Below are 72,089 nucleotides of genomic sequence, written 5' to 3' on the forward strand. Positions count from 1 at the left end.
ACTGTAAGGCATTGAGCTGGGGCAAAGGGGGAGAAGTCCTGGAACTCCACTGAGTATAACTCTACAGTTGATCAGTGTAAAACTTATTTGGATGTGGCAGGTGTTATCTGTTAGCTATAACAGCAGTGAACATGTACCAATTGCTCTTAGACCCAGCAAATGCATACATATTATTTGGCAGTAGCAGTGTGAAGTGTGAAACCACAGCCTTTATCTATCTCTCAAACATAGGTTGTTGCTATTGGTACTGATTTAAGGGTTGGCCAGATTTTATTGTTATGATTATCTATCAGTGATGATATTCAGTTTTAGAAGTCTGTAGGCACTGTGCTTGTTTGGCCTGGTATTCTGGCATTTAGAGGCCTAGAGTTAAAGCTAACATGCCTTCTTGAGTTGCTATTAAAGTCAGAGTATGTAAAAGATGGCAAGCAGGCAGTGGATGCTCAATACAAAATGCTATTTAGAAAGGCAACAAAGAAGGTGAAGGTAGAATAAGCACAAGCTGAAGGAGAGATGATGGCAGGAGGAGTCAAGAGGATGACCAAAGATTTCTTTAAGTATCTAGAAGAAAGAAGGAAGGGAGAAATACAGCTGAATAGGCTGAGCAAAGACTGGAAAAAAAAAACAGATATGACAAATGTATACTTTCCTTCATTCTTTACTATGAAAAGTAAGTGAAAGATGATGCGTTGGGAATAAGACAGGGCAGAGTGAGAAAGCAATGAACAGGCACCAAAATAGATAGGGGGAGGAGGAGGCTTAGAGGGAACTGCATTCATAAAGAGAAGATAAATCATAAATACCACATGACAGTTGGTTACATCACATATTCCTCAGGACTGTGGCCAGTGTGCTTGAAGATTTCCTGATGGAGAGTTTCAGTATATTACTTACTACTGTGGAAGTGAATAAGCTCCAAGTGTGGTAACTTTGTATGAGGGATGTAGCAGGAAAATAAAGGAAACTACAGTCTTGTCAGCTTAACAGCAATGACAGGGAGCATTATTTAGATAAACCTAAATGAAGGACTGGATGCTTTCTTAGAGGACAAACATTTTCAGGACAACAATAAACAGAGCCAGAAAAGTTCTAATAGGAATATAAAACAGTACTAGGTAAGCAATTATAGGAATCATAAGATGTCTGGCCATAGATACCTTTAAGTAGATGCATTTAAAAGTTTTTTCCCACCCTCACTTCCCAAACTGTGCAGTTCTGTAAATGACAGCCCTAATGTGAATTTGTGTCTACCCATCCAGCCATCAAGACTAGCTTCAAAGGCAGACAAAGTTGCACTTTCCTTGACATGTACTGGTAACTTATTCTATGAGCTGGGAATGCATTGAGTTAGTAGCTTTTCTCTACAACAAGTCTTATTGATTTATTGGTGTAGATTTAGATTCCTAAATGTAGCCACTGGTTTTGGGAAATAATAGGACATCCAGTAGAACTAGGTCTTTCGTTACTTGAAAAGTGAGTCATCAGTCACCTCAACCAGTGAGTAAGCTACTGAGTATAAGGCGCATGGATGAAGGATTTAAGGCCTTTATTTTCTTGGTTAAAATCATTGATACCTTTCAGGTTCAACAATATGCTTGGGTTCATACATACCAAAGGAGGCACTGTATTGAGTGATGGGTCAGATAAGAGAAAAGTACAATGGCAAGATGACTTCTCCGGAACTTGAAGATATTCCCATGAAAGTTAACTGCCCAGATAAAAGGATTACTTTACTGTGGTGGAGACAAGATGATCAAATGAGAAAAAGTTGTCCACATTAGTATCCAAGTTTCTTATGGCCATATCTGTCTAAAGAGATGTACCATTTATAACATATGAGGTTGAAGCAGTAATTTTGCTAAACATTACTTTGCTGTGCTTTTTTCATTTAGCTTGAGACTGTTTTCAGCACATGTACATCAGGCATATGTATATTCCAGCCTGTGTTGGAGGAGTTTAGTATCAGTAATGAACAGGTAACACTGTTAAGCACTGATTGTTGTTTTACCTCAGTAGTTACAATTATAGTTTCAGAGAGGGTACCAGCATCTTTCACAATCTGGGAACCATTGGATATCCAATTTACAATCCAGTGGACAACATAGGGATTTGCATTAAGTTTGCCTAATTTTACAATAATACCAGCATGGGAGATAGTGTCAAAAGCCTTGGCCAGATCAACATAAGTAGCATGCAAAGAGTGATCATTGTCCCCAGACTCTGTATCCTTTTCAAAGAAGAATACTAGGTACAAGAGTTGGGAGACAAGATCTGCCCTTCACAAAACCAAACTGAGTGCAGTCCAGTCAATTAATTTGTCATTTCAGCATTAATGATGTATGCTATAATATGTTCTGTGGCTTTGCATTTAAACCTGCTAAAGCTGATAGGCCTATAATTACATGGATCTGTAGAGGGGCTATTGTTGTGTAGGAGAGTCACAATGGTTGTTCTTCAAGCATCAGACAGACAGACAGGCACACACACACACACACACACTGTGGATAGGCTGAGGCTTAATAATTTAGAGGCTAGAAAGTGTATAATTGGAACTGGCAAAAAATGTTATCTGGTCCCATAAAGGTATTGTTACCAAACTATAAATGAATAAATAAATGTTCCCCTCACAGTGTAACATTTGTATATGAAGTGGTAGCCTTACTAACACCACAATGTTTATTATGTTATTAGTTTATTGTCAGAAATGCTGAAAATAGGTCACTGTTTGGATTCTGACATGAGCTTTGCTAGCATTTTCTATGGACATTAATGGGCTGCAGTAGAATTTGCATAGGAGTGGTGTTTTAAAATGTATTAGAAAATGTGTTTATAGTCAATGATCCCCACTGGATGCTTAATATTCCAGGAGGGGGTATTAATGTACAGGTAAAGCCCAATAAAAAAGGAGAGCAGAAACTGAAATCTTCGTCTTCAGTAATTGTCATTTCTTTTCCCCTTACTAACCCCAGCTGTTAAAATTATATGAAGTGAGTAAGAAGGAGAAAAAATATGAAAGCAAAACAGAACTTAACCATGTAATAGTAGCAACAACACTTACAAAGACCTGCTTTTTCCTTTCCCCTTGCTACCTGAGGCACTTAGAAAAGCCACTGCTAGTGAGCAAGGATAATTATTAGATAAATAAATGTATGCTACACAAGCAAGTGCAGCAGCAGTTACAAGAATGTGTGTGAAAGGCCACAAAAGTACCTCACAGAGAGGATTACTGGTCTCAAACAGATGCCCTACACTGACCATCTCAAAAAACTCCAGCTTTACTCTGTAGCATATCGCCTACTCTGAGGTGATCTCTGCCTAACATATAAAGTTATGTCAAACCCAGAGCTGTTGGACATGCTACACCTAAAGAAATCCTAATCCCTCTGAGCTACACACTCTAGGGACCTAAACCTTGTCACCACAATAAACAGGACATGCTGGAGGGATAGATTCCTGTCCCAGAGACTTCCCATACTCTGGAACAAGCTACCCATCTATGTCAAGCAAAGTTCCTCATTAGCACTCTTCAAGAAAAATCTTGATAGGTGGATAGGAAATAGGAAATACACCCCAGGGATCACTTCTGTGGCTCTTCTCGACAGGGGCACAGGAAAATATCTTTCTTGGGTGGCATAAGCCAGGGAACCTTGTTGGCTAGGCTTACTTAGGCCCTTGGGCCGATAGCTTAGCACCTACCTATGAACCTATGAACTTATGATGTGATGTGGTGTGTGTGTGTGTGTGTGTGTGTGTGTGTGTGTGTGTGTGTGTGTGTGTGTGTGTGTGTGTGTGTGTGTGCGTGTGCATGGCGAAACAATATAAATCAACTTTAGAATGAGGAAAAATAAAGACACAGCAAGATACTGGCCTCATTTTTAGCTCATGTGTCATTGATCCTTTGATTACTTATTTCATCTTCCTGTCAGCTGATAGAGAATCAAGTATCAATTGATGCAACTGAAGGTAGCAGATATTAACACATCATTCAACCTAGACCCATCTAGAATAAGACAAGTAATGCTACACAACCTATCTATTTCAGCTGGACAATGGGATATCACACATGGCAATGGCTTCAGTGGTCAAGACCAGCAGTGCTAAAGATGATGCTATGCTCACTGTATCTGGTAGTGAGATATTTACTTCAGGAAGCCAAACAAAGTTGTTGCTCAAGCCATGGAATGGAACCTGTTTTTTCTTTCAAATTTTAGCTGTGTTCATAACCAGGCAAGATGGCACTGCAATAACTGACATGATATCAGATGCCTAGCAATTTTTTCCAATAGAATTCTTCCTCTTGAAACCTCAAACAAAATACACAAACTCTCATAAACATTGATCCATGCTAGTATGACTTAAAATACTACTTTTTAGAGTTTCTTTGGTTTGATAGCAGTTACAGGTTAAGCATATTATGGCACAGATGTTTTATAATCAAATACAAATTAGTAGAGAAAAATTGTCTTGTGTATCCATTCAAACCAAAGATGATATTTATTTCTACGTTTATATTCTTAGTGATAATAATGTGATTATATGGACAAACGGGGTGACCTAAACTGATGTATTTCTACATTTTTTTTAAAACAAAAAAAGATAAACTGAGCAGCATGAGAAATTAACAACATAAATTACCTCCAAAATCACACTGATAATGATAAAGCATCACATCAGAGAAAACAAAAGTTGGTGGTAGCTTAGGGGGAAGATAAACATGTGGATTACCCAAGTATGCTGACCAAAGTATTGCCACTCTGTATAAATATCTTTTACATTTATCCTGTGAGTTGAACCATAGGCCAGGTAGAACCAACAAAGTCAATTAAAGTGAATAAATAAAAGAGACAGTTGTACAAGTTCTGAAGTGGAGAATTGGTTGATTGAAAGGAACACACAGATGCTTAAAATGCCTACTGATATGGCCTTGTGCTTAGTAAAGAAATACCTGACTTCCAAAGACCACAGGGAGTAGGCTAGAAATGTGGCACCTGGAGTCTTTTGCTCAAGCCCTTACCCAAGTATGATACAACATGCACCATCATACCTCTCAACTTCTTAGAATAAGAAATCTGGACAAAGCCATGAAGAAAGTGGTACAAATAGGGGCAATTTTTAAATATTGCTCTTACAAACTTAGAAAGTTGATAGAATAAAATGTTTTGCATTAGCATACATTTTCTGAAGGGTATGAAGTGTAAAACTCAAATGTCTGACATTATTTTCTAACTTCAGTCTTTAATTATTTACCACTAATTTGCCAGAAAGCTACAATTTTATGAAAAATGGACCAAAAATATAAGTCAAAAATGCGGACATTCTGCGAAAATCTGTACAGCTGAGCGGTATGTGCACCATATGCATGTCACAAAATATGTACAATTTAAATACCTCTTGCACAAATCACAGAATGCGCTCATACTATCTCTTCCTAAATAAACACCATAAGTTATTATAAAGGAAGTTAAGAACCCAGTTTCATTAAATATTTTTTTAATATTGATATTAACCAAGCTGACCAGTTCTATTTTCTTGTTTCTGTAAGTTTGGAACTCTGAAAATATGTGAAACATTCCATTATATTTTCAGAGCTGATCATTGGCACTGCTGAAATGTTTTGTGATTTTTTAATTCATGTATTTTACAAACTTGTGCTAAATATCTACAAAATATGAGGACAAGCTTAACACAGAGCTAGGTTAAGGTCTTGTTACCAATTAGTCCTAAAGAAATGAGTGAAATTGCAATGACGTTCATATAATTTAATTATTCAGTGGGATTCAATAAACTCTGTGTAGGCTTCACGCAAAGCCTACATGGAGTTTATATGTGTGCGCAATGATGCATGGTGAGCAGCAGTGCTCATTGCATATTCATGCCGCACAATGCGTTTAAACATAAATAAGCAAGATTATATGGCTGGCAGCAGTGTTACCAGCCAGGAAACCTCATAAGTGCACACTGATAGCACTCCTGTTTAAATTAGAGCACTGAAGTTCCACGGTTTTGTGTGGAATGCCACAATAATCACCAGCTTCACAGATAGCTCTCAATCTCTTAGCGCAAGATATTTGGACAAAGGCCAACATAAAGGGGGGACAATGACCCAGAAATAGGGACATATTTGACATATGTGCCCTATAGAAATGTGCTAGAATGACCAGGGGTTTGTGTTAAGGTACATGTTCTGAAGGATTTGAAGTCTGAAACTCAAGTGTATGTAATTATTGAGTCCTATCAGTCCTGAGGTCATCCCAATGATGTAGCAGAAAGACACAGGTTTAATAAGTAACACATCTGGACATTCTGTGAAAAATCTGGACATTTGAGAGGTATGAATGTTAAGTATATGGTCCAAACACAGTACAGGACAGTGTAGCAACAATGCAGAGTATTGTGAAAACCCCATTCTCAATATTCTGTACTGAAGCTGTGTAAACTGATCTGTAAGGGTACATAGACTGCCATGTAAAATAAACACTCAAGGGAAGTGTGTGTATTGAATAGGAACACACAGATGAATTGTAGGAATGAACACAGGGAAAGAGGACAGGTGAAACAACATAATGTACAGCAGATGAGGGCATGTCAATGGAAGACAGTTGTAGCAGAAACACCAATCACATATCAGTATGGTACAGTATGGACTGCACAGTGAAAATGTGTATTATTTGAATGTCACACAAGGTGACATAACAACGGAGAAGATGTCAGTGTGAGATAAGCATCCTTACATGAACAATGCAGAGCACATCTATCAGGAATGTTATATACAATTGGGGTAGGGTGCATATTGTGAAGCTGTGCAAACTGATTTGCCTGAATATGAGTGTAATCTCAGCAGAGGTCTCCAGCCAGTGGGACACAGGTAAAGGCTCATGGACAACATTAACAGAAGTAATCACAATCATGGACAATATCAGAATAGTGCCACCAGTAATCCCATGTCTCTGACATAACATATGTGATTTAAAGTGACCAGAGATGATTCTGCACAGAAACACTTGCACAACTATTATATTATCATTAAAAAAAATGCCACTAACCACTTCCAGAAACCCACTCCACACGAAAGAACAAAGCAAATTACTCCAAAGAAATATGTGGACCTAGAAATGACCCAAAGATCCAGAATAAATAAGTTTAATGCAGAACGAACAATACATAAGCGCTTTCACAGGTAAACTGCTTCATCAGATATAATGAAAGTCATGGAACTTCATTTTGAAATCTCACTTCCAATTAATCTTTAACCAATCACAAAGCGCTTACAAATTAAGAACACATGACAGTCCAAAATACACATTAAACAAAAACATATAAAAACAAATAAAAACAAAAATGTAATATGCAAGGTGTGTATACAAGAACACTCACACATAAAAAGACTAATGTAAAAACATTTAAAATACATGTGCTATCTATCCAAAAAGTGGTCTGGCCTTGAGCATGGGTCTAATGGGAACCTTATCATTAAGGCCATGGCCAAAATCTCCTTTCAGTCTGATGATCCATTTAGCTTCTAACTGTTCAGTCAGATTGCTTACAATCTGCATATTTTTTTTATTAGTTCTTTTACTCATGTTTATAAAAATTTTGGCCTATTCTTACAACTGATAATGATATCAGAAAATTGATTGATGATCAGAAAAAAAAATTTGTTTAAGAACATGATGTCCTTAAGAAGACAGTTATACTATCCTAGAGTTAATAGGGTATCCATAGGATAAATTGCATGAATCCATGTGGCAAATGTTCCACATGTAAGTTTATTGACAGAACTGGAACATTTTTACATCCTGACCAATGCAAAAAATATTTTTTGATGTAGGAGCCACTTGTGATTCTATACACATTGTGTATCCATTGCATTGTTTATCTGTCAAAAATTTTGTGTCAGCAAAATAGATAGGACCTTGAATGATAGAGTTCAGGAACACTTATATCATATCAGCAATCTTAACATGCCCAATGCTTTAGCTAAGCATGTTAAACAGACTAATAGTGAGCACAGTTTTAAGTTCATTGTTATTGGGAGAATTTGTGATAACATCTGAGGTGGTGATATAAGCAATCTGACTGAACAGTTAGAAGCTAAATTGATCATCAGACTGAGAGGTGATTTTGGCTATTGGCTTCATGATAAGGTTCCCATTAGACGCATGCTCAAGGCCAGACCACTTTTTAGAGAGTTAGCACATATAGTACATGTAGTTTAAATGTTTTTACATTAGTTTTTTATAGGTTCATAGGTGTGTACTAGGATAATGGCCCTGAGGCCTTTACAAGCCTAGCCATAGGATTACCCTGGCATAGTGCCATCCGAACTTAGCTCCCAGTGCCTCTGTCGAGTAGAGCCACTAGTGTTATCCCCAGGGTGAATTTTCTGTTTCCCATCCACTCATCAAGATTTCTGTTGAAGAGGGTCAGTAAGGTGCTCTACTTGACATGTTTGGAAAGTCTGTTCCATAGCATGGGCAGTCTCTGGGTTATGAACCTGTCCCTCCAGCATGTTCTGTTAATTGTGGTAATGAGGTTGAGGTCTCTGGAGCGTGTGGTGCAGAGGGAGTGAGATTTCTTTAGATGTAGCATTTCTAACAGAGCTGAGTCAGACATGGCTTTGTAAGTCAAGCAGAGATTGCCTCTAAGTAGGCGATATGAGACATAGAATAGTTGGAGTTTTTTTGAGTCTGTCCATATAGGACAAGTGTTTAAGGCCTAGGATCTTCTTTGTGAGGTACTTTTGCAGCCTCTCCAGTTGTTTCAGGTGTCTAGTGAAGTACATGCCAAATGGGGCATTGTACTCGATGACTGGCCTAATGAGGGAAGAGTAGAGGGAGACAATGACCTCTTTCTTCCTGGATGCAAAACCCTTAGTAATGAGATGTGCCACATAGAAGGACTTTCTGACCACAGTGGCAATGTGGTGATCAAAAGAGAGGTTACTATCAACCTGAATTCCCATATCTCCTATAACGCTTTCTGTGTTCAGTGGACTAACATCAATGTGGTAATTCATGGGAACCAGGTTTTTCCAAAAGGGGATGACACATTTTTTGGCATTGAGCTTAAGGCCATGGTTCTGGCACTAGTCGTTGGTCACAGAGAGGCCATTCTGTAGGATTTCAACATCACTTGGGGAGTTAATAATAGCTCCCAACTTGCAATCATCTGCGAACTTTGTTCGCTAGCATCCCTTCATGTTGGCCTGGACTTCAGAGAAGTAGATACCAAACAGGAGAGGACCCAGGACCGAACCCTGTGGGACTCCATTAGTGACTAATTGGCAGTCTGACTTGGAGTCAGCTACTTTCACACCGGGGGTTCTATCTGTGAGCCAGTTTGCAACCCACCTAGTGATATAGGGGTTGATGCCAAGCTTAGTGAGGTTTTTCTATGATTCCTGAGTGGGGAATGGTATCAAAAGCCTTGGCCAGATCAAGGTAGGCATTATGAACCACCTTGCCTTCATCCACAGCTCTGGTTACTGACTCAGAGAAGTCGACCAAGTTGAGAAGGCATGATCTACCCTTCATAAAACCAGACTGTGTGGGATCCAAAGTTTGGAGTTTCCCTATATTCTTGTTTATTAGGTCCATGATGATGCGTTCCATAGCTTTGCATATCAGACTCATCAGGCTAATGGGGCGATAGTTCCGAGGGTCTGTAGCCACTCCTCCTTTGTGGAGAGCGATGACTGTAGCAGTGCACCATTTGGCAGGGACAAAGCCTGAGGTTAGGCTGTGATTGAACAGAGCACACAGGTGAGGTGCCAGTTCACTCTGTAGTTCATGTAGAACACAACCAGGGATATTGTCAGGTCCCTTAGAAGCTGTATTCTTGGCCTTGGATAGTGCTGTTTTAACCTGTGCAGCAGTAATACTGTGAGCCTGGCAATCTACGTGTATTGTGATTGGTCCTTTGGGGGGGTAAAGTTGGCACTGAATCTGTTGTCCAGTATACTGGCAATATCTGTTGGCTCAATACAGGAGGTACCATTGTTCAGTAGCTCAAAGCAAATCCGGGTATTGCCATGGAGATTATTTACATAACTATAGAAGGCCTTGTTGTTGTCGTTACTATCTGCTGTAATTCTGTTTTCATACCTAGCTTTAGACGATTTGATGAGGGATCTCAAATTTTTGTTGAGGCAGATAAGGGAGTTTTTCCAGTCCTGGGACTTCACCTTATTCTGCATCAGTTTCCTCCTTCTGTTGTAGAGTTTGTTTATGTCAGGGGACCACCAGATTGGCTTCCTTTTTTTTTTGGAGGAGAGTGTCTTGGTTCTACTGGGTATGCTGAGATCCATGCATTTGTGTAGGTGTTTATACAATGCATTGGTGCATGATTCTGCAATCATGCAACTATTCTCCATTTGCATGGGTGTCATGAAGTTTGCCACCTCTGTTTTTAGGATCCCAAAGTTAGCTTTGGAGAGGTTTTTCATGGTGGTCACCTTTGCTTGGGGGGGAGTGGATTTCCAAGGTGATTAGTTTGCAGTCAGATCTAACCAGGGAGGAGCTGACTATTGGTGTAGAGCAATGGTCGCCCATGTTAGTAATGACCAGGTCAAGGATGTTGCTACCTCTAGTAGGGGTAAGAATGAGCTGGTCAAGGGCATTGGAATTAATAAACTCCAGGAAACGTTGGGCAAGTGTATTGGTACATGAGTAGTTTTCCCAGTTAATGGAGGGGTAGTTGAAGTCGCCTAGTAAGAAAGTGTTAGGTTGGACCCTAATATTCTCCAGGGTGCTTAAGAATGTGGAGTGTGAGTCTTGGGACATGGCTGGGGACCTATAGCAGGCTATGACCTGAATCACTGTCTTACCCAATGTTAGCTGCACCTGAAGTATCTCTGATGCATTATGTTGGGCTACCAGTCTCGAGGTGTGCACATCCTTTATGAATATGGAAACACCACCACCTTTGGAGCTTCGGTCTAAGTTCTGGGGATGAAAGGTGTGGAATGAGTTATAGCCTGGTAGTGCAGGGGTGCTTTCTGCTGCCTTGAACCAGGTCTCTGTTATAGTACAAATGTCAATGTTCTCCATTTTAAGAGTGCCTCAAGCAAGTGCATTTTGAGATTTGGACTTCTAGCATTGAGCTACATAACCCTCAGATTGCATTTGTTTGTAGCTGTTATGGTGGTAATTTGGTCTTTGGAACACTGCCTAAAAAAGGCACTATAAGGGTGACAAGAGCTTTGGCCAGTATCCTGAAGCCCAGGGGTGACAGATGCAAGCCATCTCTGGCAAAGCATCGAGGTCTGTCAGTCATGTCATCCCAGGCAGACAGATACTGGATCCCCTTAGAATGACACCAGAAACTTAGCCAATTGTTGAAATCAATAATTTTCTGCTTGTACTGTGGTATACTTCTGAGTGATGGTGGGATGCTGCTAAGGGCTAGGGTCATACCCACCTGGGCTACATAATCCAAGAGCTCTTCCATGTCTCTTTTCATGTAATCCAGAGAGGTACGTCTCAGGTCATTCACACCCTCATGTACAATGACAGAGTCATATTTGTACCTGTTGTTGAGTGACCTGAGTGCATGCATTATGTGTCAGATCCTGGCACCTGACAGGCAGCTGACTGCTACTTTTTCCTTATTCAACCTAGTGAGTGGGACATCAGTGTGCCTCACTATCAAGTCACCTATGACTAGTGTGTTGAGCATGCTGTTTTGCCTTAGGGGCTTTGGTTGGGTGGCACACTGTTTAGGAGAGTTATGTGTCTCGTGATTAATGTTGTGTTGTGGTGGTCGAGTGCATTTCTGCCTTGGAGGTCTCTGCTGCTTGGGTAGATTTTTATTGAGAGTCTCCACAAAGGTGGGGGTGCGGTTTGTGTTTTTATGTGAAGGCAGTGCTGGTGTGTGTTCCAGAGGGCTATATGCTCCATGTGGTGTGGTGCAAGTGTTGACCTCCTCTTGACCAGCTATTCCAGTCTTGGCTCGAGAGTGCATGGCTTCCAGTTTGGATATAAAAGTGCATCTCTCGCAAGTCTGAGTGTTGGAAGGTTATGTATGAGTGTTCTTTGTATACACACCTTGTATATTACATTTATGTTTTTATTTGCTTTTATACGCTTTTGTTTAATGTGTATTTGGAACTGTCAGGTGTTCTTAATTTGTAATTTTGTGAGTGGTTAAAGATTAACTTGAAGTGGTATTTCAAAATGAAGTTCCATGAGTTTCATTATATCTAATTAAGCAGTTTACCTGTGAAAGAGCATATGTACTGTTTGTTTTGCAATAAACATATTTATTCTCGATCCTTGGGTCATTTCTAGGTCCACATATTATATTATTATGATACATACACACTCTATGAGGGCAATCAAGCACACTGTCCTGGTACTGTAACATCTACAGGAGGTGTTAGGCAGGGCTCTGCTATACCTGTATGTGACATTATGATCAATACAGGCTAGTTGACTAGTGTGTATGGCATATATATATATATATATATATATATATATATATATATATATATATATATATGTATATATATATATATATATATATATATATATGTATATATATATATATATATATATATATATGTGTGTGTGTGTGTGTGTGTGTGTGTGTGTGTAGTTTACTATTAAAATTACAAAATTTAAAACAAATTTCATAATTAAATGTCAAAATGTATTGTCAAATCTGCAGATTTTTGACTGTTCAGACAGTTGAAAGTCTGAAGTAATTGCCGAAAAAGTCAAATTCAACATTTTACATCAATTAACAACAATGCCACCCTTGCCGCAAATCCCTAACTCCTACAAATAAAATCCCAGTTTTGTAGGGGGCACACCCCCCTGCACCCCCCAACTATATATTCCAACTCCGAGATCGCACTACAGTGAGGAAAGGAATGTATTTCCCTTACTGCACTGTACCTCGATCTCTGTACATCCCTTTGAATTTATATTAGCGAATGCACAGGACATTCGCTAATATAAACATTCGAACATTCAGAATGTACTCATACGAACTATTTGAACATCTGTAGTTCAAATTGTTCATATGCATACATTCTGACTAATAAACCTATATATATATATATATATATATATATATATATATATATATATATATATATATAGGTTCACTTTATAACATCGAAATACTGAAATGTCGAATTTCAGTATCTCGAAGCTATAAAGTCGAATGTTTGAAATAGCAAACGTTCATAATCGCCAATTTCACATATGTCGAATATATGTCAAATTCGCGGTTATGAAGTTGCGCTACGTAATGTCCGGGTTTGTGTTTTGGTCGTGCACGGTGCCGTGTGTGGATGTAGGTGTTATGTCAGGTATGTGAGTGTTTTGTAAGGGTTTTGAGTGGGAGTTAGAGTGTGTGTGAGGGATTGGAGAATGTGCGTGTGTGAGTGAGCTTTTGTGTTGTGTTTGTGCGATCTCGGAGTTAGTATATATAAGTAGGGGGGCGCAGTTGTGTATGTGTGTTTTTTTTTGTTTATGTTGTGATGTGGGTGTTGTGTTGTATGTTTAGTGTAGTGTGTGCGGTGTTTTCGGTTATGTGGTTTCGCGGTTTTTGTTTGTCGGTGTTTTGTGGATTCGGTTTTATAGTCTCGAGATACTGAAATTCGATATTTCAGCATTTCGAGGTTATAAAGTGAATCCATATATATATATATATATATATATATATATATATATATGTGTGTGTGTGTGTGTGTGTGTGTGTGTGTGTGTGTGTGTATGGCACAATCCACACTGTTATAAATGTTATTTATACATGCTATATTAATGTTGTCATCCACCTATGTATGTACTGTCTGCATCACTAGAAAAGACATCAGACATGCATCTAGTGTAACAACTTGATGGGGATTCCACATAATTAGACAGTAATGTTTACACCACAAAAAGGACACCTAGGTATGGCCAATAAACTGTGTGACAGCTCACTGTGATAAAGGTGACAGTACACTTCAGTTGCACATCAGTGGAAGATACGTAGGGAGGTACATGAAGAAAGGTGCATTGTACTCAGTTATTGGTGTGATGAAGGCTGTGAACTATGGAAGTATTATGGCTCTTATGTGGCTGTCCTTCATATAGTCAGTATCTGTGCTGCATACAAGGGAGTAGTCAGCACTGTGACCACATGCTGGTGGACATTCCACTTACCATCTACCCCAGGACACAGGTCACATACTTATTGGTCTGATTATAGGGTGTTATATCCACATTATACTTGGGTTATGTGTTTGTTTGCCTGACATAGCAAATCCCACGTGTTTTCTTGTCATTGCAGGTGCTGTCATGGCTGCAACAGCAATCTTTGGTGTGAGTTGATACTGTTTGTATTACACTAATATCACAAATGAAGTCAATGATTGCTTACAATCTGTAGTCCTTCAGACAGTTGTTTGTACACAAGATGTGTATGTCATCTGTGATGTCTGTGACTTAAATAATGGACAGGAAAGGGCCTAGCAGACAGCCGTGATGTATGGAACTGATCACTGGACCTGAGATATAGGTCACTTCACACATGTCAATATATTTAGATGTCATGTATGTGATACACTGGTATACCCACTTGATGATATAGGTGTATATGGCCACATCTGACAGTGTTGAGTGAATACCCTCAGTGTGGATCTGTGTCAAATGCCTTGGGCTTGTTAAGTTCAAAAGGACGACAGTGCTGTCATCATGTATGTCCTCAGTGACCTCTTTGAGAACATCTAACAGATGCAACACACTTGATGTAGCATTAACACCTCACACATGTCTGTTGCACACAGCCAGGATATCACTAGTCTCCACTTAGAAAAGATTCATGATGGCATGTTGGTCTACCTTACAGATGCAGAGAATCAGGATGTGTCTATATATGCATACATTATGTGCTGCCCCCCTCAACTCACATGGATAACTGTTGAAAACATCCTTCTACAGCAACATAGTGTGTGTGGATGGTGTATCAAAATATGTATTAAACTGAGTCAGGAAGGTGTGTGATGATTCATGTGATGTTGTCACAGCCCACTGACTCTGTGTGATAGGCCTGGATGTACATAAGACAGTGCATACTGGCTATCCTCAAATGGTGTAAGGTTTGAACACAATCCCCCATGCAGGGATCATTGAGAAAGTCTCCCAGCTGTGGATTAAAGCCTCATATCACTAGATGGGTAACCAATTGGCTCACTGACAATATACTGTGAAAGTTGGGAATCAACCTGTACCAGAAGACTTGTCACCATTGGGATAACCCAGGGATCTGTGTTTGACCCTTTATTGTTTGAAATCTCTTTCTCAACAGTTCAGGCTGATGTATATGGCCTTTGGCTTACCGTGTTTGATGATTCTTGCATACTGGGTGCAATCACTGAGTCCACCTATGATGATAACATACTACATGAGGGGCTAACACAGACAAATGATTGGTGATAAAGCCACAGAGTCTACAAATAAATGCAGAAATGTGTCTTTATTTTGTCCTTCTCAAAAGTGAAATTCCGTGTTAGTTACAATATTGACAACAGTCCTCCTATGCTGAAACCCAGTAATGCAAGAACTGGAAACACATGTAGATAGCAATCTGAACTTCAAACACCAAGTGTCCACACTGGTATTGAAAGCCTATGTCATGCACATCATAAGTCATGCCATCATATTCAGATCTTAGGACTGTTTGACAGCACTGTACTCGAACCTCATCAGACCAGTAATAGAGTATAATGCCCTCTTTTACATGTACCTCAGCAGACACATGCAGCAGGTGGAGAGACAAAAGGGGTTTCTCACCTAGAAAACCCAAGAAGTACAATGCCATGATGTATGTGGATAGACTGTCACATATAATCTGTATCATATAGGATGATGTGACTTCTGCCTGGCCTCCAGAATCCCTATTAGAAGAACAAAAAAAATCAAGATCTCAAATGGCTGAAAAGTCAAAAATGCCATTCTTTGAAATTGTTATTGTGGGGGGGGTTGTGCCCCCACACCCCCCCCCTGCTAATTATATATACTAACTCGAAGATCACACTACAGTCAGGAAAGGGCAAATTTTCCAATCTTCACTGCACCGCGATCTCACAATAGCGATCTCGAAGAAAGGCATTTTCGACTTTTCAGCCATTCGAGATCTTGAGCTCTAATTCACCTAATAGGGACCCGGCCTCCAGGTTAGTCTCTGACCCTGCCCTGGTGAGAACAGTTCATATCCACAAGTCAGATATAACTGATGACATCAGCTGTGCCTGTTGAGGAGAATATGGTAATAACAGTGTCCCCATGCTGGTGTAAAAGGCTCTCTGTAATGTCAAGCAAGTGCATAAACACACAAATGCACCCAGTTGACAGCAGTGAGAATAGAACCCCCACCTACTTAAGGTACACAGATTACAGACCTCTGTATTTAAGGCAAGTGCTACAGCTCAAGTTTGCCATAGAGTGTCTAAGACAACACCTAATAGCTGATGACATCAGCAGTGTCTGTTGAGGTGAATATGGTAAAAACAGTGTCCCACATGCTAGTGTAATAGGCGCTATGTAATGTCAAGCAAGCGCACAAACACACCAATTTGACTGCAGTGAGAATAGAATCCTTATCTATCTAAGTACACAGACTACAGAACTCAGTACTTTATGCAAGGACCAAACCACAGATCTGACTTTTACAAAACTGCAGGTCATATAATTGTGGATGACATTAGCGAGGTATGTGGAGAGAAGATGTTGGGAGGCCTGCATGAAATGGATGTGTAGCCACTTAAAACTATCAAAATACTATCAATCCATGGGATTGGAGTGGTAACTGTAGGATTAACACTTCTGCTCTTTGGGCTAGACACACACACACACACACACACACACACACACACACACACACACACACACACACACACACACAGACACACACACACACACACACACACACACACACACACACACACACACACACACACACACACACATACACTCACACAGTTGACTACAGTGAGAACAGAGCACAGGTCTGACTTTTACAAAACTGCAGGTCAAATTATAGTGGATGACATCAGCAGGACATGTTGGAGAGAAGATGTTAGGAGGCCTGCATAGGTTCATAGCTTCATAGATTCATAAGAGGTTACTAGCCTAATGACTCTAGGGCATTTACAAGCCTAGCAGTTTAAAAACACAAGTACCCTTTGTGAAGACTGCCAGCCTAGCCAGATAGAATTTTATAGATAATTCTATCATTTGTAAATATTAATGTAAGACACAGTCTTGTTGTATTAAATGGAAAAAAAACTGCTGTTATATGTGGAACTGCAAAAAATGTAACAACAGTACACTCTGCTGGCAGAAAGCTGACCAAGTAAAGCATGTTGTGACCCTTTGATCTAAAGTCGTCTCCAGCCTGGCTAGATGAAGACATTCTTTCCAGTGTTTTAACCAAGAGTTAAATTGCTAGATTTAAACATGCAAATGTATTTTTATTGCTCTGCTTTCTGACCAGCTGCAAGATAACACAAGCAGATGTTAAGAATGTAAATGCAGTTTCTGTTAGACTGGGAACCCAGGGAAGTGTGAAGAATGATGTAATGGGAACCAGGAATGTGATTTTAAAAACAGAGAAAATCAGAGACCATTAAGCATTTTTGTCTTGACCATCCAACTCATCAGCACTCTGCCTATTTTCTTATGTAAGTTTATCTTAGACTTGTATTTTCTCTTAGAAATAGCTAGGAACTAGAAAGATTAGATTAAGTGTTTTTCTGTGATGTCAGAACTGTCCTACTGAATTATTTTAAGTATTTCTCTGTGATCTCTGAACTCTTGACTAGCACTGTGTAGTAAGAAGTATTGTCTTGTGTTTTTATTACTTATTATTAAATATTTTAAAACCTTTCAAGTGTGGCTGTTTTGTGTAGAGATAAGTTAAGCTCTTAGAGTACATTGCATGTATATAAGGATCCTGTACCAAGTCACTCTAATAAGCCTTGACTGTATAGTTATACTACCAATTGGATAATAATATTGCACAGTAATAATTGGACACCCTTTTAAGGGCCTTTGGGTAGCTGATAATTGTTAGCTGGGTGGTGACAGTGATTTTTACTGTATAGTCTGAGTAAAAGGGGCACAGCTGGATAACCTGTGCCAGCCTTCCCCAGAAGTGTCTCTGTGTTCATATAAACTCTTATTTCAAAGTGTGTGTGTATCAGTTATTTAGGCAGGGACACAAAGCACTGGTTGGACAGAGAGGCTGCTGGAGATTTTAGCTTGCCCAGCTGGCTGAGATCTGGACCCTATAGCTGTCCCGGTGGGGAGTCTTATTGGGAACCTGGAGAGCAAGGGACCAACCAGCCCCAGACTGACTGTGATCTCTGTGTGCTCTTAAGGAAAATTGTACTTTACTGTCTGTATTTGTTATCCTTTCCTCCTATATGAGGCACCCTAACTGGTGTTAGTGGTGAGGATTGAGGCTCCTTGATTGCTGGACCATGGCATGGGCATCACATATTAATTGGTGGCAGTGGTGCGATATCCACATCACATATTAATTGGTGGCAAATACTAATTGGCTTGTAGTGGTGTGGGTAGAGTGAATTCCTGTAACTTGGGTACAGTGAGCTTTGAAGGTGTTTTTTTACTGCAAATCAGCCATGCAGTGAGTACTCAGAGGTCAGATCACAATTGTTTTATTTATTTTGTTAGCTTAGTTAGTCAGGGTTAGTAGGCAGCATGTCATCAGAAGAGTATGGAAAGCTGACAAGGAGCCAGCTGGTGGAGATGTGCCAGGCTAAGGGACTGGTGCATGGAAACCTGACTAAGGCAGACCTGATTGCAGCCTTGGTTACAGCCGCATCAGAAAACAGAAACCAGGAGGACAATAAGACTGGCAGTGGAGATATAATACCCTCAGAGAATGGACAGCTCATCCTTTCTACAGAGGACTTAAAAATCCATCTGAAGCTAAAGAAACTTGAGTTGGAGGCCAGGCATTTGAAGACAGAAGCTGAGGAAAAGGAGAGTAGACAAAGCATGAGATAGAAATGCTGGCTCTTCGCCAGAGTCATGGAGGTAATGGGGAAGGGAGTAACTGGACCCCAGAAGCAAAACAGGTCAGTAAATGTCTTCTGCAGTTTAAAGAGGGGGATAATTTTGATAGTTTCATTAATATGTTTGAGAGGGTATGCAAACAGTATAGTGTTGACCAAAAGCTCTGGGTATGGTTCCTGACCCCCTTACTCCATGGTAAAGCTGTAACTGCATTGTCTAAAATGTCTGACATTGCATGTTTTGATTATACTGCTGTAAAAAATTGTCTATTAGAGTTTTTAAGCTAACACCTGAAACGTATAAGAAAAAGTTTTGTGATCATAGATGCAAGGCAGATGAAAGTGTGTGTGAATATGTTGCTGAACTGAGCACTTATTTCCATAAGTGGGTGAGTGGATGTCAGGTCACCACTTTTGAAGGGCTGGCAGACCTTTTGGTGAGGGAACAAGCCCTTAGCACTTTGCCTGAGGACATGAGGATCTAGTTAGCTGATAGACAATGTGCTACTTCAGATGAGTTGGGGAAGAAGGGAGACCTATACCTGGCAAGTAGGATAGACAATGTGCTACTTCAGATGAGTTGGGGAAGAAGGGAGACCTATACCTGGCAAGTAGGGCAGCCCTGTACAGGAAGGGGACCCCCAGTGCTGCTCATAGGTCTAAAGGAACCCACGGTGGGCTGCAGAGACTGCCCCAACAGAATGTGCTAGTAGCAGGGGAAGCCACTAGTCCAGGTACATGTCCAGGAGCTAGGGTTAAATATTTTGAATGCAACCAGTGGGGCCATGTGGCATACAGGTGTCCATGGAGGCAAGGTGGGGAACAAAAGGTGAGGGAGCCAGTAAGTGGGAAAGACAAAATTCCAATAGTAGGTTGTCTTGAGACAACAGGGGTACTGAACTACCATCATGCAAATGTCCTGATAGGGAAGGATTTGGATGAGGCAGTACTATGTGCTTATGCAGTTACACACAGTCAGGCTAGGAGACAAGCATGTGGGTCTAGTAGCCTGGGGGATACCCAGACAGACTGCATACTTCCAGCCAGGACTGGTGAGGTGGTTACTTCAGTGGGGAGATACTCTGTAGCAGTGAGACTGAATGTGAGCCACAGCTGCTTGGGGGTACTGATGTTCCCTTGGGCCAAGTGCCTGCAAAGGTAGAGGTGAGTAGCACTACCCAGGCTGGCAGTGAGGGACCACTGTCAGAGGATGCCAGACTTCCTGTGGAAGTGAAGCTGGGAAGGGTTATAAGGAAAGAGTTGAGAGAGGCTCAGCTCTCAGATGCTACATTGCAAGGTCTGAGGCAGGTAGCTAGGGAGGCACCTGATTCTCAAGGAAAGGGGGAATCTGTATACTGGGACAAAAGGTTACTATATAGAGACTGGATCCCTGAGGGATGGCTAGAAGGTGAGAGAGTACAGCAGTTGGTAGTGCCTAGAGCCTACCATCTGGCACTTCTAGCCATAGCCCATGATATTCCATGTCATAAAATGTACAGAGACATATTATGCAGAACTTCTATTGGCCTGGAATTTCAAGAGATGTAACAGGGTACTGCAGGACCTGTGAGCAGTGCCAAAAGGTAGGCAAGACAGGAGACAAGGTGAATGTTCCTTTGATGCCTTTGCCTGTGATAGAGGAGCCATTTCAGAGGATAGCTATGGATATTGTGGATCCTCTGAGTACCCCAAATTCCACAAGGAAAAAGTATATACTAGTGGTAGTGGATTATGCTACACGATACCCTGAGGCAGTGGCTTTGTCTTCCATTGAGGCAGAGAATGTGACAAATGCTTTGTTAGAGATTTTCAGCAGGGTAGGTTTCCCAAAAGAAATACTGATTGACAGAAGTATCAATTTCATGTCAGACCTGCTGGCTAGTCTGTGGAAGTCTTGTGGGGTGAAGCACATGAAGACCACCCCCTACCATCTCGAGACTAATGGTCTTGTTGAGAGGTTAAACTCTACAATCAAGTCCATGCTAGGGGAATTTGCAGATCAATTTAAGAGGGAGTGGGACAACTATTCACCCCATCTGTTGTTTGCTTACAGAGAAGTTCCCCAGGAATCCACAGGTTTTTCACCCTCTCAGTGGCATAGGGTGAGGGGACCTCTAGATTTAATTCAAGATGAGTGGGAAGGTGAGTGCGAATCTCACAAGGAGTCTGTTGTGGCATACGTCCTAAACCTCAGGACAAAGCTCAGGGAACTCATGGGCCTGGCCCAGAAGAACCTGGCAGAAGCCCAACAACAGAAAAAGGTATGGTATGACAGAAATGCTCAAGCTAGAGAGCATGCTGTGGGGAAACAGGTAATGGTTCTCATTCCTGTCAGACACAACAAGCTGCAAGCAGCTTGGGAGGGACCCTACAAGGTGGTAAGAAAGGTAAGTGATGTTAACTTCATGGTGGAACTGCTAGGCAGAAGGCAGGGGCACAAATTGTACCATGTTAACATGATGAAACCTTACCATGATAGGGAGACCCTTGTGCTGAGAATTTGTAGTGGATTGCAGGAGGAGTCTGAGGGAGATCTGGGGACTGATCTTCTCAGTGAGGCTCGGGCCGACACCTCAGTGGAAGGGGTAGCAGTGTCCCAGCAGCTATCTCCTACCCAGGTTTGAGAAATCCGAGCAGTGTTGCAGGAATGTGGGGACATGTTCACTGGGAAACCAGGGTGCACCCACCTGGGGCAGCACCAGGTGGATACAGGACCCCAAAGACCTATTAGGCAGGCCCCTTATAGAGTGCCTGAAAGAGTCAAACAGACTCTGAGGGAGGAGGTACAGGTGATGTTAGAACTAGGGGTGATTCAAGAGTCCAACAGTCCCTGGGCCTCCCCAGTGGTGCTGGTGCCAAAGAAGGATGGCAGCACCAGGTTCTGTGTAGACTATAGGAAATTAAATAGTCACACAGAGTCGGCTGCTTACCCAATGCCTAGGACAGATGAGGCCCTAGAGTCGCTGGGTGGGGCTAGGTATCTTACAACCATTGATCTTACCAAGAGTTACTGGCAGGTGCCCTTGACTCCCAGTCCTAGACAAAAGTCAGCCTTTGTGACTACTTTTGGCTTGTATGAGTTCACAAAGATGCCCTTTGGGATGAAGAATGCCCCATTGACTTTCCATAGACTGGTAGATTGTATCCTAGCAGGAGCAGGAGGGTTTGCCCTTGCTTACCTAGATGATAGTGCCATCTACAGCCATTCCTGACCAGAGCACCTTCAGCATGTCAGGGAGTTGCTGGGCAGACTACAAAGGGCAGGGCTGACCATTAAGCCGAGCAAATGTCAGGTGGATATGGCAGAGGTCTCCTACCTAGGACATAGAGTGGGGAGTGGTAAGATAAGGCCAGAACCTACCAAAGTGTAAGCCATTAAGGCATGGCCTGCACCTGTTACAAAAAAGCTGGTGAGGACATTTTTAAGGACAGCAGGGTACTACAGAACATTTGTCCCCAGTTATAGTACTATAGCTGCTCCCCTCATAGACCTGACAAGGAAGAACAGGCTGGATAAGGTAGTGTGGACCCCAGCATGTGAGCAGGCATTCCAGAAATCTAAAGAAGCTTTGGGAGGACCCCTGTGTTAGCCAGTCCAGATTACAGCAAATAATTTGTTGTGCAGGTGGATGCTTTGAACCATGGGGTGGAGGCTGTACTTAGCCAGATTTCTTTAGAGGGGGAAGAGTACCCAGTGGTTTATCTCAGTCGTATGCTCCAACCCAGGGAGGAATGCTATGCAGTTGTAGAAAAGGAATGTCTAGCCATAGTGTGGGCACTGCAGAAACTTCAGCCTTATCTGTATGGAAGGAAATTCACTGTTATGACAGATCACAATCCCCTAACATGGTTAAACAGAGCCAGCCAGCAAAATGCCAAGTTGCTAAGATAGAGCCTGGGGTTGCAAAAATATGATATGTCAGTGCAGCACCACAGTGGGAGTAGCAATGCCAATGTAGATGACCTCTCAAGACAGGGAATGGGGTAAAGTATACTCAGACAGACCTAACCCTCTCAAGCAGCATTTCTCAAGGGTCCCTTGAAAAAATAGCTTGAGTTCTCCGGGGGAGGAGAAATGTGAAGGCTGCCAGCCTAGCCAGATAAAATTTTATAGATAATTCTATCATTTGTAAATATTAATGTAAGACACAGGCGTGTTGCCATAAATGGAAAAAAATGCTGTTAGATGTGGAACTGAAAAAAAATGTAACAACAGTGCGGTCTGCTGGCAGAAAGCTGACCAAGTAAAGCATGTTGTGACCCTTTGATCTAAAGTCATCTCCAGCCTGGCTAGATGAAGACATTCTTTCTATTGTTTCAACCAAGAGTTAAATTGCTAGATTTAAACATGTAAATGTATTTGTATTGCTCTGCTTCCTGACCAGCTGCAAGATAACACAAGGAGATGTTAAGAATGTAAATATAGTTTCTGTTAGCCTGAGAACACAGGGAAGTGTGAAGAATGATGTAATGGGAACCAGGAATGTGATTTAAAAAAAAAACAGAGAGAATCAGAGACCATTAAGCATTTTTGTCTTGACCATCCAACTCATCAGCACTCTGCCTATTTTCTTATGTAAGTTTATCTTAGACTTGTATTTTCTCTTAGATATAGCTAGGAACTAGAAAGATTAGACTAAGTGTTTTTTTCTGTGATATCAGAACTGTCCTACTGAATTATTTTAAGTATTTCTCTGTGATCTCTGAACTCTTGACTACCACTGTGTAGTAAGAAGCATTATCTTGTGTTTTTATTATTTATTATCAAATATTTTAAAACCTTTCAAATGTGGCTGTTTTGTGTAGAGATAAGTTAAGCGCTAAGAGTAGATTGCATGTATATAAGGATCCTGTACCAAGTCACTGTAATAAGCCTTGACAGTTTAGTTATACTACCAAATGGATAATAATATTGCACAGTAATAATTGGACACCCTTTTAAAGGCCTTTGAGTAGCTAATAATTATTAGCTGGGTGGTGGCAGTGATTTCTACTGTATAGTCTGGGTAAAAGGGGCATAACTGGAGAACCTGTGCCAGCCTTCCCCAGAAGTGTCTGTGTGGTTGTATAAATTCTTATCTACTTGGGCAGGGACACGAAGCGCTGGTTGGACAGAAATGGTGCTTGAGATTTTAGCTTGCCCAGCTGGCTGAGATCTGGACCCTATAGCTGTGCCAGTGGGGAGTCTTACTGGGGACCTGGAGAGCAAGGGAGCAACCAACCTCAGACTGACCGTGATCTTTCTGTGCTCTTAAGGGAAATTGCACTTTACTGTGTGTATTTGTTATCCTTTCCTCCTATGTGAGATGCCCCTCACTGGTGTTAGTGGTGAGGATTGAGGCTCCTTGATTGCTGGGCCAGGGCATGGGCATCACACCCTTATTGAGCATAGTTAGATGGTTGTTGTTAGGAAAGAGATTTTGTGATCAGCACCAACTGGCCCTGTCCATGATGGACACAGGTGCCACCCAGGGTGAATTTACAATCACTCATCCAGTTGTCAAGGTTGAGCTTGAATAGGGTCATTGAGGAGCACTGATTCACATGCAGTGGGAGCCTATTACAGAGGAGTCACAATTTCTGGGAGATATATCTGTCTCCACAGTATGTTCTGTTTATTTCCCAGGCTAGGTTGAGATCCCTAGAGCAAGTTATTCTTGTCCAATTTGATTTTCAGATGTGCAGCATTTCCAGTAGAGCAGGGTTTGAGACTGGTCTGTAGGTTAGGCATAGGTCACCTCTCAGCAGCCTGCATAATACTAAGTACAGTGACAGGTCTTTCAGTCTTTTCATGTTTGTCATGTTTTGAAGGCCCTGGATTCTTTCAATCACAAACCTCTGTGCTTCTTCCATTTGTTGCAGGTGTCTGGTGAGGTACAGACAGAAGGGAGCATTGTACTCAATTAGTGGTCTGATAATGGTAGAGTACAGCAGAGCTATGATCTCCCTGGTGATGGATTTGATGGCCTTATTTATGAGGTGGGTAATGTAGAATGTGTGTCTCATCACTATGGACACATAGTGATTGAAGTGTAGATTGCTGTCAATGTGTTCCCAAGTCTTGCAATACTTTGTTTGAGCTTTGAGGGGTAGAATGTATATCATAATTAGCTGGGGTACTTCATTGCCAAAGGGGGCATAAAGATTTTTTTTGCTTTAAGGTTCAGTCAATGAGTTTGGCACAAATCATTTATCTGTGTCAGTCCCTTCTGTAATATGTTAACACAGTTAAGGAACTCAATATGACTGCATTCAGTTGACAGTCATCTGTAAACTTGATAAGCCATAGGCCATCTACCTTTACCTGGACTTGAGAGAAATAGTTTGCTAACAGTTGAGGGTCCAGCACAGATCCTTGTGATATTCCACTGATAAGTGGTGTACTATTGGAGGTGCTTTCCCCAACTTTGATAGTGTGTATTCTGTCAGTGAACCAGTTGGCTAGCCATCTAGTAATGTATGGGTTAATCCCCAGATGGGAGAGTTTTTCTGTGATACCTGAATGGAGGATAGTGTCAAAGGCATTGGATAAATCAACATAGTAGTATATCCTGTTATCCTTCATCCAGGTATTTGAGGTCATTATCAAAGTTCACAATGTTTAATAAGCAAGATCTACCCTTGACAAAAAACAAAATGGGTCAGGTCAAGTGTGTTGAAGGTTTCCTATGTCCCTGTGGATAAGGTCCATGCTGATCCCTTACCTAGCCTTGCAGATAAGGCTTTTTAGGCTTATAGGTCAATAGTTCTAGTTCGGCATGTTACCGGATTGATGTGCATTGCATATCACATGACATTTGATATTAATGTCTGAAGTTTAGGTGATATATATATATATATATATATATATATATATATATATATATATATATATATATATATGGAAAAAGTACTGAGACACAAGGGTTGCTGTTCTTGGGGGGGGCAACAAATGGCTGTATTGTAAACAATTTTGGACTCTTACAATTGGTTTGTGCTACAGTCTAATGCTTGCATACTTGCTTTTAAAGTTAGGATATGCATGCTCAATTTGATACAACTCTATAAAAGACCAAAAAAAGTTATCTTTAACTTTTAATGTTACAATAACAGTTCTCTTCTGTTGCATACATGCCACTTGCTTTCCTCAGTCTCTCCAATCGAGCAGCATGAGCTTGTCGATTTAACTCACATTCAGTGGGAGCTGGGGAAAGAAATGAGAAGAACAGAAGAGCATTATGCATACCAGTCTTGCCTATATTTAGCTTTCTAAGTCTTACAAGTACTCTCTTATTGTCAAACTTACACAGCTGTGGGATGTCTGCAGTCTCAAATTCTTGCAACCAGTGGTTGAGAGTATCCCTTTTTCTCCTGCATGGGTCATTAAAATGATGACTGCATTGCTCTCCTGTGTGCGGGATACCAGTGGCACTGGATACAGCCTGAACCAAACTATTCCATGCCTCAAACTTGTACTGGGAGCCAGAATAGTCTACATGCAGAAGTTTTTGGCTGTGGTACTTTACCAGGAGTCCATTAACTATCCTAGACTTGTGGACATCCCGCGTCTATGCCCTAAGGTGTGCACCTTCCTCTCCAATGCCAGCCATGTCTACCAGCTGAAGTAGAGCAATGGAAACTGATGCTTTCCTGCCAATTCCAGTTATCGCATTTAAAGGTAGTGTGCAAACCAGAGAAACAATGGCAACCGTGTTTGCATGATGTTAATCGTAATGCAACATTGCCAAGCAGGAAGGAATTAAAAATTGGAAGGCTAATTTTACACATGGCCTTAGTTTGAGGAGCATGTGCTAATGTAGCCTGGAAATATATGTTGGAAATTGGAAAGTAACTATTAGGTGAGTTAAGTTTACAGGCATGTACTGGGGGCATAAATGTAATGACCTGACATATTTTTGTATTTATACACTGAGGAAAATGTACTTTTACAGTGTAGGATTCAAACCTTGCCACAAAGGACAAAACATTTTCTTCCATAGTGTTGATTTTCCATCTTTCCCACAGAAAAACTGCTGCTTAGACATAGTCAGGAATCATACATAAATACAGGTGACAGTTGGAGCTGTTTCATATGTATGTGTGTGACCTGACAAGGTTATTGGATATAGATCCACTTGTGTATGTGTCTTAGTTAATTGTGAAGGCCATGCAAGTCCAGATAGCAGAATTATACTTATAGAAATATAGTCGACAGCATACCTTCAGTCATACATCTGAAAACACTATAATGGTTTCTCATCCCTCATACATATAATTCATATCAGCTCCACTATCTAAAGTGTTATAAGTGAAAGTGAATGTAATGGGAAATGGAGCAACAGTAAAAATGACAGGAATGTCCTGTATTAGAACCCAGAACCATGTGCATGGCAATACTACACTTACACCTGTTGCCATAAGAATGTTGAAATAATACTTGTCTATTTTTCAGTTCATTGCTATAAACTGCAGTGTCACAACAGTAAAAATTAGGTTGCACACCCTGTGCTAGAAACCAGGACCACTTGTACTTCAGCCCTACACTTATACCTGCTGCCACAGGACTAGTTGCATGAAATTTCCAAATTTCCGAATCATTCTTAAGGTCTCTCTGTTAACCGCTGCACAATGCTGCTTAGCAGGTTTGAGAGTGCTGAGCAGAATTAATTGACTGTATCTGGTTTCAATTATTGGCTGTCTGAGTCCTGTCTGCAGGTGTTCATAGGTTCATAGGTTCATACTAGGCTATCTGCTCGAGGGCATTTATAAGCCTAGCCCATAGTTTTGTGGCTTACGCCACCCCTTTAGTTCAATGGCTGCAGCTGCTGGGCAACCCTGCTAACTGCCATGCAATGCTTCACAATGCTGCATAACGTTGTTAAGCACACTTGCATGATCAAATACAGAAATTGCAACATCGTATTGTTTTTGACATTTGCCCTTTTATATACTCCCTATTTGCAGGTGTTCTGTCTGCTTCCTGGGTGGCCACTAGTTCAGTTTGTGCACTGCCTCACTTAGTGCAAATGAGATAAGCACAGACAAACCTGACATTCATTTTTCTCTGTTTCCAGTGTTTGCGCTAAGGGAAGCATCTCTCAAACACTGGCCAAAAAAAAAAAAAAAGAAAGACAAGAAAAAAAGGGACAAGCAGCTGAAATGAGGAAAAACAATCTATGAAATACACACTAGAAAATATTAGCACACATGAGATATTTCTATGTAGGTCTGGATTTGAACTCTCACTCCAATGAACCCTCGGAACACAGGAAATCTGCTTTATCCATCTTTGCCAAACAACTTTGCAGCAGGGAACTGAAACATAAAAGGGAAAAGTAGTTCAAATGAAGCAAATCCAATCTATGAAATAAACAAAAACACAATAAAATGGTTGTTAGTACACACGAGATATTTCTACATAGGTCTGGATTTGAACTCTTACTGCAGTGAACCTTCAAAACATAGGAAGGGTGTTTTATCCCTCTTTGTCACAAAAACAGCATTGCAGCAAAGAACTGAAATCATCCTGCATACAACTAGCTGTAACATTGTCTACACTAATATGAAATCATACAACTGTTATTTGTACATTTATTATTTTTGGATGTAGTGCACTAAGTGATCAAACAACCAGTTATGACTATTTCTTGCAAATATACAGCTCTGTTTACCTCTCTGTGTTTGTTGGTCATTCTTCTCTTATCTGACCAATAATCCAAGACATGCAGTCTGTATGCCATTTTGTGTCATTGTCCTTAAAATGTGTGAAGATATTAAATGGCAATAATACCATATGCAGTTGCCAACATTTGAATGGGAGGTTGTATGTTAATGAACAGAACCTGAACTCAGCGATTGTTGTAAACTTGATAAAAGACAAAAAAGCGAAACAAACCACTGTATGCACTCGTATAAGGAACGGAACTGGATACAAGCTGTCCACAAAATGCCAAGCAATAATCCACAAAATGATGTTTAAGCTGAAACGCCAGTTCAATATGTAGTTAAAACATCACATAAAGCAATCGCTCACTGGAACTGTTGAAAATTTAAAAAGACTTTATTCACCATATAAAACGTTAAGCGCTTTCACTCGTACACCACGAGCTTCCTCAGAACAATTTAATTATCTTATCATACATTCTTAAATACGCCATATTGGCGCCAAATTCAAAAATGTTCTTAAAGCTGCACTACTCATTCCTTGATTGTGAATGGTTAAGATAAAGTTACTATGATAAACAAGTGCTTTACTTATATACAAAAAACTTTGCATTAAAAATATATATTTACAACAAACTCTAGGCTGTTGTTTGTTGTTTGTGTGCATCTAAAACTTCACTTTAAAGTGTATATTATTAAAATATATGTCTTATCGGATAAATTCTGATCCTCATGTATAGTTCCTATAACATCAGCTTTAATTAATGCTGCTAATGGTAAATATTGCAACATATAAATCATGTAGGAATTTATAAAACACATAAAAGTAAAATGAAAATGTAAAAATCTAAGTCCTTCACTAACTTCTTAACATCAATAATGGCTTAACAGTGATGTAATCATTTATTCCAGGCCACGTCATTGCATCAGTGTGAATTTGCCACCAGTATTCCCTATATGCCAAAGTATTTTTTATGTTACCCCCTCTGGGATTGATATTAACAATTTCCAAAATAGCAAACTTGAAAGAATGTTCAGTACCTGCTGCACTAATGTGTTTATATAAGGCATTTTTCACGTCTTTGGTTCTTATACTGTATATGTGAGAATAAATCCTTTTCCTAAATTGTCTTTCTGTCCTGCCTATGTAATATGCAGGGCAGACATTACACTTAGCTATATAAATAATCCAACTAGTTTTACAATTGCCTCATGTAGGACTGATTATAGTGTTGTTATAATTTTCTAAAGGCAACATTCTGTCCTCACATATATATTTACATTGTCCGCATGCTCCGCATTTATTAGTGTGTTTCTTTTCTTCTATTGGCTGTGTATGACCATCTTCTAATAAATATTTCAGGTTCTTCCCCATTTTAAAAACAAAATGTGGTTTGGATCCCAAAATTTTTTGTACATCATCATCCATTAGAATAATTTGCCAATTGTTAGTTAGTATTTTCTTTACCTGGCTTGAAAACGGACCATATTGTACTATACATGCTCTCTTAAAACATGTGTCATTCACCTTAGTACTACTTCCCTCTGTTCCTGTTATAATCTCACCTCCTACGTGTTTAAGACCTAAAAGAGGTGTGTATTTGTGTCCCCACTCCTTAAGAATATAGGTTCCTGTATTTATGTGTGTGTGTGTGTGTGTGTGTGTGTGTGTGTGTGTGTGTGTGTGTGTGTGTGTGTGTGTGTGTAATTTTTACCTTTTGCTTTTTTGACTGCATTTTCACTGCAATCGTGGATTTTTTGTCATGTTGTGTAATGCCATCGTTCTTCAATAGTATTACATGAATGTAAATGCATTGTCTTCATGTTATATTGATGTTCATGGAGCTTTTCTCCCCGGGACTCCATTGAAAATGGGCTCTTCTTGGCCCAATGGACTATCCCTGTAAACAAACTATAAAATAAATAAATAAATAAGCTTTGTGTCTGATGCTCAGGGTGCATGGCTGATTTAGTGCTTAGTTGATTTGCATTTGTGTTGTTGAACTGATAATTGTACCTTTGACTTACATTGGTCTTAGAAAGTGAGACAGTTAATAGTATCAATCAAAATGTTTCAACTTTATTGTGAATGATCTTGTGAGAGTTGTAAAGTCTGAAACTGCAATGTGTATCATTACTTTCTAACTTCTCTCTTTAATGATTTTCCAGTACAACATATGGTACTAAACTAAGGGCATGCAGTGACCATAACTACATTTAAGAGGTATGACTGTGTGAATCTTTGATGCATGAGGACTACTACTTAATAATGGACACATATAAGTCAAATACGTTTCTGTTGTGACATGTTAAGGTCATTTCTGTACAAATCTCCCACCTTTTATTTGCTTAACCTACCAAGTAACAAAATTCAAGGATATACCAGTCAGTCAGTCATATAATTACACAATACACTCCAGGTTCAACACTTACTTTGTAAATCCAGCAGTTGCAACAGTTTTAGTTCAGGGCTGGCTTTGGTTGATACAAGCAGTGCACAGCCTGTACATGGGGAGGCAAAGGTTGTGAGAGTTGCCTGACATCAATGTTACTATATGTGTGTGCATAGGAGGAATACTTTAGGCCTTTGGGTGGTGAGTGAGTGTACTATGCATTGTCTCTTAGCCAGTGCAAGGGCATATTGAGCATGCCTATGTCTGCCTACACCCACAGCAGCTGACTCCTTACCTGTGTGTGGCTGTGGCGACCTTGGCATTGGTGGTAGGATGTAGGCTCCTTCCTCTTGTTGATTCTGCTGAAGTTGTTTTCTCAGGATGATGTTGTGTAGCATGGCACATACTGTGAATATTTCAGTATATGCCTGTGGATTGTACTGCAGGGCTGCCCCAGATGTATCTAAACAATGGAGCCGTGACTTCAGCAGCCCAAACACATACTGTATGATATTTCTGGTTTGAGCGTTTGCCTCATTTTGGAGTTCCTCAGTGGGTGTGTGTGTGCATTTCTGATGGGTGTCATCAGCCACGGTTCCAGTGCATACCTGCATCCCCCAGTAAAGGCCCATGTGAGATATCCCCCCCAGTGAACATCTGATACAGTTGTGAGGTGTGTCAAGTATGTGAGTCATGGTAACTACCAGGGTTGCCAGCATACACATATAAGATGATTCCCTTGGCATTACATACAACTTAGCAGTTAATAGAGTGGAAGCCATTTCTATAAATGTAGAATCTTCCTTGTTCTCTAGGTGGTACCTTAATTTCTACATGTGTGCAATCTGTGGTACCCAGTACTTCAGGGTAGTGTGCCACAGGGTATAACTCTTGCATATTTCTGGCTCTATACTCAGGAGTATGGGGAAATACATGTGTCATTAGCATGTTGGAGCATAATATTCAAGAACTGATGGAGGATCTTGGATGCTAATGCCTGTGACACCCCCCAGTGTGACCCTGTTGGTCTCTGTTGGTCTCTGAAAGGTACCTGTTGCTAAGATTCTAAGTACTACACATACCTTTGACTCCACTGGAATGGGTTCCCTTTTTGACCTGGCTCTGAGTTGAGGACAACAGAGGTTGCAGAGTTCATGTACTGTGTATCTATCTACCCCGTAGCACTCTACAATTTCCACTTCATGTAGGTTGTGATAAGTTACCCATGGTCTGAAAACTCTTCTCTTTCTTGGCCTTGGTCTATTAGCAGCAGCTTCAGCCTGCTGCTCGTACACATGAATTAAAGCAACAGCAGCCCCTAACATTCTTTCTGTTAAGACTCCTTTCCTTGGCTGTATTCCAATAGGTTTTGTAATTCACAGGAAAAAACAGCACTGAGTCTACATGGTTGCTTTATAGCTTGTTGGAAAGTTCCTCCATCTTGGATTAGTTGATTAGCAAACAATTCATCTGCTTATGCTGTAATTTGCATGCTACGGTGTTTACTTTGTTTGCATGTCCATGCACAGCTCTGCACATCGTGTAGAGCCACTTACTGAATCCAAAAAGGTGTGCTACTGTGTGCGTGTCATGGTACAATGCTGTAACATTAAAGCCTTTCAGTTATGAGGCAAATTTCTAAAACCACACAACTGTACCAGTCAATCAGGGTGAAATTGACATAAACAGTTATGAATACATGTTAGTAGAAGAACCCAAAATGCCTAAGTTATTTGGTATTCCAAAAATTCAAGAAAAAGCAAGTAATGTACCATTTAGACCAATAATATCAGCAAAGATGGCAAAAACTGAAAACATTTCAGTTTGGTTGGATAAAACATTGAATCCAATAGTACAAAAGTCTAAACATTATTTGAGGGATTCCTGGCATCTATTGGAAATTCTAAGAAATTATAAAATGGATGGAACATCTATACTTTTTGGCACTTTAGACGTAAAAAGTCTGTACACATCCATAGACCAACAGACAGGAATAGAATATATGAGGGAATATTTAAATAAAAACACCAATTTAACAAGTATTAAAATTAACACCTGCTGTAGTCTGATGGATTTAATATTAGAAAATAATTTTTTTACTTTCAATAGCAAAACATACCAACAAATTGCGGGTGTAGCTATGGGTGCTAGGGTAGCTCCAGCATTTGCGAACATTGTAATGGCAAACTGGGAGCAAAAGTACTTAGAAACACACCCAAGTATTGAGAAAGTGAAGATTTATTATAGATTCATCGACGATTTGATTTTTTTATGGTCAGGAAATGAATTGGAATTTATAGAATTTGTAAATGACTTGAACAACACAACCTCTTTTTTACAATTCAAAATTGGCAATTTTGGTGAGACTATAAACTTTTTGGACATCAACATAACTATCAATAGTGAATCTAAGACATTCACAAGTAAAATATATAGAAAAGCATGTTTTGCAAATCAGTACTTACACAGTGAAAGTTTACATCCACCCCACATGAAGAAAGGTGTCATCAAGGGACAGTATATAAAGCTTAGCAGATTAACATCAAACGAAGAAACATTCTTAGGAGAAGGAAAAATCTTGAGTAAATTATTTCAAAAAAGAGGTTATGATAGAAAGTGGATAAAACAAATAGAGAAAGAAGTCCTTTCACTTAGAAAAGGTGTTGCTAAACCTATATTACAGTCTACTGACATTATGGTGGAAGCTGGAGAGTTATTTGAAGAACAAGGCAAAAGGGAAGTTACGAATGAATACAGGACAAGTTTTCCAATTCCTATAGTTGATGAAATGTGGGAAATTAAGACTACAATAGTGGAAAATTGGAAAATAATACTAGGTAACAAAGATTTGGTAAACATAGTAGGTCCACGTCCTATGTTCACGTTTAAAAAGACCACTAACATTAAAAACATGTTAGAACATCAGGGAACATCCACAAGGAAGTTGTCTAGAGCATGCACAATAAAAAAAGGAACTTACAGTTGCAACAATTGTAAACAGTGTAGGTACATTAGCAACACTTCATTTATCACACTAGGAAAATGTAATGAGACATTTTGGGCAAAACACTATTACAATTGTAACAGTGAATTGATTGTTTACGTTGCAACTTGTGTGACATGCAAAGAATATTATATTGGGAAAACAAAGAGAAATTTGAAAAGACGCATTTATGAGCACAATTTGGCCATAAAGAAAAAAGACAAGTCAAATGCTTTGTTTAGACATTCCATCATTTGCAAAGAATTCAAAAAATTTGAATTCTTTGTGCTTGATAAAGTGGACAATGTTAGTTTTAGTGGGGATTTAAATAACATACTAGAGTGCAAAGAGGCATATTGGCAATTATACCTGGGAGCTGACATACCCCCAGGATTAAACGACACAATCAATTTAAAATGTTTTCTAACATATAGGTAAGAATATGGAGTTCTGAAGTAATGGTTTATATTCAACACTATATTATATGATAATTACAATATTTATAAGTATTTTAATTGTTAATCATGATGTAATTTCCTGTAAAATAGTATAAAAGGAAGTGATTCATTTTATACGTTGTTTCTGAGGAAGGTCACGTAAATTAAAAGTGATTGAAAGCGCTAAAAATATTGTCGGCTGCATCTTTTGGTAGCACTGGTACTTTGTAAATTTCTAAAACCAAAGTCAGAGTTGGTGTACTAAAGGGAAGGCTAGCAATAATCCAATAAAGTCTTTGTACAAAGACCACTGCTATATTGAATGCAAATAGTTTGCTATCAACTCTAGAACCTTTAAATTTACAATTATGCACATTTTTTGAGAAGAGTTCTTGGGAAAGATTGTATCCTATAATCAAATTACCTTCAACCGGAGCCAGTTGATTTTAAAAAGTGTCTGTGAGGTAACCTATATGTGATGTACTGCCCAGAACTTCAAAAAAGGCTTTTTATAACTTGAAGAGTTGTTCTTTGCACTTTGTAAGAGAAATCCATGACTGAGTAAATTTTCCTGACTTTTTTTATTAAACTGGAACAAGATAACCAGTGTCAAGCAGCAGAATGCATTTTTTCATTAGAAACATTTTATTATGTGCTAGGTGTCTTTGAATAATAATTTAAAGAATATTTCCTATATTTTCATAGATTATTCATTTTCAGCCCTTTAATTCAAAGGATATTGTTGATCCAAATTCAATTGACAGAATCCATAACTTGGTTTAGTTTTAGTCCGATTACACAGATGCCAATAATGTGCTAATGAATACTGTTGCTTCACAGGCAATTGCAAATGTTTCTTTCTAGATGAAAACAATGCTGTAACTGGTCACATTCATTTATATGTTCTTCATTTGATCACTGCTGCACTAGCCTTAACTATATAGGTTGAAATCTACCAAAGATTAAACTGCTGACCAGCTTCTAAAGCATTCAGGGCATCTTACATGTGCCCAAACCTTTAGTCAGCTTGAGCTGAGCTAATAGTCAGGTTTTGACATGAAAGACTTCAGAACTTTCCTGCCACCAAAAAGGGCAGTCCTTTGTGGTCTTTAGAGGATCAATAGTCAGCTAATGCTGCTACATTGCTGGCAGATAAGTTCCTTCAGGAAAACAAAATTTCCTTTACTTTTTATAAGAGAAATTGTATTTTTTTCTCTAAACTGTAAGAATTTTAAAGCTGGAAAAGTGATTTAATAGCTGTCATGTGACTTTACTTTTAAAGAGAAGCTTCATTTATTACTTTTTGGTAAAAAGTTGTTAAAATGTATTTTAAACTATTTGAGGAAAGATGCTTTATTTTACTTTGGGGAGTTGGGGTACATATTTAAATACATTTTACTGTGTTTTAATGGGTGAAGTTACTTTTTTACAGCTTACATGTTTTGCTAACTATTGTTGCCAGGCCAATCTGGGACTCAAGTACCATTTTTCACCTTAACCATGAAACAACCTACAATTCCTCAGTTGTTACTTCTTCCAGCCACAGAAAATAAGTAAATTGTTATTCAGCATTTGCCACCACAGAAGGCTGTTAAAGTGCTTCAGCCACAGAAGGGTGACAGTGCTGAGGCCAAAGCTGGATCCATGGACCACTTATTGTTTCTTTGGGTATTTCCAGTGTAGTCACACAGGGACCATGGATCAGGGGTTAGACACATCCTCTGTGTCTGTTGGAGTGCCTGGTCAGTCCTGGGAGAAGGGACAGAGAATGCTACTAACCAGAAAGTTGTGCCCATTACTAGGAATGTTTTTGCTGGCAAAACTGGTTCTGTTTCTTCAGAAGTTTGTGTCAAAAAGAAACAAAAACCTGTACATGTCTTTTCCCCTAAGTTATTCTGGAGTAATTAATTGTTCTAGTTAATGGTATAGTACAGGTTGTTGACCCTTCTTGTATGAATATTTCTGGTAAAATAAATAGAGATTCTTCATTTTCTGAAAATAATCAAGGGTTTGAAATATTCTTTATTTATTTAATTAATTTATTTATTTATTATTCATTCATTCATTCATTCACTCATTCCCAGAACCTTCTCTTATTCCCCTTATTCTTTTTGCTTTGGAGGATGTTTGTCACAGCCTGTAGAATACACGACAGCCAGCCGGCTGCCCCTAGAAAGCAGATATAATATGTTCCACAGTCTTTTAAGTTTTTATACACTCATCCCAGATCAGACCCAGCAGCTATTGCTTTTCTGAACCCAGATGCTGCTAAACATTTCATTATTACTTTTCCTTCTACTTCTGATTAGGACGAGAAAGCTTTTGTTAGACTTGGGGGAAAAAGCTCTTCTGCATCACTTCTTTTTAAAATTCTCAGCTGTCAACCTCATATGTTTATGCTTACGCTTGCCTCTTTTGAGGATATAAGGAATGTGTTTGGCATCTGTTTCCTCTTTTTTGGAATAATCTGCTTTTTGTTTACTTCTGTGACTCAGGTGGCTACCCACTGTGAAATGTGCTTGTACTTTTGCCGATGCCACTTTCAGAGCTCTTGTCCCTGAAATTGTTTTGATGAGGGTTGCTTTGTTGTATTTTCAAAACTGTCTAGAATATATTAGTAATGAAGTTATCACTTCTTCCTTGGATACAGAGTTGGTTTAAGATCATCTGCTTCAGAGGTCCTTATAAAGTATGTTGAGAAAGGTATGCTAATTCATAGGATCTCTCACAGTTTTCAGCCTACTTTCTTCAAGTTACTAAAGGGATTTAAATCTCAACCTATTACCTTTTTTAAAGACTAAACAGTCCAAATAAGATGCTGGTAAGCAAATGTTTAAAAATCTATAGCTCTGACTTTCGAAAAAGTAGATGACCCCCCCCCCCATAACTAAAGACAGTCCAATAAATCTCTATGATTATTTTCCAGAATCAGCCTCCCAGCACACACACACACACACACACACACACACACACACACACACACACACACACACACACACACACACACACACACACACTGGTAAACCCTAAATCCATCAAGTTTTTTCACAGAGGGAGTTTTGCCTCCTTTCTGAGAGATCCCCCTCACTCACAAGATTTAACTCTTCTTTATACTCTCTCTCTCTCTCTCTCTCTCTCTCTCTCTCAGGGAGTGTTACAAACACTCCTTCTTCCACTTTTAGGATGAAGGTTTATTTATTCAGTTTTTCTTCTTATACCAAGACCTAAATGTTGTACCTTAATTTACCTTTGAGTTTTGAAGTAATCTTTGAGTTTCAAATGATGCATTTCACTTTCATATATCCAAATCTCAAAGGTTTAGTTTTTTTTCTGAGCCTGGATTACATTATCAGTTACTCCATATTGTTCTTTGGTTTATAAGGGGATATACAAAGTGCCTAGTGATGGCTTACTGCAGACTGCAAGGTGTTCACATTTTTCCTTATTTAAATGACTATCCTTTCTTTAAAGTGTGTTTTTCAAGTATCTGGAGTCTCTCACTTAGGTAAGGAATCCCCTACACAGACTGGAATTCCAGTAGAATTTACAGATAACTTATTTGACTAGTTCTCACATTATTATTTCCTATGGTGCAGGGTCCATCAGTTCAAAGTGCTTTTCTTTATAAGATAAAATAAATCTGTATCTAGATCTATCCCTAAATTTTTCTACTTAGACTACTGTCTGCAGAAGGGAGTTCCTCATGATTTTGGGTCTCATGGCATCCATGATTCTAATGATACTTGTTCCAAGATTCCATTACAAAAACCCTTTGGTACCTGTAATTTGTATGCTCCCAAGGCCTTCATCTCCTGACAATTTAATTTCCATTTTTTGTGGTTGGTGAATTGAGAAATGTTTTACTGGAGACACCATCATTTTCAAAATTCAGGTCTCCCATTCTCCTTCTTAGCTCCAACACAATCAGTCACCACAGATGCCTCAGACTTTTCTTGTAGCAGTGTCTATGGGGATAAAAGTGCAATGACTTTGCTACAGATGAGAGACCAAAACACATAAAAATGATAGATATTGGGACTTTTAAATGCTTTCAACACATTCTTTCTTTTTGGTCCCCATGACACTTACACATGCTTACAGACAGCACCAGTGTGATGTCCTACATAAACAAGCAAGGGAGAACCAGTTCTTACCCTCTATGCAGACTAGACATGGTTGCCTGGGATATAGCTTTACAGTGCAATCTCACATTACAGGCATCTTACAAACTGCCAGAGAAAATTGTGTCATAGACAAGCTGAACAGGATCAGGACAGATGTTAACTAATGAAAATTCTATCTGGGGTCTTCCCAGATATGATCCACCTGGGGGAAGCACCCAGAGCCAGATCAAGGTCAAATGAGACCCTGGGCAGGGTAACAGATCCAGCCTCCCCTTCACAGCTCCCCCCAGCCATTCCAGTGTTCTATTACTTGGCTATTTCTATCCAATTACCATAAACACTGTTCAAACCTGTCATTGGGCATATTGCTTTCTTATTTACTGCAGTGATTACAGATACTGAGATAAAATAGCACAAATACTAATAGCCATTTACCAAACAAACAATACTGTTTTACAATGAAAACAGACTTAGCATGAGAAGTAAACTTCTCTGCCCTTGAAACTCACATTCATTGAAATGGCATTAAAACCCACATTCAAAGAAAATACAACATCTGACCAGTGGAGGATTAAGTTTACCTTTGGGCTGTTTTCAAACCATAAGCTTCTTGTACACATTTTATGACCATGCGTACATGCATGTGTTCTTTGATTCACCTTCATGATTGTATTAAATTATATTCCTTGGATAATAGCACCACTAGTTAGAGTGTGTTTTAAATTTGTAGTTTTGAACATTCTTCCAGTAAGCAATGAAGCAAAATGTATGAACCAATAATGACAAAACTACCCATTTCAGAATATTTTAACCATAAAAGGCCACTCAGACATTTGTCATTACAATCCATCATTATCAATTAACTGTGTCACAAGAGCCCTTGACAGACAAGCACTGACATGCACTACTTGGATTTCTCCATGAGTTCTGACTTAGTCTTATAGAGCAAAACGTATGAACCAATAATGACAAAACTACCCATTTCAGAATATTTTAACCATAAAAGGCCACTCAGACATTTGTCATTACAATCCATCATTATCAATTAACTGTGTCACAAGAGCCCTTGACAGACAAGCACTGACATGCACTACTTGGATTTCTCCACGAGTTCTGACTTAGTCTTATAGAGATAGCTGTTGGAAATCGTGAAGAATTGGGGGAAGGATCAAGACAAAGGAATATGATCACTATCAGGTTGAATGGTAGGTCACAGAAGATTGCAATCATGGAAATAATGTCAGAAATAACAAGACTGACAAAGTATTGCAGTGCTTAGTCCTTGTTCCAGAATTCTTCAACTTGTTTGTTTTAGAAATGCATGATAGAGAAGAAAGAATGACTAGCCTCTTTTACAGTAATGCTAAGTTACATGCAGCAGTGCATAAATATGAACAGCCTAAGCAAGGATTTGGAAAAGCTGAGCAAAGTGGCTGCAAGGTGACAACTGTGGTATACTATAGATGCATGCAACGTACTATACTTGAGACACGGCAACTGTTGTGTGAAGTACCATCTGAGGGAGTGAAGCTGAATGCTTCACACAACATAAGTGTGGCGCTTTTCTCCCCGACCCTCCACTGAAAATGGGCTCTTCTCAGGCCCAGTGGACTGTCCCGGTAAACAAATGCAATAAATAAATAAATAAATGCAACAAAGCAGGAAAATTATCTAGAAGGGTTAATAACACATGGGTTAGGCCTGCAGGAGCAGAACAAGAAGGTAGTGGTAGCAGCCAACATAGTGCTGGGGTGTAAGATCAAAAGCAGGGACTCCAGAAACTAAGAGGTAATACTCCCACTCTGGTGGGCCCTGGTCAGTACACCCTTTATTAATCTGTGCAGTTCTGGTCATCATACATGGAGGAGGAAGAGGATGTCAGGCAGCTAGTGGAAGAGGTCAATAGGGAAACCACTAGAGGGCTTTATATGGGGACTGAGGACCATGTTAGGGCAAGTGTAGGTGAGTACAGGCAATAGATTGTATCGACCAATTACTTCTTGGATATAAGAAGATGCTTTTCAATGATAGGGTTGTGAACCCACAGAAAGGACTACTGGAATAGGTAATGGAGAAGTAATGCACAGAGGCATTCAAGAAGGTACGGTACAGGTGGAGTAAGGGTGAAGGGAAGTTAGGGACAGAATGTGAGATATGAAATTAAAAATACTTAAATGGCATACTAGAGAGGCTTGTTTTCTTCTTTTTCTAGCAAAATAATTTAACACAGTGTAATATGATGTAATGTAATGTAATGCTACAAAGATTCATGGTGTGATCCTGGGTTCATCTCTTTAGTTTCCACTCAAAATCTCGGAAAGACTGAGTGATTTACTTCACAAGTCAAGTGCAGTTAAAAAGAGGTATCTGTGCTTAGTAGACCTTACCTGACTATAAAACAAATACTTATATATACAGTTACCAATTTGGACTCACTGCCAAAGCACTTCATTTGATACTTAGTACAGAGCAGTCATAATTATTTAATCCATCTGGGTATGATTTGTGTACACTTAAAGGGATGACATCTGTATGGCATGCTTTTTTGTTCACTGCTAGACTGCTGCAGAGTTCATAAACACAGCATTCACTGTGTTGTTGTAGATATGTATTTAGTAATTTGAGATTACCTTTCAGCTGCCAGCTGTCATTTCACTTCCTTCACTGCACTATTTCTTGTTGTTTTGAACCAATGTAATATTTTTCTAGGTCTACTTCAGGTTCTGGTCTCCATTCTTACTGGATAAAGTTTTAGGAAAAATGTGAAAAGACTTTTCACTCCCTTTTCACTTCTAATCTCATTTGTTTCATGTGTTCTCAAACCAATGTCATTTTTTTCCTGGTCCTCTTTCATTTTTCTTCTTATTTCTTAAACCACTATAAGAAGAGTTTCTAATTCATTTTGGCTTTCATCACGGTTGTTTCACTGGGCAAAATTTCATACTGTTATGAATGAGAATTAAAATGAATCTTCTAACTTTTATTCAGCTATCAAAATGCCACGTATCAGTAAACATCCACTAGTGAATTCAGAGTAAATGCATTTTGAGAGAATTTGGCCTTTTGTACTAAATGCCAGTATTATAAATTAAGGAGAATATTAAATGGTAATTACCATACTTACTATATCATTGCTTTTCACATTTATAACTCAGTATGTTATTAAGTACCTTAGGTAGAGTCCCACTGCCCAGTGTCCCAAATGCCATAGTCTGGGCAGCACCCAAATGTTAACATGCATATTAGATACTTTGAGTCATGACTGAGATATTTGACTGCAATACAAAATATTGATTTTTGATTGCTGTATGTACATTATTGTCACTGCAATCACCAATACTTGTGTGGTTGGTGGCAGGTGAATATTTCAACATGTTACCATTCAGTTTGTGATGTTCTAGTTTCTATAAGTGAAATGACTAATGAGCATTTTACTGTACTTTGTTTGCTTTCCGACATAACTGTCACATCAGATGCACCAACAAGTATTATGCTTTCAAAAAAAGACCAAAACCTGATTCACTGATAACTAGTATTTCATCTTTGCTAGCTGGAAGAATAATCTACCTACCTACACCTACTCACATGAATAGGTTTAATCTTCCTTTCTCACTTAATATGTCACCTCTGTTCACTTGAATTGCTGGACTCTTCTTTAGTCACCCCATCTTATATTAGCCCAATTGCTCCTCCTCCACCTGTTTCACTCATCTTCCTCCTATCTAGCCCTGTTTCATTCCACCCCTTCCTTGAAATCTGTCATCCAATGTTCTTCTTCCTTTTTTTTCCAGTCTCCTATTCTTTGTCTTGCTAACCTTTATTGTCTACTGCTTTGCTTGCTGAGGTGCTAAGGAGCCGCATTTATGTTCCAACCAACTAATCATACCTTCCCTTTTATCCTCCTGGTTCACATGCATTCATTTCCTGACTTAGCCAACCTAACTATTCTCATGTATTTACTCCTTCATTTGCACTGTTATGTTTGCCCTTTTCATCATACCTTATTGCACTCTCTTTTTACATGTTCTGTTGCATTGTCTTTATGTTTTTAATCCTTACATACATATCTTTTTATGTTGTCTTGTTCCTAAGTTTCTAAAGATCTCATTTTCAACTTTGTTTTGTTTGCTGTGCACTCTGATTCTACTTACTGAATCTGTTTGATTTGCATACATTAGAGTTATTGAATGTTTTTATAAGCATACCACTATATACATATAACTTTGCCTTTTATTCTACTTGAGTTTTCTTTTTAAAATGATGTACTATATTGACTACTCATGCTTTTATTCCTGAGTGTTTGAATAAATTGATGTGGCTCAACCAAAAATCCCAGTTACCAAGCTATAAATAAATGTTCCTCTCAAAATGTAATATTTTGTCTTATTAAGATGCTCACACCACAATATTTATCATGTTATTACTTTTCATGCTAGAAATGCTGAAAGTAGGCCACCTCTTAGGTTCTGACATAAGCTTGCTAACTATTCATATGGACATTAATGGGGTGCAGTAGAATTTGGTTAGGGTTGATATTTTAGAATGCATTAGAAACTGTCAAAGGAAAAACTTCAAAGACCAATACACGTAAGGTTGAGGTTAAGGCACTTTAATTCTTGCGGCAAGGAGACAAAAACATGCATGCAAAAATACAGAGTTTGTCTAACTAAATCAGGAAGTGAAGCCATTCTTATACTATTCTTACAAGACATTGCCTACTGAAGCTGACGTAGTAAATCACAAGTTTACAATATTGTTTCATAGCAGCTGTTTGTCCATGATTTTCTGCTGACATGACATAACATTTCTAAATCCATGAGAAAACTTTGGAAAAATAACATGGCCTTGGAGACCGGCAGCTAGTTACAATTATTTCTACAGTGCTGTGTTACATTTCAAGGTACTCTACTCATTTGAGCACAAAGCAATCACAGATTATAGTTCATATTCTTCAAGCAGTTTTTGTTCTACTTTATCTATCCTTCCTGCAACTGTGTATGTTCTCATAACACAGACAGGGCTAATTGTCTAAGTTTAATAACATCATAGAAAGCAGTATTGTTCTATTCATTATTTTCCTAACCCAGCAGAAAATCATCTGCTTCTCAGAACATTTCCTTAACATAGATTTTTCAACATTAAGCAGAATAAATGTATTAACCCTTTTGGGCTTCTAAAAAGCACTAATACACACATATTAATACATATTTTTCTAACATTTCTCCCTATTAATACTTTTATTCTACTTTCAAAAGCATAAACAATTTTTTTCTTTTCCTAACCTCGTCCATTTTGGATTTGCAGTTAAGAAAGTCATTCAGTTTAACTTATGAAAGCATCTCAGTCTTCAACAGTTCATCAAGCTCTGTACCTTGATATAAGGTTTCAGAAACTGACAAATCTATAAAATCTTTGATCAATCTTTTCATGCAGGGGATGCCACAACAAACACATACTCCCAACAGGAGCATTCCTACACAAATAGCAATCAAGATGTTCATTAGGATGGACCCCCACCTCCCAAACCATTTCTGGAAAAAGTCCGTCAGTGGGTTTGGGCCTGGTTTGGTCATGGCCGACACTTGCTGAATCACCTCAAGGTGGTCGTCTATCTCGTGCTGGTTGTCAGGAATATACGAACAGCATTCTTCTTGGATTAAGGCACATGTACCACCTCTCGCCACTAGGGTGAAGTCAAGAACCATGCGGTTTTGGAGCACCACAGTTCTCATGGCATTCAGTTCATCAGTCACTAATTCAAGAGCAGAAAAAGTTGCATTGCTCATTACTTTGAGGAATTTAGGCAGTTTTCTCAGCTTCCAAATCGATTTCACCGTTCCATATCCTGGTGATATGCCTGCCCACGTTATAACAGAATCACTAAAGCTCATATGTGTCAGTTTCTCGCCCATGGAATGATGGTTTCTCCAGCCCGCCTCGATCTGTCCCACTGGATTCTCAGGTTTCCTCACAGGTTTCTTGGTGACCTCTCGTGCATTTAGAATTTTACCTCGAGGCAAAACTGCAGTGTGTCGTATGGCCAGAACCAGGTAACCCAAAAAACAACTGCCAGACCAATTCTCGGGTAACCATTTATAGGCCTTTTTGCCACATACAAAATAACAATCTTCCACCTTAGTAGTAACTTTACTATTAATATATGCTTGCCCTGCATGAAACATTTTCTTGTTTATCATAGACAGTTGCTTAAAAAGAACAGGATTATGTTGTACTTCATTAATTGTTCTGTACATTGATTTAAGAAACGAGTCATAGTCTGTATCACAAATAGAACCTGCATTATGTAACATTTGTAAGGAACAGTCATACTACAATTACTCCAACCCACCTGTACAGTATCATTTTTATAAAAACATACAATTCCCTTTTGTGTAACAGGCAGGTGCAATGCTATTTTATCTTGTGATTTAACAGTTGTAGTATCATAAACCAAGTTCTCCCAGGTCTCATTGACCCCTAGGGGGACTACAGTCATTAATAATCCCCCGTATGCTGTTGGTATAGCTGTACAAACCCAACAATTTGAAACATTAAAAGTCTCAGCATACACATGTTTGATTGCTTGGTAAGTGTTAAAGTTTGGATGCCAATCTATGAGTAACGCATCACGTTTATTCAGTTTAGCTTCTGTGGCTGGAAAAAGGAAAGGCCACAACAAAAATATTAATGTCACCAGTATAGCCAACAGGATAATCATGCAATTCTTTTGTGGCTGTTCTGCATTCCTGTATGCTCTGGACTTTGTCATTTTTACTCTTGCGGTGTACCAGTAACAAGATTTTTGTCTAGTTCAAAGTTTTTAACCAGTTTACAGTGTGTCAGATGAATCCAGGATGCCCGCTCTGTGATCTTGACTGCAGTGGGTGTTGACAGTAGCACTTGGTATGGCCCTTCCCACTTCGGTGACGTCCAATTTTTCTTCTTAACAACTTTCACCCAGACCCACATGCCTGGGACTACTGCTGCTTCCAATGGTCTGGTTTGTTCCTTATCTGAAACAGAATTAAACTGCAAAAGATGTTTAGAATTCAATATTTTCCTCATATACTCAGCAAGTGTACAGTCGGCTTCCTGGTCTGCAGGCATGAGAGGTTTCCACTGAGGTATATAATATGCCCTCCCAAATAACTTCTCAAAAGGAGTCAATCCTTTTGCATTCAGAACAGTTCTCATGCTCAACAGTGCCAGGGGCAGACAATACACCCAATTTCTATGTGTCTCTTCGATAAGTTTCCTTAACTTAGTTTTTAATATCCCATTGTACCTCTCTACCAATCCTGCAGATTGTGGGTGATACACACAATGATTTTTCAAAGAAATTCAGAAAAACTTACTCAGTTGTTGTATGGTTTGGTTCACAAAATGTGTGCCATTGTCACTGTAGATCTTTTCCGGTATGCCAAATCTAGGAATAATTTCTTTAACAAGGACTTTCGCAACAGTAGCTGCATCTGGATTTTTAGTCGGAAAAGCATCCACCCATTTGGAAAACATATCTACAATGACAAGACAATACTTCTTATTTTCGCATTTGTTCAGTTCTATGAAATCCATACAGATAGTATGGAATGGATACGGTGGTGCAGGGAAACTCCCCTGCTTGGGCTTCAACGCCCCTTGTGCATGATGTTTATTACAAACGTGACATGACAAAAATTTTTAGTATAGTTTATGAATCCATATGTTGTGAACACTCGGTTCACTAACTGTACCACACCCCCTGTTGAGACATGGCATTGCCCATGGCTCAACAAAGCTGCATATCTAAACAAGTTAGATGGCAATATTGGTTTTCCCTCTTTGGAGATGTACAGCCCTTCTTTGAGAATTGCTCCTCGTTTTATCCATCTTTGTTTTTCAACCTGCGTAGTAAGTGTCTGCATTGTTTTCAACATTTTTAAGTCTAAAATCTCAGAAGGTTATAATTCCTCATTCAAAAGAAATGCTTCTGAAGCTGCCTGCTTTGCAGCTGTATCAGCCCTTGCATTACCTTTTGAAATTCTATCCTGTTGCTTGGTATGAGCTATGCATTTTCAAATAGCTACTTTCTGAGGTAACTGAATAGATTCTAAAAGATCTAAAATAAACTGCGCATGATTAATTGGTTTGCCAGTAGATGTTATCATTCCTTGATTTTTCCACTGTTGCGCAAAAACATGTGCAGTAGAGAAAGCATACTGGCTATCAGTAAAAATGTTTACACATTTACCCTTTGCTAAGGTACATGCCCGTATCAAGGCAATCAGTTCTGCTGCCTGTGCAGATAAATTGTGTGGTAAAGATTTTGCTTCTATAATCTCAATATCAGAAACTACTGCATATCCTACTAGGTTCTGTCCTGTGGGACCCCTTTTGCATGAGCCGTCCATGTAATATGTCACCTTGGCATCATCCAAGGGAACATCCATTAGATCTTTTCTAGGCAGTGTCTTTTGCTCAATCTCCTGCAGGTAGCTGTGCAGTATGCCATCTGCAGGAGTTGGAAGCAAGGTAGATGGAGTCAAAGTTGTACATCGTTCAATTGTCATATAAGGTTGGCTCAGCAGTATAGTCATGCAGGAAAGATGCCTAGCAGGAGAAAGATATGCTACTTTTTCTTGCAGTAAAATAATAACAACTGCATGAGGCACTGTCAATGTGAGAGGGTGGAACAACACTACTGAGGCCGAAGCCTGTACTGCCATTGCAACTGTGACTACTGCTTGTACACAGTGGGGCAATGACCGTGCCACGGGGTCCAGTTGTGATGAATAGTAAGCAATGGGGCGTTGTTTGTCCCCATGCTGTTGCATTAGCACTGATGTCATATATCCTTGCTTGCAATCTACAGTTTGAAAATAATGTTTGCGATAGTTTGGTAATCCTAAGACTAATGAGGATGCTATCAACTGTTTCAGTTTGCAGAAAGCAGATTCTGCTTCTGGTGTCCATTGTAATAAATCCTATGCTGCCATAGGCTTCTTGTATATCACGTTGGTCAGCGGTGCAGATTCCAAAGCATAGTTTGGGATCCAGCTCCGACAAAAGTTGGTCGTACCCAGGAAGGACATCATTTCCTTCTTGGTAGTGGGTTTCGGTGCTTGTAAAATCGCTATTTTTCTGTCCTCATCTAATGTTCTGCCCTTCTTGGATATTACATATCCTAGGTATCTGACTTGCTTTTTCCAAAGCTGCAATTTGTTTTTATTTACTTTATGTCCCTGAATAGCTAAAAATTGTAACAATGCTACAGTATCTTCCTTACAATCTTGCTGGGTGGGGGCTGCCAGCAGGATGTCATCAACATAAAGTAAAATCTGACTGCCTCTTGGTTGGGTAAATCCCGCCAAGTTGCTTGCCATCTCTTGTGAGAATATTGTTGGGCTTTCACAATTTCCCTGTGGTAGTCGCATGTATGTATACCTTTTCCCCTGAAATGTGAATGCAAACCAATGTTGGCTGTCAGGGTGTATCGGTATCGAAAAGAACGCATTTCTGATATCTACCACAGAAAAATATTTCTGCTGAGGTTTCAAATCATTCAACAGGGTGTGTGGATCCGGCACCGTAGGTGCCCTTGGTATTACTGCGTCATTTACAGCATGTAAATCTTGAACCATACACCATTCTCCGTTTGCTTTTCTAACAGGAAATAAAGGCGTGTTACATGGTGAATCAGGTGATTCCACCAGTACTCCTTCCTTAAGTAAAGCTGCTATAATAGGTTTGATTCCTACCTCTGCATCTTTTTTCAAGGGATACTGTCTCTTTTGTGGTCTAAATGCTGACTTTGGCATAATAGTAACTGGTCCCGCTGTATGAATAAGTCCTACATCTGATTTGCCTGTTGACCAGAGAGTTTCTGGTATGCCTGTAAGGCATCTTCTTCCTCTTCTGATAAGAGTGCTAATCAGCTGTCCTCGCTTGACTGCAAGTGTACAGCTGGGTGTGTCTGTGTTATCCAATTTAACTTCTGCTTTTGTACTCCCTGTTCTGACAGTTCTAGCTCTATCTGTTTTTCCCACCTTGTGACTTTTTCTCCTAGGTCTGCCCATTTCATATTTTTGTCCTTAGTTAAGCTTACATGTGGTAATCGATTAGATTTATAAAGTGCAAAGAACTCCTGGGGTAATGAACAGCTAACTACACTGTTCCCTTCCATATCCCAGTACAGATTACGCAATACTAATCTGTTTGCACGGTTTCTAAACAACTCTTGTTCATATTCCTTCTCAGGTCCTGGTGTGTTACAATAATACAGAGTACAGTGCAACAATTGTTGTTTGTCACTGTCAAGGGAGGGAAACTTGCCGATGGCTACATTCATCAGCTCTTCAGTTACTGCCCCTGGTCCAGTTGTAACTAAGTCCTGGCTGTACCAATAAAATGTTTCACCCTCCGATTGCACTGCAAAGGTATCAATTTGTCGCTGTGCTTCCATACCCTGCATCATTGGAACTACTGCTATGCCAAATAGTTGCATAAGGTCTCTGCCCAAAAGGCTTACTGGGCATTTTGCAGAAACAACAATTTTGCTTTTCTGGGTTAACCCTGAAACAAGATCAGTTATCGCAATGTTATGGGAGAGGGGCTCCCGATACAGCTGTCCATTAGCTGCTTTCACTAATATGTAATCAGGTGACTCTGAATTCTCTGGTAGTTTGGAGGGGTGTATCAGGGTCCGTGAGGCCCCCGAGTCACACAAGAATGTGACTTCCCTCCCCTCTACCAGGAGTGTAACTTCTGGTTTTGCGTCTGCTAAATAGAGTTCCAAGCTCAATAAAGCCAAGTCTAAAATTTAATTTTCTTCACTATCCGTGACTTCTTGCACTTCCTCTTTTTCTTCTGTCACATCCTCTACTCCCTCTATCACATTTGCATTTGTCTTTTCTTAGCTACTCTCTTCTAGTGATTCCTGGTTATCATATAGTCAGTCCTCACCCTCCTTATCTTCCATAGTTGCCTTCTTGTTTTTCTTGCAATCCCTTGCTAGGTGTCCTTTCTTACCGCATTTAAAGCACTCCCCCCTTTTCTTTCACCCTTCAAAGTCCTCTGATCATTGCTCAGACTGTTTGTTTCCCTGGGCATTTTTCTTGCCCTTTTTCCTGGACTGTACTACATAAACTTCTGCTCCATCTTCTACAGAAAATACTTGAGCTTTCTTTTTCTTTTTACTGTTAAAATGCCTTTCGGCATGTCTAGCATATTCAAGTAGTGACTGTAGTCTACTTGTACGATGGTCTACCATGTGCTTTGTAATAAAGCTGCTTATAGGCAAAATACTGCCTTTTAAAAATGCATTCTTTAACTGCTGCTCATACGGGGAATCATGTGTTTGATCTTCAGGTACCTGCATTCCACAATGGTTATTAAAACACTCCAATAATCTAGCATAATATCTATCAACAGTTTCACCTTCTTGTTGGATGCATTGATTAATGCAAGTCCAGTCTGCCCTAGGTTTCCATTTCTCAGAGATTCGGTCTGTAAGACCTTTCACTCTGTTGTCTAATTCTGCGCTACTATGTGGGAGGGGTTTGTGTTCTGCGTCACGGGGATTCCAGTTGCCACTGATCATGTGCCAATCTGGTCCTACGATTTGTCTGACTACTTTTTCTACTTCCTCTCTGTTCAAGTTATTACTTAACCTCATGCCCTGTAGGTCTTCTAAAAATTTTCTAAAATTAACTTTTGGATGGGGAATTCCCTCAGTGGCTTTCCGGGTATCTTCCGCTGTCCACGGTCTGTATACTAGGAGAGTTGGGTCCTGTCCTTCTTGTCCTGCCTGAGGATTTGGTACTTCTATTAGTGGGCACATTTCTTCCTCACTTAAAGGCTGTGAATTTCTATTTATTTGATACAACTCAATGTCCCCTTTTGAGTTTCCTGCCCGTGTTCGAGACCTGGTCTCGACGGGATCTCTAACAAACGGTTTTGCGTTTGCAGGAATAGCTGGATATTGTGGGGGTGGACCAGCTTGCCTGCTTGCTTTGTATTCTGGAAAGGGAAGTGGAGGGGGCGGAGGAGCCGATGCTATTACCAAGTTATTATCCTCTTTATCTAAAAACATTGCTTTCAAATTATTACTCTTTTGTTCTCTACGGTTTGCTTCCTCAATCCACCTGTGTGCCTGAGGAATTCCTAATTGACGTTGCTTTTTTACCTGACCTCTAGAATCAGTTTTAAGCTGTTTGATAAGTTTAATGAGCGAGGATTTTTTCTAATTTTCCATCAAATTCATACTTATTAACCCATTTTGAGTAGTATTTAACATTATCAGCACATTGTAATTGTATACATTTCGCATCTTCAGTTAACGGCGAAGTTTGGGATCTTTTCATGCACTTATTTCCCATTTTATTTTAACCTTTGAAATGTTACGTAACCCTTCTAGTTTTTACATGGTACCACGATTTCTCTTTTTCACAGTCTATCTAGAATAACTGCCTACCTATTCTGTTTCCCTGATCTATGACAAGACTGCAATCTTTCTGTCCCTGACTTGTACAAGACAAATCCCCTGACAGACAATGCACATCAAGTCCCTGATCTAAAACAGAAAAAGGTAAATCTCACCTTACCTGAGCCTCAGTGATTGATCGTCTGGTTTGAGGTAAACCCGCCCTTCAGTCACAGATCAGAACAGTGGCTGGCCTCTTTTGGATGACAATTCAGTGGGAGGTTTTTTCAAATAAGAAGAACCGATGTGGTTTCTTCCCCATATGGTTTCAAGCCACCTGGCCTGTCTGATCTGGTCAGAGTGGAGGTTTCCGGTCCGAAGGACCAATCTGTCAAAGGAAAAACTTCAAAGACCAATACACGTAAGGTTCAGGTTAAGGCACTTTAATTCTTGCGGCAAGGAGACAAAAACATGTATGCAAAAATACAGAGTTTGTCTAACTAAATCAGGAAGTGAAGCCATTCTTATACTATTCTTACAAGACATTGCCTACTGAAGCTGACGTAGTAAATCACAAGTTTACAATATTGTTTCATAGCAGCTGTTTGTCCATGATTTTCTGCTGACATGACATAACATTTCTAAATCCATGAGAAAACTTTGGAAAAATAACATGGCCTTGGAGACTGGCAGCTAGTTACAATTATTTCTACAGTGCTGTGTTACATTTCAAGGTACTCTACTCATTCGAGCACAAAGCAATCACAGATTATAGTTCATATTCTTCAAGCGGTTTTTGTTCTACTTTAGCTATCCTTCCTGCAGCTGTGTATGTTCTCATAACACAGACAGGGCTAATTGTCTAAGTTTAATAACATCATAGAAAGCAGTATTGTTCTTTTCATTATTTTCCTAACCCAGCAGAAAATCATCTGCTTCTCAGTACATTTCCTTAACATAGATTTTTCAACATTAAGCAGAATAAATGTATTAACCCTTTTGGGCTTCTAAAAAGCACTAATACACACAAATTAATACATATTTTTCTAACAGAAGCATACCTCTCAAATGTCGAGATTTTTGCCTCTTAATTTTGGTCTATTCCTCATACATTTTGTGTATTTTCTGGCAAATCATAGAGGACTAAACTCATTAAATAATACTAAATAATGACAGTCGTTTGAGTTTCAGGCTCTATATCCTTTAGAAAATATATAATAATGCAAAATCTGTCATTCTAGCAACTTTCTAAGTTTATAGGGGCAATATTTTAAATCTGTCCTATTTTTGGCCTTTGTCCCCCCCACCCCACCCCACCCATTATTTCTGGCTTTGTCCCAATGTCTTGTGTTGAGAGGTTGAGAGGTATGATTACAAAAAAATGTGTTTCTAGAATCAGTGAACCCACTGGATGCCTGATATTACAGAGGGTGGATTTACATACAGGTAAAGCCCATTTAAACAAGAGAGAAGTAACTGAAATCTTCTTTGGGAGTTGCCACTTTCCTTCCCCTCACTAACCGAGACTCTTAAAAAATGTAGTTAATAGAAAAGTGAAAAAAAAAACTTAACCAAGTAACAGCAGCAGTAGTTACAAGGATCTTCTCTTTCCTTTACCCTCATAAACTGAGGTTCTTAGAAATCCACTGCTAGTGAGTGGGGAAAAAATAGATAAACATATGTAACACAAGAAACTGCAGCCACAGTTACAAGAACATGATGTATGTGTGTGTTTGTTTGTCTGAGAGTGTGCATACTAAAATTCAATACTTTTACATTGTGGGGTTCATAATGCAATTCACTGTATATGTCTGACAACAATGACCAAAAGCAAATTACTGGTGTTATTTATTATGTATTTATTCACTTGATAATAAGACAACTGAGGTGTGTTCAGTCAATAAAGGACCGAATACATTAATGTGTGTATGTGTGTCTGTCTATGGGACACTGTATGTATAGACATTATTAAATACTTATATAACTCATATTTTTTATGTAAATTCCTTCTTCAAACAATGATTACATATCTGACACCAGCTTGACACATTAGACATAGTAAGTATCATCTTCTTTCGGCTGTTCCCGTTAGGGGTCGCTATAGCAGATCATCTGTTTCCATTTCTTCCTGTCTTCTGCATCTTGTTCTGTCACACCAACCACCTGCATGTCCTCTCTCACCACATCCATAAACCTTATCTTAGGCCTTCCCCTTTTCCTGTTACCTGGTAGCTTCATCCTTAGCATCTTTTTCCCAATATACTCAGCATCCCTCCTCTGCACATGTCCAAACCAATTTAATCTTGCCTCTCTGGCTTTGTCTCCAAACCTTCCAACCTGGGCTGACCCTCTAATATATTTATTCCTAATCCTGTTCACCCTCGTCACACCCAGTGCATATCTTAACATCTTTAACTCTGCCACAACCAGCTCTAACTCCTGTCTCTTTGTCAATGCCACTGTTTCCAACTCATATAACATAGCTGGTCTCACTACTGTAGACCTTCCCTTTCACTCTTACTGATACTCGTCTGTCACAAATCCCTCCTAACACTCTTCTCCACCCACTCCATCCTGCCCATACTCTCTTCTTCACCTCTCTTCCACACTCACCGTTACTGTGAACTATTGATCCCAAGTATTTAAACTCATCCACCTTCACCACCTCTACTCCTTACATCCTCACCAATTTTCCGGGCTTCTCTCTCATTCACACACATATATTCTGTCTTAGTCCTGCTGACCTTCATTCCTCTTCTCTCTAGAGCATATCTCCATCTCTCCAGGTTCTCCTCCACCTGTTCCCTACTCTCACTACAGATCACAATGTCATCTACAAACATCATAGTCCACAGGGACTCCTGTCTGATCTCGTCTGTCAACCTGTCCATCACCATTGCAAATAAGAAAGGGCTCAGAGCTGATCCCTGATGTAACCCCACCTCCACCTTAAACGCATCCATCACTTGCATCGCAGACCTCACCGCTGTCACACTACCCTCGTACATATCCTGTACCACTCTTACATAAGCACCCTGTCATATGCTTTCTCTAAGTCTACAAAAATACAATGCAACTCCTTCTGACCTTCTCTGTACTTCTCCATCAACACTCTCAGAGCAAACATCACATCTGTAGTGCTCTTTCCCGGCATGAAACCATACTGCTGCTCACTAATCATCATGTCCCTTCTTAACCTAGCTTCCACTACTCTTTCACATAACTTCATGCTGTGACTGATCAAGTTAATCCCTCTATAGTTACTACAGTTCTGCACATCACCCTTACTCTTAAAAAAATCGGTACCAAAATACTTTTTCTCCATTCCTCAGGCATGATCTCACTTTCCAAGATTTCATTAAACAATCTGGTTAAAAACTCTACTGCCATTTCACTTAAACACCTCCATGCCTCCACAGGTATGTCTTCTGAACCAGCAGTCCTTCCAGTCTTCATTCTCTTCATTGCTATCCTTACTTCCTCCTTGCTAATCCATTGTGCTTCATGATTCACTATCCCCACATCATCCAACCTTCTCTCCCTCTCATTCTCTTCATTCATCAACCCCTCAAAGTACTCTTTCAATCTCCTCAACACACTCTCCTCACTTGTGAGTATGTTTCCCTCATTATCCTTTATCACCTTTACCTGCTGCACATCTTTCCCAGCTCGGTCCCTCTGTCTAGCCAATTGGTAAAGGTCCTTTTCTCTCTCCTTAGTGTCCAACCTTTCATACAACATTTCATATGCCTTATCCTTAGCCTTCGCCGCCTCTCTCTTTGCCATGCACCTCATCTCCTTATACTCCTGTCTACTTTCTTCATCTCTCTGACAATCCCACTTCTTCTTTGCCAACCTCTTTCTCTGTATACTCTCCTGTACTTCCTCATTCCACCACCATGTCTCCTTGTTGTCCTTCCTCTGTCCAGATGTCATACCAAGCACCTTTCTAGCCGTCTCCCTTACTAGCTCTGCTGTAGTTACCCAGCTATTAGGTAACTCTTCACTGCCACCCAGTGCCTGTCTTAACTCAACACTGAACTCCACCTCACAATTACCCTTTTTCAGTTTCCACCATGTGATCCTTGGTGCTGCCCTCACACTCCTCCTTCTCTTCTTGATCACCAACGTCATCCTACAAACCACCATCCTATGCTGCCTAACTACACTTTCCCTGGTCACCGCTTTACAGTCTCCAATCTCCTTCAAACTGGCCCTCCTACAAAAGATATAATCCACCTGTGTGCATCTTCCTCCACTCTTGTATGTCACTGTATGCTCCACCCTCTTGTTAAAATACGTATTCACCACAGCCATGTCCATCCTTTTTGCAAAATCCACTACCATCTGACATTCTGCATTCCTTTATTTAACACCATACCTAGCCATCACTTCCCTCTGTTCCCTTCACCAACATGCCCATTGAAATATGCTCCAATCACCACTCTCTCACCCTTGGGTATAGTCATATCACTTCATCCAACTCCAAAATTCTTCATTCTCAACCATCGCACACCCAGCCTGTGGAGCATATGCACTAACAATATTCATCATTACACCATCAATTTCCAGCTTCATAAACATCACTCTATCTGACACTCTTTTCACCTCTAAAACACTCTTAGCATATTGTTCCTTCAGGATAACTCCTCTGCCATTTCTCCTCCCATCCACACCATGATAAATCAATTTCAACCCACCTCCGATACACCTAACCTTACTCCCCTTCCATCTGGTCTCTTGCACACACAATATACCAACCTTCCTTCTGTCTATCATATCAGCTAGCTCTCTCCCTATACCAGTCATATTGCCAACATTCAAAGTTCCGACCCTCACTACCACAGTCCTAGCCTTTCTCCTCTATTCCTGCCTTCGGCCATGCCTTCCACCTCATCTCCTCCTTCGGCCAACAGTAGCCCAATGTCCACCAGCATCCTGTTGGCTAACAATACTGATGGCAGTCATTGTTAGTATATTACATGAAAAACAGTTTTTTTTTTAAATGCATGTACTAATCATAAAACAAAAAAAAAAACAATTTAAGAGCTAGCCCACTGATAGACAATGCAATAATGCCCACCAGGGTAGGAGTTAGAAGAAAATAATGGACCTTCCAGGGGTACTCCCCTGAATGGCCTATTATTTCTTTGACATGCCCTCCCTGTCAGGCATTATTGCCTGCTTGTCATTGTGAAGGTAGCCAGTTTTGCCCACTATGGTGAGTGTCTGACTCTCTAGTGACACCCTAATTTACTTCATAGAAATTTACATTCTAGAGGGGATCATGATTTATCTCATACAAATAATAACAATAATAAACAGTAAACAGAAGAAACTGCAAGCTCCAGTTCACTAGTTCTTTATATTTCCATCAAGTATTGTAGGACAGTTTACATAGGTTCATAGGTTCATAGGTTCATAGGTTTATACTAGGCTATCTGCCCTAAGGCATTTATAAGCCTAGCCCAAATTATTGTGGCTTACGCCACACCTTATATGAAAAAATACTGTGCCCATTAGTTTGTTGTGCCTCTGTCCAGCAGTGACCCAGAGATGATTCCGGGTAGGCCATCCACAGGTCTAGATTTCTCTTGAACAGAGTCAGCTATTTATATCCTTTTGAGGTGGAGCATGTCCATTAATTCGTTTCTTCAATCTGGCAGCATATGACAGATTTTGTCTCTCCAATTGCTGCAGATGTCGGGTGAGATACATGGTCTTTCTAACCACTTTAGCAATGTGAGGCCACTGTCAACCTGGGTCCCCAGGTCCCTGATAACCTCTTCTGTGCTTAGTGGATTGCCACCTATATGGTAGCTTATTTTTGGTTTAACTTCAGGCCATGGCTCTGGCACCAGCTATCTGTTTCTGGGTTCTGTCCTTAAGCCAGTTTGCCCATCTTGTGACGTCCACCAGACTGGACGGTTGCCCCTTTGTGGAAAGAGTCTTGGTTTTATTTGGGATTGCCTGATCCATCCAGTCCCTGAGGTGTTCAAGGCATTTTCACCCAATATGATGGTGTCAAGATTCCCAGATTCACCAGCTGACCGGAGGAGATTGACACAACTGACCTTGCATGCTAGAATATTAAAATCCTTAATTGAAAACAAAAAAAATGGGGAGTGTGGAGTGAGTGCTTTTTAATTTTTTTTAGTGCTGACTATATATGCTTTGAGCAAGTGCCAGGTAACTTGCCAGGTAATGTGAGTGCAATGTGAATGCAAAAACAATAAACAAACAGTTTTTTCTTTCAACAAGAACTTTCAAAATAAGTACAGAAGCAAATGCACAGTCACTGATGATCCACAGAGCTGGTGAGAAGTTGAAGTTATTATTAGCTAGCTTTAGCTTCCAGAAACAAACATATTTTATCAATGTTTCTTGGCCTTCACATATCTCCATGGTACCCAAAATAATTAAGCAGTTCACATTTAAAAAAAAAGAATATTCACCAGATTGTATGCCTAGAATGTAGTCATGGTAGTGTCAGCTGTAAGACACTATATGTAGAGAAAGTGATGCTTACAAAAATATTTAATAGAAGCATATACTGCTCCATTTCTTATAAACAGTCTGGTGATCGATATTGTTTAAAAAGTCCTACAACATTGCTTCCTAATTCTTATTTTGATGTTTAGCTTATATTTTAACCAGGTTAAGTGAACCAATCTTTCTTAAAATCATTTTAGCTAAATTCTGACCACAATGGCAAGGTTACATATTGTCGCTCGCCAGGTCAGGAAGAATTAAGAAACATGCAAACATTGTGGGTTCTTGTTCAAGCAGCTTTATTATATACAAACACATCATAAACAAAGCTAAGTAACTTTAACTTATAAACAAACTAGCTATTATGCATACAGATGTTAACTCTCTGGCTGCACCTTTACAATGGCACTGAAATTAACACATGCTTTGAATTTATATGCACACACAGACTTTAGAAAAGCTTCTTAAAGGTACAGCACACTTGTTATTCTACATCCTCCCTCTTTGAGAAATGAGTCAGACATTCCCACTGATATTAATAAATATGCAATGTACTCAGGAATAATTTTCATCATGCAGTTACACAAAGCTAGGTACATATATGCAACTATGTCCAAGTTGCTGTGTATTTCACACTGGGCTTTGAGATGTGGCCATATCGTATGACATAAAATTTGGGATCTGGTTTAGCAACTGGGATTGTCTCTGCTGACTGTTCAATCTTAGGAACCTTGGAATTATCTGCAAGAACAGTATCAGGAGTCAAGACACACTCTGGAAGAGGAATATCATTTGGACTGCTCTCAGCATTAAAGTCTTTATCACAGGAGCAATGCTGCGATATTGGTTCTGCTACAGGAAGAAGATGTCTGTGATTTCTCCTGTACTCCACACCCTCGGATCTAACAAAATACGATCTCAGCTGTGCACATATATTCATTACTCAACCAGTTCAGTCAAAACCCTTTGCTGTTTGTATCCTCACTGTCTCTCCTTTTTTTAATGGATGAAGAAATCTGTTCAATTTGTCATAGCTGGACTTTTGAAAACAATGTTTTTTTAATAACTGGGCTATAATGGCTTTGTCATTTTTAGCTTTAGGCCTCAATAAACTAGAACTGATAGGCAATGTTGTTCTGGTTTGCCTGGATAGAAGTTTCTAAGCAGGTGAACCAACTATATCTTCATGGGGTATGTTTCTGAGATTGACTAATTAAAAAAAATCTGTATTATCACGTTTTGACTTCTCAAGTAATAGCTTTGCACTCTGTACTGCATGTTCAGCAAGTCCATTTGATTGCAGATACTCTGGACTACTAATAACATGTATGAAGTCCCATGTCTGGCAAATTTCTGAAACAACTGACTGGTAAATTGGGTACCATTGTCTGAGATTAATTTCTTTGGACTGCCATGGACTGAGAAATGGCATTTCAACTGAGAAATGACTGTAGTAGATGTTAAATTAGGTAGTAGATCGATCTCAAACCAATTCGAATAAGAGTCTACCAGTACTAAGTAATGTTGATTGTTCCACTTGAATATGTTGGTAGCTACTATTGACTCAGGTAATTCAGGGATTTGACTTAGCTGAAGTGGCTCTTTTTGCAAATGCGGTTTAGTACTATTACATACTAAACAGGGAGAAATAACTCTATCAATGTCTTTCACAAGAGAAGTCCAAAACACAAGTCCTCTTGCCCTTCTCTTAGCAGATGCAAAATCTGTATATACTCTTGTTGTAAGGAAGCAGGAACAACAACTTTAGGACCTTTGAAAATAATGCCATCTTCCATCAACTCATATCTGTAAGGAAAGTAAGGTTGTACATTGGGTGGTACACTAGATTGCTTTGATGGCCATCCAGCACTGATGTAGTGACTGAGCTTTTGCAACTGGATCAGTCATCATATGATCTCAGAGCTCATCATGTCTTAAGGTGGAAAAATTACACACTTCCGTGACATCAAAGTCAAAATTCTCTGCGTCAAGCTGTTCAGTTGCATTTCTGGGTGATCTGGAAAAAGTATCAGCCAGATAAAGACGTTTGCCTTTCGTATGTACCATTCTGAAGTTGTACTTTTGCAATTTAAGCATCATTCTTTGTAATCTCACTGGAGCTGAATGCATAGGCTTCTTTAAAATAGTAACCAAAGGTTGATGATCAGTTTCAATCTGGATGCCTCAACCACAGATACAATCATGAAACTTACAACATGAAAACACTGTTGTCAAAAGTTCCTTCTCAATTTGAGCATACTGCATCTCCACCTGGGTAAGTGTTCTAAATGCATAGGTTGCTGGCTTGCCTTCTTGAAGAATAACTGCACCTAAACCAAATGTTGAAGCATTGCAGAAAAGAGTTACTGGTTTGTTGACATCATAGTACCTTAATGTCAGTGGGGTAGCAATTTTCTGCTTAAAAACTTCAAATGCTTTCTGGTGCTGTTCCAGCCATGACCATGTAACATTTTTTATATGTGAGCTTATCTCAAAGGCACTGTCAGTTCACTGTAGTCTGGTATAAACTTGCCTAAATAGTTGACCATACCAAGAAAACGTTGTAAAGCTTGTACATTATCTGGTGCTGGCATTTCAAGAATGGCTAAATGTTTGGACGGGTCTGGTCTCAAGCCAATACTTGCAAATAAATTACCTATATATGTAACTTCTAGTAGTCCGAATTTGCACTTCAGGGGATAGAGCTTTAAGTTCACTTGAAATGTTTTGTCAAGAACTCTCTTAAGATTTCTGTCATGCTCTGCCTCACCATTGCCTCCAACCAGTAAGTCATCTACTGTTATAGCACAATGATAATCCAAAAAAACTTGCTCCATTGCATGCTGAAAGACTTCACTTGCAGAATTTATTCCAAATGGCATCCTCAGGAATCTATATCTTCCAAATGGGGTACTGAATGTAGTCAGCAGAGAAGATTTGCAATCAAGCATCACTTGCCAAAATGAATTCTTTGCATCTAAGACAAAAAAAACAGTAGCAGTCGGTATCAGGGCTGCAACGTCTTTGACTGTAGGCATAGGATGATGCAGTTTATTTAATGCTTTGCTCAAATCTCTTGGATCAAAGCACATACTGATTTCATCTGAGCCTTTTTGTTGAGCTGCTGCCATGGACGGCAACCATTCAGTAGGTTCTGTAACTGGACAAATTACATCTTGTTGCACCATCTTATCCAATTGAGTCTTGACTTTATGCTACATAGCTATCAGAACTCTTCTTGCTGGTCTGACCACTGGACTGATCTCTTGGTCTAATTTCATAAAATACACCACTGGAAGTTTGTCCAACTTGTCATCGAAAACATCGGCATACTCTGAAAAAATAGTGTTAGTGAAGCTGGAACTGGGACACATGCTGATTTGATGAACTTCTTTGGTAAAGGAAAGCAGATTCATTCTCAAACTGTCTCTGAGACCCAATAATGCCTGCACAGGTCTTCAAACTACATAGAATAATAGACTATAACAGTTCTTGGCCACGTAATATGAAAGCACTATTGAGCCTTCAGTTTGAATTTCTTCACCTCCATAAACAACAAGTTTGGCACAGCTAGTCACATTTAGTTGTTCACCAGCTCTGACCTTTGCAAAATATCTTCAGACATAACATTACACTTTAAACCAGTGTCTACTTTGAGCTTGGTGGATTTACCATTGATCTGGACAGTACAAAGCATTTTGTTTCTTGCCAGTAAATCTACTGCGTCAATCTTTTCACCAATCACTGACACACCATCTACATAGAAAGTGGGCTGTTGCAGGTTTACTTGATCAACTTGTTTTTTAGAGTGGCCTGTCTTTGTAATTGTGTTAAGTCTACGGGATTTACAAAATCTTTGAAAATGGTTCCATTTCTTACATTTGTGGCTTTGCTGACAAAATGCTATGTACTTTTCTCTTCTGGACTCATGGCTGGCACCACAATTGAGAAAGTTAACAATGAAGCTTGACTTGGGTTTAGCTGATTCTCCAGTGTACTGTATTGAGCAGTGTCTGTTCTGCATTAAATAACCTTGGTTCTGCACAGAACATGCTCCTTTAATTGAACTGGTCTTGGAATTTACTAGAAGACTATGGGTTTTACCTGGAAGTCCCACAGGGGCTGCTGCTGCCATGTACTTAGGCTTGCTTTCACCTTGTCACAAGCTGCATGCTGTCTGCATTACCTCTGGAGCCTGTTGAACCCATGCTCTTATCACTAGCAAGCATACTTGTGTGCCTTTCTGTAACTTCATGGATCTGACAAATCTCAGTGGCTTTACTCAACATAAAATTGCTGTCACAAAACAAAATCTTTCTCACAGCAGCATTATTAATACCACACATAAGTATGTCCTTTATTAACTCATCCTTTAAATCACCAAACTTACACATTTTAGCTTTGTTCTTAGGTCAGTGATATAAGATGCACACATTTCTCCCTGCCTTTGATCTCTCATGTAAAACAAATGCCTCTCTAATGTAACACTAGTCTGGGGGTCACACATTTCTCTGAATTTGCACTTCAAACACTTGGAGTCTTCCCTCAATTCAGCCTGCACAACAATATGACAAGTTTCGCCCTCACCTTCATACACTGCTGGAGCATATACAAATGAACGCTCCCTTTCAATGGCCTCTGACCCTGCTAGGTTTAGCAAAATGAATGCCCTGGTGCATGCATCTTTATCAAAATCAGCTGCTTATATAAATATATCATACTCTTGCTCATATATCCTCCAGTTCTCTGCAATGTTCTGATCAAACACAAGTGGTTGTGGCGTGAGAAATCTGTCTGCCATATTAACATATCTCAGTGAAGGCTTTTACAAATATACACAAACACATACACTTATACACCCACATATACATGTGCTTGAAATATATGACAATACTTGCAATAGCACAGTAGCCTCTGTATAACTGAACTTTATGAAATAAGTCTCCTGGGCACTGTAATACTCAGAAATAACTTTACTGTAAAAGTCACTTGTCTTGAAGTTGTTTTACTGCACAAGCCATTTATCTTGAAATTGTTTGATTGCAAAAGTAATTTATCATCATTTTAAGAAACCTTTCAAAATAACAACACAGTACGAATAAATTGAGCAAGGAATATTTCAAAGCAATCGTTCTTTAGGAATAAATTATTTTGAAGTAATTGTACATTGCAAATTAACTGGGCAGAAGAAGCTCAGAGTGAGAAACACTTCGAAATAACTGCACTTTGCGAATAACAGTACACAGCACACCGAAATTTCCCAAAATGGCTGCACTTTGCCAAATACTCTGTACAGTGCAAGAAATACTCTTTAATGGCAGCACTCTGTGAATAGACACACCCGTGCACAAGAAACTTTTTGAAATGGTTGTATTTGACTGCACTTCATGAAATAGTTGCACTTTGCACACAAGCTCTTTGAAATAAATGCACAATAATAAACATACTGTAAGCACTTTTACACACTTTGAGATACTTCAAATAACTCTAGTCATGCTATTCAAGGCTTCAATCTATTCAAAGTAGTAATTTATGCCAAAACACAGTAATTCACCAAAACACATGCAATCACCTTGCTTTATTTATGCTCAATATTCCCCTTTTCTGCCCCTTTTGTTATATTTGTTTTGCTCATTTAATCTCTTTTCATGCCCTTTTTGCCTTTTTGTTATATTTGTTTTACTCATTTAATCTCTTTCATGCCCATTATGCTCTCCTGTGCCTGTTTTAACTCTAGACATGCTCATTTTACTTTAAACATGCTCGCTTTATCAAATAACCTTCTTTCCAACATTCCGTTTGATTAATGAGCTTTTTATGCTTCTCTTTTGTTTAATAAACATTTCTGTGCTGTTCATTTGCTTAGTAATGCATTTTGTGCCCTTGTAATGCTCCGTTTTATCTCTTTTAATAAATAAAACTTTCATGTGTATTTTCTTTATCTTTAGCTTGCGTCTGGCCCTTGTTTGTTCACTTAGTTTGCCCTCATCGTTATCTCTGCACCTCATGGCTCTGAAAAGTAATCTTTACCATCCTAGTTCTGACACCATGTCACTCGCCAGGTCATGAAGAAACAGGCAAACATTTTGAGTTCTTGTTCAAGCTGCTTTATTATATATAAACATCATAAACGAAGCTAAGTAACTTTAACTTGTTAACTAGCTATCATGCATGTAGATGTTAACTCTCTGGCTGCACTTTCAAAATGGCACTGAAATTAACATGTACTTGGAATTTATACGCACATGCAGACCTTAAAAGCTTCTTAAAGGTACAGCACACTTGTTATTCTACATATATATATATATATATATATATATATATATATATATATATATATATATATATATATATATATATATTAATTTATATATATAAAAACAATCAGTAGGCATGTTTTTCAGAAGAAGAAGCAAGCCAGAATAGCCAGAGAAAAATTATGGAGATATGGGGAGAACATGGAAAATTCCAAACAGTTTCCACGGGTCAAGACTAAATCCCAGACCCATGAAGCAGAGAACTTACCACTAAATTGCCATGCTGTGTCACAACTGGGTACAGTGCAGATGACCAAGCTGATAGCATTGATTCCTAGCTACCATATGTTAGCCCTCTTCAGAGCTATAAATGGAAAAACAATATAAATCAATTTTAGAAATGAGGAAAGACAAAAACTCAGAAAGGTACCCATGTTTTTATCTCATGTGCCATTGAATCTTTGATTAATTATTTCATCTTGAGGATAGCTGATATTGAATCAAGTATCAGTTGATGCAACTGGAGGTCATAGTAGTGATGAGTTAGTTAATGTAACAGCAATAAGGCATATACTAAGACATAATTAAACCCACAATCATCTATAATCAAATGAGTAATGCAACCCATTTCAGTTAAACAATGGGGTATCACACAGGACAATGACTTCAGTGGTCATGTCCAGCAGTGCTAAGGATGATGTTATGCTCAGCATAAGTATTGGTGGGCTATTTACTTCCAGAAACTAGTCAGAGGTGTCTCTTTAAACCATGGAATGGAAGCTGCAGGTTTGTCAAATTTTAGTTGTTGTCATAACCAGGCAAGGTGTCACTGCAAAACCTGACATGGCATCAGATGCCTAGTAATCTTCTCCAACAGAGTTCTTCCTCTTAAAACCTCTAAGCATAAAACACTAGCTCTCATAAACATTGTTCCATACTAGTGTGACTTAAAACATTTCTTTTTAAAGTCTGTTTGTGTTGATGGCAATTACAGGTTCAATATATCATGCTACAGACATTATGTAATCAAATACAAATTAGTAGAGAAAACTGCTTATTTGCATGCTTGAATTTTTCAGATAAGAATGTGGATCAAATGGACAAATGGGCTGATGCAAACTGATGCATGAAAAATGAACAAAGTACATTACCTCCAAAATAGCTTTGATAATGATAAAGCACCATGTCAAAGAAAACAAGTGTTTATATCGATAATGGCTGAAAGAATGCCAGTGGTGTTGCTAGATTAATAGATATGGACCAATGTGGTTTTGTGGAGGGTAGGCAAACATTTGACATTACTAGAACAAAGATGATCCAGAGGGAAGTGGAAAGTAAGGACATACTGTTATTTTTGGTGGGTCTTGATGCAGAGAAAGCATTTGACAGAACAAACTGGGATTTTATGAGTAGAGCAATGGGAGCATTTTTATTCCCTGGTACTATAATAAGGTTACTTAGGAGGGTGTAGGAGGCATCAGTGGCAAAAAAAGGCGAGAGAGTTCCTCTCTGAAAAGTTGTGTCTGAACAGGGGAACCAAGTGGGGGTATCCTCTTTCCACTTTGTTATCTGCATTATATTTAGAAGCAGTGACAAGGAAAATAATGGACTCAGCAATTCAAGAATATAATCTGTATGATATTTAAGAAAAGTTGGCTTTATTTACAGATGATATTATTTTATACTTGATACAAACAAAAAAGGGCATTTCAGTCTTGTGGAACATTCTGAGACAGTTTCATTTTTTACAGAATATAAAGTTAATGAAGATAAAACAAAGGGTATACCTGTAAGCTATATATATATACCCACACATGAAATGGTTAAGCAATACCCATATTTATGGGGACAAGATAAAAAGTATTTAAGTGTATGGGTTAAAAAGGATTCTGCTATGGCAGCTAAGGATATGTGGGAAGTGACTAAACAGAAGATAATGCAAAAACTGAGAAACCGGAGGCTCTAGTCTATGGATATGGATAGCAAGATACAAGCAGTAAAAATGTTTTACCCCCTCTAGTTTTATACATAGTTCGGGCATGTTTTTATCAAACAGAAGAGAAGTTGTGGATAATAATTAATACAGAGCTGAAGAATTTTATCTGGAAGGGGAAGAGGGCAAGAGACAAGTGGAATATGTTGATCCTCCCAACAGAGCAAGGAGGTTTAGGAGTCTTTGATTTGAAGGGATATTTTAGAGTTATAAATTTAAAGCTCTTATGCCTAACACAAACAGAAAGCTACAATTAAAAGTGGAAAGACATAATGATGAAGCAGGGAAGAAACTGAAAAAATAAGGAGAGAGAGGGATTTTAGATGCAGATATCTAAGGAGACAGCAGTTATGCAGAATAGTATATTCATAATGTGGCAGAAAGTATTCTAAGAACAAAGCAAACACTGGAATGGAGAAAGGAGATTTTGCCATTAGGGATGAATGCAATTAGGGGTATAGAGAATAGGCAAGGGGAGGCTGGAATTTACTATGGTAAACTAGCGAAGGGACCAAGGTATTGGGAATGAATAATTAGAGAGAAAAAGGTAATAGAATAAGATGCCAAGAGGATATTTGTACTATAGGCTAGAAAATGCCTTCCCTATCAGGGAATGATATCTGAGTGTAAACAAAGAGGAAGGGATAGCAGAATCCTAAGTGAAAGACCTGTACTGCTAGAGTTTTTAGTTGAATCTCGAACAGAAGCTGCTGTTAAAAAAGGGATGATTAGTAGGGAATATAAAATATTGCATGATAACTATATGAATCAATCAGAGCAGGTTAGAAAAGATTGGACAGAAAGATTGGATAAGCAATTCACAAAGGAACAATGGTAGGATATATGCATGTCTCCCAAATATGCAACAAAGTATAGAAGATTTAGGATTTTGTTTGGAAGTGTTTCCATGGGTATTTTAATAATCCAAGCAGACTCCAAACAATTTCTTCTCAGGTAGATGACAAATGTTGGAGGTGTAATGGGGAAGAAAGAGGTAACTGGGAACATATGTTTTGGGATTATAATGAGTTGTCAGATTTAAAACATTCCCTACAGACTACTGTGTCAAAAATGCTGGGTGAGCAAATGGATGTAAATACGGATTTTTTTTTTTTTTGAGCTGGGATATAGTTCAGACATAGTAAGGCCTTGTTAAGCTTAATTCCGGTGGTAGTCAAAAAAGCAATTACTGGAAAATGGAAATCAAAGTCTAAACCAACTATATTTGAAGTAGTTAGTATTGTAGCAGAGATAAACAAACTGGAAATGGGATCTTTAGAAAATTGTAATAGCAAATTACATTGAAAAAATGAAAATTGTGGGAACAATACATGTAGAAAAATATTTTGCAGGAGGAATAAGGTTTAGAGGACAGCAGGAACTGACCAATTATGTAATGCTGGATTTATTATATTATACAGAAGAATAAATATGATATATAATGTTTATAACTGTGAACAAGTTAATATGGCTTGTTTTCTTTTATATATATATATATATATATATATATATATATATATATATATATATATATATATATATGTATATGTATATATATAATATATATATATATATATATATATATATATATATATATATATATATATATATAAGTTTGCCTGTTTCACAGTGGTAATTCAATAAAGTGTTTTAAAACAGTGAATAAATAAAATAAACAGGTGTATGAGTTGTGAAGCTGAGAAATCATTGACTGAAAGGAACAGGCAGATGCTGAAAATGCCTGTTGAGATGGCCTTGTGCTTAGTAAAGAAAGGCCTGACTTCCAAAGACTACAAAGAGTAGGCTAGAAAGGTGGCACCTGGAGTTTTTTGCTATAGCCTTTGCCCAAATATGACACACATATCATGCGACGTCTGACTTTGGCAAAATATGTACAATTTAAATACCTCTTGCTTGAATCACAGAATGAGCTCATACTATCTCTTGCTCAATAAACAATACAAGTTATTATAGAGGACATTAACAAGCTATTTCCATTAGATAATTGTTGTTTTATTTTTATAATGACATTACTCAAGCAGACCATTTTTATCGTGTTGTCTCAATAAGTGCACAACTCTGAAACAATGTGAAACATTCCATTAAATTTTCAGACCTGCCCACTGACTCTGTTGAAATGTTTTGTGATTTATTAATGTATGCACTTTATAAACTTGGACTGGATGCTTAAAAATATGGGTACAGATTGTTACAGGGCTAGATAAATGTCTTGTTACCAATTAGGCAAAAAAGACTGAGTGAAAGAAAAATTGATGTGCTCATAATTTAATTGAATTCTTGTTTATGCTGCCAATTCATTTACTGCTGCAAAACCTCTTCTACCACTTAAAATACTGCACTACTTTTTTAACTTTCAGTTTATATCCATACAGAATTTTAATAAAGGGGTAGGAAAAATTCTGAATGAAATTACTGTAACATTAAAAATTTAAAGTTCTGAGGTGAGTTTCAAAAAATTATCTCAGAGATAGCATACTGAAGAGAACGCTAGCAAAAACTAAATTAATAAAGTTGTTGTCCTAAGAACACAGCTATATGTGATAAAAATTGTTTATCAACTTTGGAACCTTTTGAATTTACAATTATGCACATTTTTAAAGACGATTTCTTGGAAAAGATTCTGTACTATCAAATTAACTTCAACATGAGCCATTAGATCTAAGCAGTGTTCCAGAGCTAAATAATATACAGATGTACTGCAAAACCCCAAACTACTAAAATGCCTTTTATAAGTTGAAGGATTTTTCTTTGTATTTTGCAGTCACTTTGATCAGTGATTAAATAAAATTTTCTGACATTTTGATGAAACTGAAACATGATAACCAGTATCAGGCAGCAGAATGGATTTTGTTAGGTGTATCTGAATTGTAATTTGAAGAATATTGCTTATACTTTCATAGATTATATATTTTTCAGGTCTTTAATTCAAAGCTTGTCACTGATCCAAATTCATTCGGCAGAATCAATATCTGGGTTTAGTTTTACCCCAATAATACAGAGGCCAGTAATGTGCCTAATGAGTATCGCTGCTTCATGGACAATTGTAAACATTTCTTTCTAGATGAAAACAAGGTTTTCACTTGTCAGATTTTATGTTCATCATTTTCTCACTGTTGTAGTAGCCTTAGCTATATTGGTTGAATCCTGCCATGGAATCAACTGATGGTCACTTCCAAAGCTTTTAGGGCACCTTCTATGAACCCAAACCATTAGTTAGCTCAAGTTGAGCTGACTAAAAGTCAGGTTTTGGAGTGTAACACCAGAGCTTTCCTGCAACTAAACGGGGAGAAAACTGTTTTCTTTACTTTTTCATGACAGAAATTGTATTATTTTCTGTAAAATGTAAGAATTTTAAGCTGGGAAAAGTGTTTTAATGACTCTTATATGAATTGTAATTACTTTTAAATGGGAACATCACTTTTGAATGTTTGTGGTTAAAATTTATTAAAACATATTTTAAATTATTTCCTTGAAGAAAGTTGCTTTATTTTACATCGGAGGGCTGGCGTAAGTTTTAAGGTACATTTTACTGTGTTTTGATTTGGGAAATGTACTTTTGTGCAACTTACATGTTTAAACAACTATTGTTGCTAAGCTATCCCAAGAATCAGACACCTTTTTCATCTTAACTATGGAACAGCCTACTGGATCCTAAGTTGTTCCTTTATCTGGTCACAAAAATAAGTTAACTGATATTCAGCCTTTGCTACCACAGCAAGCTGCTAAATTGCCTCAGTCACAGAAGAGTGACTGTTGTGGCAAAAGCTGGTTCCTTGGACCACTTATTGTTTCTTTGGGTTCTGCTAGCATAGTCATACAGCCACCGTGGTCAGGGGTTAGACAAACCCACTGTGGCTTTCAAAGTGTCCTCGTCATTCCTGGGAAAACGGGCAGAGAATGCTACTCTGTCTAACTAGAAAAATTACTTATTACTAAGAAAGTTTTTACTGACAATACTGGCTCTATTTCTTCAAAATGTTCTGTCAGAAAGAAACAAATACTTAAGCATATGTTTTCTCCCATCTTAGCTCCTCTGGACAGGAGTATTTCGTTAGACTTAGTTAAGGGTTTTGTGCTAGTTCTTGACCCTTCTTGTGTGGATATCTCTATTAAGAAAAAATAAAGAGATTCTTATTTTCTTAAAAGATTCAAAAGTTTGAAATAATTGGGGCTTGTTTGGTCTCCACAGGTTTCTGACTTAAATTCTGAGTAGATTTGGCCAGTCAATGTGAAGGATTCCCTTTTTCTGTAACTTTTTCCCCAAATGAAACCGATGTCTCAGTGGGAAAGCAATGATGCTTCTCAGGAAGTATTATGATTTGTTACAACTGGAATTCACAGAAACATCACCTATTCCCCTTATTCTTTTTGCTTTGGAGGATGTCTTTGTTGCAGCTGTAGCTTACCTGACAGCTAGCCTGCTGTCCCCTGGGAAGTAGACTGACATATACATTCCTCAGTCCTTTATATTTGTATATACTCAACCCAGATCATACCAAGCAGTTATTGCTTTTCTGAACCTAGCTTCTGCTAAACATTTAGTTACTTGTCTTGAAGTTATTTTACTGCACAAGACATTTATCTTGAAATTATTTACATAGAAACAATGTTAGGGGCCACTGCTACTTTAATTCATGTGCATGTGCAATAGTCTGAAGTCTATGTTGCTGCTGCTTCTAATAGACCTAGGCCAAGAAGGGGAAGAGTTTTCAGACCCCATTTAACTCATCATAACCTACATGAAGTGGAAATTGTAGAGTACTACAGGGTGGATAGGGACACACTACAGGAACTCTGCAACATCTGTCGCCATCAGCTCAGAGTCAGGGCAAACCAAGGGGAACCCATCCCAGTGGAAATAAAGGTATGTATAGCACTTAGAATCTTAGCTACAGGTACTTTTCAGACACCAACAGGGGACATGCTGTGGGGGGGTGGTGTCACAGGTATCAGTGTCCAGGATCCTCTATCAATTCATGAATGCTCTGCTCCAGCATACCAGTGACATATATTTTCCCCGTACTCCTGAGAACAGGGCTAGAAATATGCAATAGTTCTAACCTGTAGCACACTACTCTGAAGTACTGGGTGCCACAGATTGCACACATGTAGAAATTAAGGCACCACCTGGGGAACAGAGAAGACTGTACATTAATAGAAAAGGCTACCACTCTATTAACTGCCAAATCTTGTGTAATGCCAAGTCAATGATTTTGAACGTGTGTGCTAGCACCCCAGGCAGTTACCACGTCACATATCTGGCATACCTCCCAACTGTATCAGATGTTCACTGGAGGGATATCCCAACATGATCAATTACTGGGTGATGCAGGCTATGCACTGGAACTGTGGCTGATGACACCCATCAGAAATGCACACACACCTGCTGAAGACCACCATAATGAGGCACACACTCAAACCAAAAGTATCATAGAGCATGCGTTTTGGCTACTGAAGTTGCAGTTCTGGTGCCTAGACACATTTGGGGAGCCCTGCCGTACAATTCATGGACATGTACTGAAATATTCACAGTATGTGCTATGCTTCACAACATCATCCTGAGAAAACAGCTTTAGCAGGATCAACAAGTGAAAGTAGCACACATCCCACCACCAATGGCAAGGTCACCACAGCCACAGGCAGGTGAGGAGTGAGAGGGGGAAGCAGCAGCTGCTGTGGGTGTAGGCAGATGTAGGCATGCTCAATGAGCACTTGCATTGGCTAAAAGACAATGCATAGCACACCCACTCACCATCTAAAAGCCTAAAACGTCCTCCTATGTACATACATATAGTAACATTGATGACAGGCAACTTTACTGCTTGCATCAGACAAAGTCAGCACTGAACCAAAACTGTTGAAAATGGTGGATTTACAAGGTAAATATTGAAACTGGAGATTAACAATAGCAACATATGCTTGTTTGTGCCATAACAGAAATGCAGCTTTGCTCCCCCACTCCCAAAAGATAAGGCAAAGGACAGATTTTGCTAACAAATCATATTTGAAATAGTAAAAGTGCTATCAAATGAACTGTCCCTGAAACATGTCTACAGCTTTAATGTAGAACATTCCATGTTAAGGTATTACCAATCGTGTATACTTGTGAAAATGCCCTGGCACACATGCCCATGCCATCAGTACACTTCTAACTAATGCATACAGATAAAAGAGTAGAAGCCTTTCCTAATCATATATATATATATATATATATATATATATATATATATATATATAAAATTATTAAACAGATTTTTCTTAATTACACTTCAGCATATGCAGTATATAGCTTACAAAATGCAAGCTTACCTTCTCAT

This window comes from Protopterus annectens, chromosome 1.part0, assembly GCF_019279795.1.
Source record: "Protopterus annectens isolate FY-2018-M chromosome 1.part0, PAN1.0, whole genome shotgun sequence".
Taxonomy (NCBI): domain Eukaryota; kingdom Metazoa; phylum Chordata; order Ceratodontiformes; family Protopteridae; genus Protopterus; species Protopterus annectens.